The sequence below is a fragment of the Pleurodeles waltl genome, chromosome 1_1 (genome assembly GCF_031143425.1).
Source record: "Pleurodeles waltl isolate 20211129_DDA chromosome 1_1, aPleWal1.hap1.20221129, whole genome shotgun sequence".
Classification (NCBI taxonomy): Eukaryota; Metazoa; Chordata; class Amphibia; order Caudata; family Salamandridae; genus Pleurodeles; species Pleurodeles waltl.
The window spans coordinates 945,485,833-945,557,921 of NC_090436.1; positions in this window are offsets into that span (position 1 = coordinate 945,485,833).

A 72,089-nucleotide genomic window follows, 5' to 3' on the forward strand; every position below is an offset into this window, starting at 1 on the left:
CAGAAGGTGAGGTAAAAGAAGGATTTCTTTCTAGAAATGCAATTGGTGATAACATTGACAGGCTATTTTAAAGCTGTGTCTGTCAGCATGCAGATGGAAAGATTATTGGATTGGTTTACAAGTTTTACAAGAGCCTTTCTCCTTTAATTAATTGTTGAGCGGCAACAATTCAAATCTGTAGTTTCTGTTTGTCTGTGCTCCCAGAGTTGAGCTGAATACAATTCTGTTTATAATCTTGAAAATCGGTTGAGAAATGCAGTGTGTATCAGTAGTTTATTTCAGCCTTAAAAGACACATGTATCAGCTGAGCCTGTCAGATCTGATAGTGCAAGGTTAATAAGGTTTCCTGGTTGTTGCCAGCAAAGGGCTATACATTGTTCTTAATTGCTGCTCTGACAGGTTGAATTAAAAAAAAGTACAGAGGAAATTCTGAAGTTAAATATAAACTTGCTGGTATAAGGTATTAATTGTCATGTTGTACTGAAAATACTTAGCTAAACCCCTTGAATGGTTTGGTTTGGTTGTTTGTTCAAGTGTTTATGCCAAGAGTATATTTTATATAATAATAACCTGCGTTAGACACCCTGGCAGGTTAAATGCAGAAACAGACAGTACTTTCTCAAATTATTTCCAGACTGAAACTTCTGCTCACCTCAGGGAAATTATTCTCGATCTCCTGTTTTGTTTTTTTCCAGCGTTCCGTCTGTGACAAGAGTGGCTATAAGTTGTGGGGGAGGAGGCTGTGACTGCTGTCCCCCAACAGCAATTTGTCGCCAGTATTATAAATGTTCCTTACCTCCTATGATGCTCTTTAAGAAATAATTTATTGGCAAGATGAATTAACAACAGCCTCCAGCCACAACCGGCAGCGAGCATTTCTCCTCACAGCTGTCAGCTGTCACAGCAACGGTTATAGAATGCTGGTAGGAACCAACTGGGAAGACAAGGGGAAAATGGGGAAGAATGGAATGTTACACTTGGATCCCTATGGGCAGGTGGGTACACAATGAAAGGAAGGGTGAAATAGAGAATGTACATTTTATACAAAACATTACTTATGATAACTTACAACAGTAAATATCTCCAAAATTATCTAACGTATCATCACCAAACAGCAATTTTGGAAACCTTTAGAAACTCTGGGCCTGGTTTATGTATAGGCGGGCCACCCACCTAACTTCGAGAGAATGCCAAGCTAATGGTCCTTTCTAAAGTATTGGCAGGAACCTCTGTCATGGCAGTTCCTGTCAAGGCTGTTACAATTTAGTGCAAGGCTGCATCAACATGCTGGATCCCTGCAACAAACTGGGTTCTTTTTCTTTTTGAAAACAAAATGCTTCCCTCACCATGTGAGTCCTCTCCCTTGGTGAGGAAAGCATTCAGCAGTTTTCACTGCCCCTTACTGCTAGTGTTTTCCTGGTGGTGACGGGTACTGAAAACTGACCTCTAATTCTTCACATCTACAAAAGGAGGGTGGAATTAGAGGCCTGTTTCTGATGGTACTTACTCCAAAAGGCTGTTAGAGGGGGTTTAAACTCAGGAGAAATACAGTGGTCTCCACTGTGATTAGATCTAAGGTCCGCGCACTTTTAAATTTGGCAAACAGACCTTTATCTTTGAGGAATGTACACACTGTTGCTGTTGCAAGGGAGTAGAAATACCACTTATATATAAATCCACCCCTTTTATTTTTACATAATAACTAAAAATAGCATTTTGAATTAGCTTTTTTTTTATATATGTACATATGTTATGATGATCTTTTTCTCTGTGATATTGTTCTAGCCCACGTCCCCCTTTTGTTACTAACTGTTGAATGACATATCAATTGATAGTCTACTCTTGTTTTGTTAAATTCACTATATTTATTATTCCTTGACTATACAGAATGTATTTTCTGTATTTGCACTCAGTGTTCATTGTTATAAATTCAAATAAGAATCTTGAACACAAGAAATAAAAAAGAATGACACTTACGAGGGCAAAACAGCAAATTATGTGCTGGTGCCTAAAGCTCTCCTCTGAAACACGAGGCTGCTGCAACTAAATGTGCTAGCACAGAATCCTAAAGCCATCCCAGGCCTCTTTAATCCATTTACAGCCACTCCCTGTCCCTTCAGCTCATTTATGCAGCTTTCTGCTTTATCCCTTTGTGACCCTTTTTCATTTTTCTCTTCACCCGCCTTTCCCATATGTGTTTTTTGCTCGCAGTATATGCCTGATGCACAACAAATAAGTGCCAGCCCTAAAAAATGATTGTTGGTGCCCCACACCGGAAACCACCAGCTCAAATTAAGAACTGCTCAGTTTTAACCACTGACTTTTATGTTCTTGGTGAGAAAAAGACTACAAAAATCTGCCCTCTATTAATGTAGGAATAGGAAATAGTAGCAGCTCTTGCTAATGATAAAGGCCTGTACTTCCATTACCTCTAACAACGATGGATAGCTTCTTTTATGTCAGTATGTAAACACGATATCTTAGAACGGATTCGTCTGCAAGTCTTGAAATATTATTAGCGGTAACTTTTGTGATTCTTTTTGTGTTTCCTAGAGTGAGCAGCCACGAGCCACTAACTGCTGATGTCTTTGTGCCACATCTATGTGCTTTGTGTGTGAAATTATCTGGATAATTCTAGAGCTTTGGGGAAACATTGCTCAAGAATACTAGTTCTGATAAACTTACATTTTGATCATTTTGTAGCATATTTTATTTCATTATTGCATATTTTTTAAATGATTTCATATGCAGCAGTAGCAGGCCAAATTCTGCAATTCATTTAGTTTCTCTCTATCCCTCCTGCCATCACTGCGAGGATTGTGAGGGGTTACACTGGTGCCGGTTCGAGAAATTGGCATAAAGGCTAACACTTGTTTAGTAACACCTTGTGATGCTCACAAAGTAAGAATTAATCTTGTTTTGAGCTAGGCTGATGCCTAGCTTTGGAGTCTGATAGCAGGACACAAATGTTTTCCTTGTCGGGTCTTGACCCTCTTCCTATTCTGATTTTAATTTGTAACACAATGGTATGGTAAACGCCATACCATATTGAAGCTCAGCTGAGGATACTGACCACGCACCTGCCTGAGTGAACAGCCTCAGTGTGTATTGCTGTTGCTTCTGTCTGGCAGTCTATTCCAGAGGAGTTTTTTTCTGTACCTCATATGATGTCATCATTATGGATTAGGCATTTTAGTATGTTGTCGCATGTAAAACAGTGCTTTTTTGTTTGTTTAGGTAGAAGATAATTAAATTTCTTCACACAGTGCTCCTTAATTTTACTTCCTATTGACTCACCCATGGTGTTGGGTGAACAAGACCATCTCTAGGCAACTCACGCACAACATGTTGAACATCTCACCAACTTGCTTCCTGCATTAAGTAAGGCACTCGATGTTGATTTTAATTCTTGCTCGATATTGTCATGCGCATCATTAAGTGCTTCTTCTGTCCACATCACAGATCAAACATTTACTGTAAAAGACAGTTTACAAGAGGCAATGAATTAAATGCGCAGGCGCCATTAATACAAAGCTAAGGCAAGCCAAAGTGTTTGTAGAAGATTGGTGAGTTGAGAATGAGTCAACGTGTTAGAAGGACACATTTTTGGTTATATAACCATCATTATACATTCGAAGTAGGGAAAAAATGTAAATGGTAAAATCACTTGACCACATTTTCTTAGCATTTGTAGGGAGTGCATTTCTTCGCGATGCAGTCACATGTGCTAGATGAAATGTATTCTTTAAATCTGGGGGTAAAATATGATCTTTGTCGATGGATTTTGTTGTAAGCCATTCGATATTTTGCTTTTCACTCAGACAGAGCTTGCCCTGCGAATATCTACATAAACATAAGAATGTATTGATTTATTAATTCATAAAAAGATTCCTGGCATTGTAACTGTCACAATTCCAAACATCTTAAAAAAGATAATAAATCACTCTGTAGAGAAGCATTTCGCCTTCCAATAATATTCCTGATTTATTTTCTCATTCTTAAAACAAGTGTAACAGAAAGTTCCACTGCAACATTGTATCCATACATCCTCGGTTTGTAGGTCCTCCAGACTTGAGTTACTGCCTGTAGAGAGGCAGCCTTTCTCAAGGACCCGAGACATACACAGAACAAAACGCAAAAGACCACAGAACATATGCTCTAGCTAGTCTCTGTGTGGACTGCCCCCGTGATCTGTGTCTAAGGCGGTGGTGGCATGGGTCTTGAGGACTGTGGACTTTAGATCGATGGCTGTTAATGAAAATGAGCTCACTGTTCACATTTCATGGCTCAGGACATGATTTGATTCTCTTTCATGATTCTGAGAATACGGGACCTGCCACGTGGCTACTGATATTGCTCAGGTTCCTTAGGGAAAAATCCCTCTGGTACAGTTGCAATTGTGTTTAGGAAATTTCTGCATTCCGGCCCTGCGCAGTTTTGCACTTTAAGCACGGCACTTTTTGGAACCGAGTTTTGTGGTTTTATTGTAGAGATGGTAATTGTTGCTTATGATCAGCTATGAACTGAATGATTTTAGTCCAAGTAGTTTGTTTGCAAAGTGTCTTTGTAGTGTAATGAAAAATTTGTGAAAAAGTCTGTATATCTCTCCTGAAATTAAAATTTTGAGTAAAGAATTTAATATTACTAAAGTCCTTGCATAATGAAAACATGCATTTTTAAGTTGCTACAAGGACACAACGAGAATTATGATGGAATGGAAGTTGAGTGACTAGCTGTCTGACAGAAGATAGATGAATGATGTCCTACTTCCAGTCTTCCCTTCAAAACACCAGTGGGGCAGGTTTCAAATATGTCACCAGGGACATTGAGTGACTGCAGTTGCACATGAACACCGATTGGGACAATTGATGTATCATGAGTATGAGTTGGATGTGGAAGAGCAATGTGGACAGAGCACAGGCCATCTCAAGTTAACATCTGCTGCCCTGCCTGACCGGGTTTGGCACACTGTTGTTATTTCCTTTGCTTGTTTGGAACAATGTCACACATCAAGGTGTACCATTCATTCAGAAAGCTTTATCTGGGTCAAGACCAGGCACTTCGACATCAGATTGCATGGCAGGTATAAAGATCATGGACATCATCATTCTCTGATGTAACATTTGAACAATGCAGACTTCTGTCCAATGGGTTTCTTGTTAATGTTACATTAGCTTAACACAGAATTGAAGGTTCAAAGTGTTGACGTGTTCTTTTTGATGCAGACACAACTGTGTTGGCTTATAGGTTTGAGAGAGCGTAGTTTAAATACTACATATACTAAAAGTGAAAATGCTTAATGATGCTGCATAGAAAATGACAATGATTAGTGTTTTACTTAAACACGCATCTGAATTACGACTATAATGTGTGAGGTCACCAATATATGTGAACTAACAATAATGGGTAAAACTGTTCATGTTATGGTTTTATATTAACATTACTATATCGCATTTGTATTAAAAATCTCATAGGCTTTAAGTTAGCGTGAGTTGTAGAATTAGCTGCCTAGCTCTCATATTAAAGCATTTTTCTCTGTGTGCTGACTCGCAAAGGGCCATGACCCTGCATTTGTTCCTTTCCTTCATTTCATGTATCAACCTAGATTCTGTTCTCACTCACATGCTCGTTGTTTAGTATGAGTTATGTACAAAAGTAGATTAATGTAATGTACAAGGACGTTTAAACATGGACAAAGGAAACCCATGACCCGAGAAGACGTTCCAAATGATGAAGTAAAATCCGGATGTGCCACCTCCGAAGGCATCAATTACGAAGACCAATCAAAATGTTATGGATTATCATGGGGTGACAATTGGGATTACCTAATGCTGAATATGATAGGTGAAAGATAGTGGGGTATAGTAAATGTCCAATAGAATTTTGGGGGAAGGTATCACGAAAAAGGGATAAAAACCCATGTCACAGAAGGGTCGTTAGAACTAGGTAGGGAATGCTGTCGATTTTATCCAGAAACTCTGTCACTTTGTTTGGTGACTTGAGACTTAATAAACTATCCTCACCCATAGACTGCCCCTTACGCTTCTCCTCCTTACGAGGGAAGTGTCCCCTGTCCTTTAGACAAAGTTAGACTGATGGCAATTTGACTGATGTCCTGAAGACGAAGACTGATCCTGTGTGCTGACCTAATCCTTGGAGGGTAATTATGACAATGCGATATGTAATTTGTCTGTTTGCTTTTCCTTTCTAGGTACCAACTGCTCATTTTTTAATAGAGGCCATAGTTAGATGTTTTCTAAATTGATGTTCTAAATTATTTTGCATGAATCCCAACATGCTGATGCTAATTAGTGGTTAGGACAGATAATCACTCTGACTGACACAAATAGACAGAGGCTGACATTGTGCTATGCTGAACTGAGACATTCATGATATTCTTTGTATTCTGATCTATGTTCACGCCGTGCTATGTTCTTATGTTTGTGATTCTTGCGCTAATGAAATCATATCACAGTTGCCATATTGTGACTCTGTTCTTATGCTTTTTGGTTTTGAGATTGACACTTTTGCTAGTAGATTGTAATCAATAGGGAATAAAATTCATGAAATTCTATCAAAAGGTGTGGTTATTCATGGCTGAAAGGTCATGGTTGCGTCGACAATTTGATTAATGTCTTTAACCAAAGTAAAGTGCATTGTGGTGGTGAATATTGATAACATTATTGATAAATTGCTTGACATATTGATCAGTTATCTCGTCCTACGGTGTCTCACCACTGGGTCACAAGATTCATTGGCCTAAAACGAGTCCTAATGTTTATAAATTAACATAAGGGGATGCGTTAACAGTTCTGGTAGCAGAGCGGCGGTTTTGGCCCTTGGGGGCCCTAGGACGGAGAATCATTGTTTAATCTGTTTTTCTGTGATAATGCAAATTGGAGGTATGATGGGTTTCTAAGTTCACCATGACTTTCCCGGGATCTCAGAGCCTGCCTAAGTGAATTGGGGATTTTCTCGGCACCATAATGTGTGGTTTAGGGTCTTGCGCTTGCTTAGCTTATGCCTTATTGCAGGTGATTGTGAGATTTGTGTGTATTTAGGCCAAGTGAATGTTGTTTTAAGGAGGAGTGGGCGTAATCCGCAGTATGAGAGTATGGAAGTCGGCATACTTCATATGAGTGTGGCGCTTGGTGCTTTGTACGGAACTGTCGTGGTCTAAGACTCCGGAGTATGTTGACAAGTGTAGAAGACACTTGGAATTATGTTGTAATCTGTGAGGTTTAACAGGTCAATCAGGCGTGGTTGACAAGTCAGGTTTGAGTTGAAACGTATGTGTGAAACCTTCGATGGAGATTTGGAAAATTCTAAAGTGCACTAGGATGAGCCATTGACAAGTTGAGAGTTTGCGGGTCGAATTCTACTTGCGTATTCGGGAGCTGATAAGGAGAAAGTAGCGGTTGAGGCTTCAAGTGAAATCTCTGTAAAGTTCTGAAGCGAATGTGTTACCCTTCCTGTAGTAAACCAGCAGATTTATGTTGTCATTTAAGGTGCTCGCAATAATTTGCATTAGTTTGTATGAATTTAGTAAGGAGCGGACGAGCCGCAAGACTTTGTCAGCTGCAGTGTGTGTGAGTGTGACGTCAGTGGTGCCGCGCTGAGATAGGTCAGTTGTCGAGAGGGGTCGCGCACGGATTGGCTGCCGTCCGTGAGAAGCAATAGGTCGAGAAAGGTGGGTGAAGACTGTCCTGGGAACTAAGTCACTTCCGAATAAAATACAAACAAGAGAAAATCGCAAAATGAATTTTGTCAAGGCATTTAAGAGCGCTCTGAAAGAAGACGCATATATTATAGCGACTGAGGGGGAACCTACACCACCTGAGCGTACTCCAGCTTATATAGTCATGGAAGAGAAAGGTGTTGAGCCATGTTTATGGATGAAACAGTGGTGCAAATTGACAGAGAAGGAGGGATGTTTAGCATTCCCAGAATATAGAACATTCAATACGAGGGTGATAGAAAATTTGAGGTGAATGTTAAGTACCCAGAAACCACTTCCAAGGCCAGCACAGTACGAGGCTTTAGCGGTTTGGGAACTAATGGCTCTCAAACAGAGGCAAGAAAAGTTTCAAAGAAGGCTGAGAAGGGAAGAAAAATCATTTGCAGAGGCTAGATGGGATGAAGAGAGTAAGATGTGGGGAAGGGGAGTAGTCGATGGAATAAGACTGTTCCCAGCAATAACACAGGGAGAAGAAACACAGGGAAAGAAAGCCTCCTGTAAGACAGATAAAGATTCAGGCAAATCTAAAGAAAACAAAAGACCTTGGGAAGAGGAAGATGATTCTGACGATGAGGAATTTATGGATAGGTTATTACATGATCGCCCGCCACCTTATGCAGTGAGCGATAGTGCTCCAAGCACTAGCATGGATCCTGGGAACCAGACGCAGGAAAAGGGAGTTGCTGATATGGTACAGACTAGTGATACGGCTTCGATACAGAATGGTGTCAGTGTGCCCACTGCACCAGACATACCGACACAGTTGCAAACTCCACCGCAGATACAGAGGATCTACCCAGACGTTCCAGTACTTGAGACTACTACAAATCTGATAGTGCTGCCGGACCCGATATACATGAAATCAAAGTTAGTACAGATTGAGTCAACTCTGAAATTACTGTCCAACCACAGCTGATACCAGGGTACAAACCTGTAGCTGGTCCACCATTAGTGCCTGTTCCGGGTACCTTGGAACAGACCTATGGAGTTACTGCTCCACGAAGTCTGGGACCGGGTCAGACACCTGCTGCCATATCATTACCAATTACTGTCGGTCCACCGGTGCCATTGTATGCGCAGGGCAAAACTGGTGTATGTGATCAGGGAGTGATGATTCAAGACGCGATAAGAGGAGGGTCTATGGGAACCCCCCCAGATAATAGCCCCAGGAGAATAAACGGTTGAACAGCCGAGGTCTTTAATGGACCTTAGTCCAGTGGGAGCACCCATCAAAGCAATGCGTCAAGCAGGGTTAGGAGTTTTAACTCCACAGACAATGAGTACAAACTCCTCGCATTCACCAATGATACATGCAGGGAACATCTCATTGCAGGGTTTCACAGTCCAACAGCTAAATGAATGGTTAGAAAAGACTTATACTTCACAAAAGGCTGCAGTGGTTACAGTCGAGCTAGAAAAGGAAAAGCAAGAACTTTGTAAGATTAGGGGCAGAAGCTGCCAAGTTAGTGGAAGGTACAATGGGAGTAAACAGATTGGAGTCATACACAGAAGCAGAATTAAGATTCCTGTGCCCTAAGATTACTAAAGAAGTAGGAAAGGTGCATCAGAGATTAGCGAACCTGGCAGATAAATACAATATTGATATCGGAAATACTAAACATCTGAAAAGAAGTTACAGATTGGATTTTGACTCCAAAGACTTTGAGCACATGAGGTCTGCGGGAATTAAGGCACATTTGAAAGAATTGTTGCAAAGTGCGCAAATCTGGGGTGCACTGAAAAAATGGGAAGGCAGGTGGGCAAAGAAAAGAGACAAAGAAAAGGGTGACAGTCCAGGGTCTAATCAAGCTAAGGTCTTCCCTGATTTGGAATCAGTAAAAATATTACCTATGAGAGGAACAGCTGGTGGTGTCTTAGTCCATGTACCGTGGTCCAGAGGAGACATCCTATCTTTTACTAACGATTATCCCAGATTGAGAGAAAAAACGATCGAGTGGTATCAGCAAACAGATAGGTTTGTGAAACTTGCGAAGTGTCTCTGGGAAGACTTGAATACCTTGGTTGAGGTCATGGTTCCGCCTGATTTGTGGCTTGAGTGCAAGAGAGGGGTAGATTGGCCAACGAAGGAACCGGCAAGAGATTAGGTGACCGGGGCACCCTTGTAAGAGGTGATGAAGTATTATCATAAGGTGATTGAGTTTTTGAAGCAAAAGGTGTCGCCGAAGGTGACCGATTGGCAGAAAATCTACCGGACCTCTCAAGAGGTTAAGGAATCAATACATGCTTACTATGAGAGATTGCTAAAGGCATTCAAACACTATAGTGGTACTGAGACTATTGAACCGAAGGACATGAATCATCTTGTGTTTAGGTTCGTCGAAGGACTGAGACCAGAGGTTAGCCAGATGATTAAGAATCATTTGATTTGTTGGCAAGCAAAGCCGATTGATGAAGTGTTGAAGTATGCGAAATACTGTAGTGATGAGATTGAGCTAAAGCAGAAAAAGCTGAAAGAGAAAGTGATGGTGATGCAGATAAGGGCTGTACAGGCAGGAATACAGGGAAATGGAGTTCAACAGATGATACAGCAACAACTGCAAATGAATGGTGTGTTTCAGACACAGCCGAGAGGTCGAGGTCGAGGGTTTGTGAATCACGGTCCAGACTTGAATACTGTTTTGGTTCAAAATGATGTACAAGGAGCAAAAAAGATGTCACCATGTCACACGTGCGGGGGCGTGGGGCACTGGAAACGGGAGTGCCCGAATCTGGTGCAGGATGGTGTTGTTCAGCAAAGTGCCAATGTCGGTACATTACAAAATGTACGGGGCCCGAAAATGAGGCACCAAAACCAGAATTTTCAGAACAATCTAGTACAAATGTAAGGGGTACAGCCCATGCAACAGATACAAATGCCGCGTTTTCAGTCAGTGCAAATGCAACCAGTACAACAGCAGATTCCTATGGTACCTAGACAGCAAATGCAATTACCAATGGGTCCGATGGGACAGCAACAGGTGATGGTTCCTCAACAGGTCACAGGTCCGGTAACGAGTCAAAATAATACAGTACAACAATTCCCGTTACGAGGTGAAAATGGCATGAATGAAGAATGGTCAGATGATAGCTCAGACAGTGAAGAATGCAGGCTTGCAGCATCCTTAGAGGTGGATCAGAGGGGTCCATATGTGGAAGGAAAGGTGATGGGTTACAAGGTCTCATTCCTGGTGGACACAGGAGCCACATGCTCTACAGTCAGAAGTGCAGAGGTTCCAAAATTGCCCCTTTCAGGGCGTACCATAAGAGTGGTTGGAGTAGCAAACCAGTATTTGACAAATCTGATTACAGATCCAGTGCAGGTTGAGATCGGCAACTTTCAGGGGCTACATAGGTTTGTAGTCTGTGACTCGAGTCCGGTATCCCTAATGGGAAGGGATTTATTGTGCAAGACAAAATGTTCAATTACCTGTTCCAATGCCGGAATCGAAGTACAGACAAATAGTGATGATGAGGGAGATGAAGGACAGTTTTCAGAAGAAGACAAAGGAACAGCTAATGAAGATTATCCTTTGATTACTCTGTTCCCGATGCTTACCTTGATTGATTTACCTGTTGAGTTACAAGGGACAGTGATAGAGAAAGTATGGGACCTGACCGGAAAGGAAGTAGGACTAATAAAAGGGGTAGAACCAGTTAAGGTCTAGAGAGAGCCAAATGCGGTATTCCCTCAGGTGCCACAATATCATATGACCCAAGACGTTCTCATCGAAGTGTCGCAAATAATTGCAGATTTTCTCAGGCAAGGAGTCCTGAAAGAAGTTTTGAGCAGCCCATGTAACTCTCCTATAGTGGGTTTAAAGAAGCCCTGTGGGAAAGTTCGAATTGTACAGGATTTGAGAAAAATAAATGAAATTGTGATAAAATGTTGCCCTGTGGTACCCAATCCAGCAGTAATAATGTTTCAGGTCCCCTGTGATGCTGAATGGTTTACTGTCATAGATCTGTCACAGGCCTTCTTTTCGATACCTCTTCATGAGGATAGCCAATTTTTGTTCAGTTTCAAATTCCTGGATAAGGTGGACAGTTGGTGCAGAATTCCTCAAGGGTTTTCTGAGTCACCGTCCATCTTCAATCAGATATTGAAAAAGGATTTGGAATCCCTGGTGCTGCCTTTTAATTCGACTCTTGTGCAGTACATTGACGATTTGCTGATTGCATCTAAAACTAGGAAAAGTTGTAAATATGATACCATTGCATTACTGAATCATCTGTGAAAAAATGGGCATAAGGTGTCACCCAGGAAACTACAATACTGTCAGAAAGAGGTGAAATACTTAGGGCATTTGATCAAAAGAGGTTCCAGGAGAATATCAAAGGTTAGAATAACAGTCATCTTACAAATGAACCCCCCAACGACAAAAAGAGATGTCAGGATGTTTTTGGGAATGGTGGGCTACTGCCGCCAGTGGATACCCAACTTCTCGATCATTTCAAAACCTTTAATAAAATTGACAGGCAAAGAGATCAAAGATGAGCCATACACCATAACCTTGTCTAAGGAAGAACTTGAGTCATTTATGGAGTTAAGAGAATGCATGTGCAAGGCACCAGCGTTAGGAATGCCTGACTATACGAAACCTTTTCTGTTGTTCTGTCATGAACGTGATGCTTGTTCTTTGTCTGTCTTAACACAGGTCCATGGAGATGCAAATCACCCTGTAGCATATTTTTCAGCTACCTTGGACCCTGTCGCAGCAGCCTTATCGGGTTGTTTGCGCGCAGTTGCAGCAGTTGGTCAGTAATGGTTCCGCATTCATTTGAAATTCTGTTGACTCGAACTAAAACTCAGCACATGACAAATGCTCGTCTCACTAGGTATGAGACAATCATATTGGGGTCACCAAATGTTTCTCTCAAGCAGTGCACTGTACTGAACCCGGCAACTTTACTTCCTGTTGAAAATACTGAAATTAAAAATGAGGAAGAATTTGAACATGACTGTCTTGAGGTAACTGAGCTATGTACCAAACCTCGTCCAGACATTCAGGACACACAGTTGAAAGAAAATGACTGTATCATGTTTGTTGATGGGTCCTGTCTAATAGATTCTGCTGGAACACTGAGAGCTGGTTATGCGGTACGTACCATAGCTGGTATCGTTGAAGCCTCCTGGCTTGAGAGAGTGTTTTACGCTCAAGTGGCAGAATTAATTGCCCTTACTAAGGCATGCCACGCAGCTGTGAATCTAAAGGTTATTATCTATACCGATAGCAGATACGGATTCGTAATCGTACATGATTTTGGCCAACTTTGGTCACAGCAAGCTTTCATGACCTCTTCTGGTTCTCCTGTGAAAAATGGTGAACAAATAAAGGATTTGTTACATGCAATTCAGTTACCTCTTGAAATTTCCGTGGTGAAATGCAGTTCTCATATTAGATCACAAGACTTTGTGTCCATGGGAAACAGCTATGCAGATCAAGTCGCAAGGTTTTGCGCATTGAACTGTATATCGTTCAACGAGCAATGGGAACTGTTACCGCAAACTGAAAATGACACATGTCTGAACCTTCCATTACGAGTGGTTGACACGTTAGATGAGTTAAAAACATTACAGAGTCGTGCAAGCAAAGTGGAAAAACGCTCTTGGCAAAGAATGCAATGTGTACAAAGGGCAGATGATTTGTGGGAATCAGAGGAAGGAAAACTAGTCTTGCCAAACAGTCTTCTATCTCAGTTTGCCAGGCTATACCACGGACAGGCTCACCTTGGGAGAGATGCAATGATCAGGTCATTTAAAATCGATTGGTTCAACCCAAAATTCAGACATGCTGCAGAGGTTACCTGTCACAGGTGCATCATCTGTCAACAGATGAATGCCGGAAAGGGAACAGTGGTAACTTTGAGCCACATAGGGAGAGCTGTCGGTCCATTCAGCAAGATGCAAATGGATTTCATTGAAATGCCTGTTTGTGGAGGATTGAAGTACGTGTTGATGATTGTGTGAGTTTTCAGTCACTGGATTGAGGCATACCCTACACGTAGGAATGACAGTCTTACAGTTGCAAAATTACTACTTAGGGAACTGATACCAAGGTTCGGGTTTCCGGTCTCTATAGAGTCAGATAGGGGCAGACACTTCGACAATGAGATGATTAAACTCCTGTGTGCCGCACTTGACATCGAACAAAAGCTGCATTGTAGCTATCGCCCGAAGCATCAGGACTAGTAGAACAAATGAACAGTACTTTGAAATCGAGAATGGCAAAAATGTGCGCTGCTACCAATATGAAATGGCCAGATGCATTGCCTTTAGTGCTGATGTCAATGAGAAACACCCCAGACAAGAAAACGGGATTATCCCCCCATGAAATCTTCATGGGTAGAGCTATGAGATTACCAGCAGTACCTGCAAATGCTCTAGTGAATATTACAGATGATATGGTGTTGGACTACTGCAAGGGTTTGGCTGATGTGATTCGCTCTTTCTCTCACCAGGTGGAAGCTAACACATTGCCACCGATTGGTGATCCAGGCCACTCTCTACAAGCTGGTGACTGGGTGGTTGTCAAGAAGCACGTAAGAAAGTCGTGTCTGGAACCACGTTGGAAAGGGCCATATCAAGTAATTTTGACAACTACTACTGCTGTAAAGTGTGCAGGAGTTCCAAACTGGATACATGCCAGTCACACAAAAAAGGTAACGTGTCCTGTTGAAGAGGAACTTGAAGTTTCCGGCACAACAGCTTCAGGAAGAGAAGTCTCAGGGCCAGAAAACAGTCAAGAAGGAACTGAGACTGCCGGAGAGCCCACTGAGAACAGCCTCGTCCCTCAAACAGTTAATGAGTTTGAGAGATGTGACAGAGTGCCTATCTCAGTAGAGGCAGCAGGAGAACTAAATCAAGGAGAGGTTCTCCCAGAAGTAGACAGATACGGGTTAGAACTTGAACCTGGTACAGACCCAGAAGAAGAAGGAGAAGAAGAAGAAGAAGGAGAAATAGTAGAGAGAAATCCGAGCGCGCCAGAGTCTCCCGAGCCAGCTGCAGGTCCATCAAGTGAAAACACCATATCACAAGAGGAGGGTGCTGTCCAGCATCCTGAAAAGACACAGCGAAAGAAGACACATAGAGGTGATAACTGGCCAGAGAAACCACTCTTCAAGATAAGAGGCACATCAAACGAAACAATAACAGAAGAGAACGATACATCTCGAGTGGAAGACCTGAGCGAAGGTGAACAACAAGGTGAACGAAGGCTGAAAATAAAGAGAGTCGCAAACAGAAGATATTTAGGTCCTGAATGGGCATATGCTACAACATCTGAATGGCAACAAGAATTCCTAGCATTTTGTTTTGATCGAGAAGTACCAGGCCAATACTACGGTACCTGAGTGAATCCAAAGAAAACTTGGTTAAAATCAAGAATCTGAAAAATCAAAAGAGAGACTTTATAAATTACCGAAAGTGACACTAGAACCGAATTGACTTTGAGAAACCTGATTACGACAAGCTGCTAACCTGATTTGAAAAAAAAGGGGTCCTGGAGTGAGTGAAGACGCTGTAAATACATGCAGAAAGCAAGAGAGTATTCTAAAACTTCCTTAAGTTGATTGTTGATCTACTATCTGATTCTATACAGACATGGTTTACAATAGAGGTAGTAACAAGGGAAGTAAGGTGTGTGGTTGGCTAGGGCTTATAATAGGTGTTGTGTGTGCAATAATAATTGTGGGAGTGATTGTAGGAATGCCATGGATAGAGAAAGAGACCATTAATGCTACTTCAAAACCTGAAACTACAACACTACCACCGTGGGAAAAATTTGAGCAGGATGCAAGACACTTGCATGAGGGAACTAATTCAAAAGGGGAACTTTCTACTTATGTCCTCTATCGCTTGCTAAATGAGTATGTGGAAACTATGGATGCGAAAGATTGTTATGCGTGTACTAAAATTCCTTCATCTGTGCAGGAGGGAGTTACTTATCATAGCCTCCCTCTAACTTATGGGATTAGTTGCAGCTTGCTACTAACAAGGTTCTATAATCAAGAGCATGTGCAAGACTTTTATTCAAATCTGGATGTTGTGTTTTCTTTTGTACCTGTGATTGAATTTTCGAACAAACTAGCTAAGGAAAACAATATAAAAATAGTTAGAGGATTCTTTGAGCCAACGCTTACATTTGGAGCTGCTTATGCACATCGCAATAATCTGACTTGCTTGCTATCACCTGTTGAGAAAAGCTTTTTAGATCACACTGATGATAGACGCAAAGCATTGAAGGAAAGATTAGAAAAAGGGTTAGAAAAACGAACGTATGCAAATGATTATGCTTACACTGAAATTAAGACACAAGGCAAACTAGCTATAGATGCATTACATGTAGGTAGGCTTTGTATATATAGGCCAAAATCTGAGCAGGACAATTTGTTTGTGGGAACGAGTGAGTGCAGACATGTGTTTTTGTTTCAGAGTAAATGGACTTTTATGTTGAATGGACAGGATCCAGCGATCCCTGGGATCTATTACATCTGTGGGCTTAATGCTTATTACCGTCTCCCTAGGGGATGGTATGGGACATGTTATTGGGAATAGTTTTCCCAAAGATTTACCAGATTGATGACTTAAAGCAAATACCTAAAACGTCTGAATTACAACATCCTGGGCAAAAACGAGAATCAGTGGCTGATGTCATTGGTGATATATTTGGAGCCATAATCCCTTCAGTGGGGGTTATCTTGAATTCTATGAAAATCCAAAAGTTGTCTACTATTCTGGATAACATGCTGAAAAATTTCACAGGGGCTATACTCCTGATGGATACTGAACTTGCTGCAGAAAGAGCTATGACTCTTCAAAATCGGCTTGCTTTAGACATTCTTTTAGCAAAGAGTGGAGGGGTCTGCAAGATGCTCAACAAGCGTCATTGTTGCTCGTTCATTCCAGACAATAGTAAAAAGATTAAAAGTATGCTTACTAACCTTACTAGAGACAGTACAGATTTGAAGGATTTCAAGGAACTTGGTGTCTGGTAAAAGTTTGGAAAAGGAATTGCCAGAGTTGGGAGCTGGTTTACCAATATTTGGAATGGGGTGCTTGCAAAAATATTAATGGGTCTATTAATTGTTTTGGCCTGTCTATTAGGATTGTGGGGGCATGCAAAATCAATGACAGAATCAAGAGATATTGGACTAAAAGAACCAGAAGAAACGAAGAAAGTGAAATAGAGAAAATGTTCAATGAAATTTGGGAAAGTTCACATAAAGGGCAAGATGCTGAAATGCGGATTATGCGCAAGGTGAAAAATTAAAAGTGAATGGTCAAGGGAAAGGTTGCTGTGATGATGAGCGTCATCAGAGGAGGGACTGAGAGAGCGTAGTTTAAATACTACATATACTAAAAGTGAAAATGCTTAATGATGCTACATAGAAAACGACAATAATTAGTGTTTTGCTTAAACACGCATCTGAATTACGACTATAATGTGAACTAACAATAATGAGTAAAACTGTTCATGTTATGGTTTTATATTAACATTACTATATTGCATTTGTATTAAAAATCTCATAGGCCTCAAAATAGCGTGAGTTGTAGAATTAGCTGCCTAGCTCTCATATTAAAGCATTTTTCTCTGTGTGCTGACTCGCAAAGGGCCATGACCCTGCATTTGTTCCTTTCCTTCATTTCATGTATCAACCTAGATTCTGTTCTCACTCGCATGCTCGTCGTTTAGTATGAGTTATGTACAAAAGTTGAAACAAAAGTAGATTAATGTAATGTACAAGGACGTTTAACCATGGACAAAGGAAACTCATGACCCGAGAAGACGTGCCAAATGGTGAAGTAAAATCCGGATGTGCCACCTCCGAAGGCGTCAATTACGAAGACCAATCAAAATGTTATGGATTATCATGGGGTGACAATTGGGATTACCTAATGCTTAATTTGATAGGTGAAAGATAGTGGGGTATAGTAAATGTCCAATAGAATTTTGGGGGAAGGTATCACGAAAAAGGGATAAAAACCCATGTCACAGAAGGGTCGTTAGAACTAGGTAGGGAATGCTGTCGATTTTATCCAGAAACTCTGTCACTTTGTTTGGTGACTTGAGACTTAATAAGCCATCCTCACCCATAGACTGCCCCTTACGCTTCTCCTCCTTACGAAGGAAGTGTCCCCTGTCCTTTAGACAAAGTTAGACTGATGGCAATTTGACTGATGTCCTGAAGACGAAGACTGATCCTGTGTGCTGACCTAATCCTTGGAGGGTAATTATGACAATGCGATATGTAATTTGTCTGTTTGCTTTTCCTTTCTAGGTACCAACTGCTCATTTTTTAATAGAGGCCATAGTTAGATGTTTTCTAAATTGATGTTCTAAATTATTTTGCATGAAGCCCAACATGCTGATGCTAATTAGTGGTTAGGACAGATAATCACTCTGACTGACGCAAATAGACAGAGGCTGACATTGCGCTATGCTGAACTGAGACATTCATGATATTCTTTGCATTCTGATCTATGTTTACGCTGTGCTATGTTCTTATGTTTGTGATTCTTGCACTAATGAAATCATATCACAGTTGCCATATTGTGACTATGCTCTTACGCTTTTTGGTTTTGAGATTGACACTTTTGCTAGTAGATTGTAATCAATAGGGAATAGAATTCATGAAATTCTATCTAATGGTGTGGTTATTCATGGCTGAAAGGTCATGGTTGCGTCGACAATTTGATTAATAGTAAAGCAAGGTGCATTGTGGTGGTGAATATTGATAACATTATTGATATATTGCTTGACATATTGATCAGTTATCTCGTCCTATGGTGTCTCACCACTGGGTCACAAGATTCATTGGCCTAAAACGAGTCCTAATGTGTATAAATTAACATAAGGGGATGCGTTAACAGTTCCATTACCACATTGGCATCCACAGAAGGGTGTAAATTGTAGAAGAACAAAATATAAATTCGTTTTTTGAGACAGCATCTTCATGACTGAGTTAAACATACATTACACAGTGCTTTTGACGAGAATTTTGGGCAACATGTACAAGTGTATCATGTATATTAGGCATCATTTTCAACAGGGCCATGCAAGAAATATAGCAATTCAGATGCTTAGTCTTGAGGATTTTGTGTGGCAGGTCCTATTGACACAGTAGGATGCACATCACCAATGGTAATGCTGGCATATGGCAGACGTGGAGAAAGCAAATTTCTCACAACAATGATGTGAATAGTCAATATATATGATGCAGGATATGCAGTTTTGTTCAGTTTCCCACAATGAGATGACATAGGATGTGCACAGATGTAAGGAGAGGGACGTGATAGTACATATATGTGACATGTGGACATCTTTTAAGAACCATGGAATAAACTTGCCAAATATATTTTTGGTGTGGGTGGGACACATAATGACATTTGCATCCTGCTAGCTCCATGATGGGGATGGGCTGTCTGGCCTTTCTAAGTTGAAGCTTTGGCACACAGAGGATGTTTTTTAGTATTTTGGGTTGGAACAGCACACACAGTTGATCTGAAAAAAGAAGACAAGTGATTGGTGAACATTCTGTTTGCATCTTGGTGTGTTTTTATGGTTTAAGTGTAGGTATATTGGTGCATTTGTTTCAGTGTGTCTGTTGTGGTGTATCTGTAGCATTTGTCCTTGAGAGGTTGATGGCAACCAAGCCATTTTTAAGTATTGTGATATTTGCTGGGACTAATTTTTTCTAGTAATTGATCTCATGACAGGACCTCAACAGGCCTGATCCATGTCACATCTGGAACACATTGGCCAGGCAAGTGGTATTGATGCAGGCTGTGAGGATATTATGCTCTTCCAGAGGAATCTTAGGCATGCTATGGTCCAACCAACAGTACATTATGGGAGAGCATAATTTTGTGTTGACTAATTGTGTGGTTAATTAATGAAACTAATGCATGTTTAAACAGTGCAGAAATGAAATAACATGAGAACATGTTTAAATGTGACCTACACTTTACTAATGAATGCACAATGTTACATGAATGTATTTCTGAAATAAACACACTGTGAAATGTATTTTGTATTTTACTAACTCTGCACAATGATTAACTAATGATTTATTAAATGAAAAATTTTCAGCTTGGAGCTTGTGAAATATTCACACACTGCACATTTTAAATGTGTGTTTTCTTTCAACTGAAAGCCGCGTAGGGTCAGAACTCAACATGTAGAGCAAGTTTTAGAATTTATGATTTAAAGGTAAGAAGCTATCTCATTCTGTCCAAGAACATTGTGCAGCACATGAGAAATGTTTGTGAGAAGCAACATGTTTGTAACCTTCTTAGCTGATAGTGTGCGGGGAAGAACAATGGTGTACAGTCTGCATTTTGTGAACACCATGAGAAGCAGTTGGTGAAAATCTCTACGTAAGAACAAGAGCCTGAAAAGATGCCAATGAAGGAAGCTGTTACATTATGAAACTTATTTGATTTTCTATTGGTCCTTTCCTAGTCACCTTAGTAATTGTCCAATGGCAGACAATTTAGATATTTTCTGAGACTTTAGTAAAAAACCTCAAATAATGAGGAGGCAGTTAGATTTCAGTCAGTCTCTCTCACTCTGTCTCTTGCTCAGCCTCAGTCACTAGCTCATGCTCAGCTTTCTATTCAGTTCCTTTTCTGTTCTTTCCTATTTCAGTTGCTTTACAAATTATTTTGCAGTCTCTTCTGTTCTGTTCTTGATGTGCAACCCTAACTTACTGCCATTGATGGTTCAGGTACTTTGAGCCCACTTTTTACTGAACGATTTCCCTTATGTCACTGCCCATCTGATGCTGACTGTGAAGATGCTCAGCTGAAGAAAATCCTCGCTGCCTGCTGAAACTCAATTAAGGACAGGTATAAATGTATATCTGTTTTTCTTGGAGGTTTTTATGTTTTCCCATCTAGAAGCAAACCGCTGATTTTTGTTACCGTCATATATAAATGTTTTCCAAATTATATTTTGGCCTGGTTTTTCTTTTTGTATGAAGCCCTAACGTGCAATCAGATTAGGGTAATAGTTTAGGGTGCCACATACCCCAAATTTTACAGTTAAATGAATTGATTGTTATTGATTCATCTGCCATAACTCAATGTTTTCTGTTTCAATTATTCATTTGATATTGTTGCTATTCTGTACGATTATTCTTGAGTGCTTAACAGTATTAGTTTTACAGAAGATTAATTTATTTAGGAGATTTTGACAACCAGTGTTATTTGTGTATCTCTATCATTTTGTTCTGTGCTTGATATATGTGATCTTAGCATTGTTAATCTAAGGAAATAAATGTTTAAACTTTACTTAACTGGTGTGGTGATTCATGGCCATATAGGTTGTGATGCATTCAAGTTACTGACTCCCTATCTGAATTTGTGATATTATTGATCGAAATGTTTATTGACAAGTTGTTTTGAGACTATACCCTTTCTCACTGTCAAAGTCCAAAGGTCAATGCGACCTCCCCAATGTATCCCCTTATGAAATAACATATCAACAGAAATATAAGGTCTAAAGGACGCCCCAGCAGTGTTGGTAGCAGAGGACGGTTTTGCCTTTATAGTGAGAGGGTTATAGTCCTCGCTTGGTAAGAGTTGGTTTTACCAATGCTTTTTTGAAATTTTGAAATTTGGCTTTGACAGTGCTTGTTTGGGAAAAATTGGATCTGCCAATGCTTGTTTGAAATGTTTCTCAGCGCTCCTATTGTGATTTTGTGAATGGATTAGTATTTGCGCTTGCACAGCTTAACCAAATTGCAGGTGAATTGAGATGTTTGTGAGAATTAGGGAGTTTGCGTACTCCAACGTATTTGTTAGGGAGTGTGCGTACTCCAAAGGGTGTATGTAGGGAAGTCATCGAACTTCATTTGAGAGTGGCGCTTTGTGCTCAAACATTGTCCACGTGGTTGTTGATGTACAGGCCCTGAGATGATCTGAGACTCCGGAGTATTACAAGCATATGAGATACTTGGTTGTTGTTGTAATTTGTCTGTTTTAGTAGGTCAATCAGGCGTGGTTGACAAAAATTCCTGAGTTTATGAGTGTTGAAGGGAGTGATAGTTTGACTGATGTTGGTGATTCTTGAGGGCCCAAAGAAGATCTGGTATTGGTCAAGGGTAATATTTCCTGGTCAAATTTTGCTTGCGAGTCAGAGAAAGCTTCAGAATAAGTAGTTGTCAGAGCTAAATTAGACGCAATCGAACATTCTGTGCGGCTTCCAAGGTGATTGTGTTCCCTACCTGTGCAAGCAGAAAAATTGTTGTGTTGATTTTTATTAGTGCTCACAATATTCCGCATTAGTTTTGTGAGATTTTGAGTGTCAGTAGGACAAGCCGCAAAACGTTGTCAGCTCGTGAACGTGTGAGTGGCGCCACGTATATCTGCACAGAGATAGGTTGGTTGTTGAAAAGAGTTGCAAGCGGATTGGTGGACAACAGTGAGAGACTATTGTTCTAGGGAGACAAGCGAAAAGGATTTTGAGATTGAATTATTTCCTGTTTTGAAATTAGAATTTGTAGTTTGAGTCACATTTGTGCAAATAATTAACATTTTCAAAGCATTATTGAATGTGTTTAGGGGAGGTGAGTATATTCCAGCTAGAGTAGGAGAAATTTGTCCGCCAGAAAGTACTCCAGCATACATCGTAATTGAGCAGAAAGGTACTGGAGCATGTCTTTGGTTAATGCATTGGTGGAAAATCACAGAGAACGAAGGGAGTTTAGCGTTTCCTCTACATGGAACCTTTAACTTGAGAATATTACAGAATTTGAGACAAGTGCTGTATGATTTAAAACCTCCACAGAGACCAGCACAATTTGAAGCTTTAGTCATTTGGGAATTAGTGGCCAGACAACAAGAGAACTTAACATTTGAGAGAAGAATGAGAAAAGCAGAAAATACTTTAGTAGAAGCTAGATGGGACAACGAGTTAAAATTTTGGAGTACTGAGACTTTACAGAGAATTAAAACCTTTCCGGAAATTACACATGAGACAGAGAGCTGTGTTAAACATGGGGCTAAGACAAAGAACAGAGACTCTTCAGAAGAGGAAGGGTCGAAGTCAGCTGAGGCTAGAAAATCATTGACTTACAATGAAGATTCAGATAAGGAGTTCATATTACAGTTGATGAGGAATCGTCCCTCACCATATGCAGAACAAGAACCACTGGCAAGTACTAGTATTAATCCAAGTGCCCTGATGGCACTGCCGCTTGAGGGTACGCAGAGTCAAGTTCAGATTACAACTAATGTTCCTGCTATAACGGCTATAATGGTTACGCAGACACCAGTGATGCAGACAGTTGAGCTGCCTAAGATTTATCCTACTATTCTGGCTGTAAGTTCTGAGCCAATTACTACAGTACCTGTGGTACAACCACAAGTTTACCAGAGACCAGTGACAGTCCAGATGGAGTCCATACCTAGATCACTGTCCCCAGTACAGGTTAAGAATATCCAGAGAGATGCTCAGATTCCTATACATCCAGAGTGAGTTCAGAATATTCCAAGTTATGCATATGTTATGAATCCCCAACTGAATCCTACAGTACTGACAGGCCACAGTTCAGGAATAATTTATCCAAGGAATCAGAATGTTCAGACAAGTCCAGAAGCATTAACAGTACCAGTAACAATTGGTCCAGTTGTTCCATTGTTTTCACAGGAAAATAGCATACAGAGTATATTCACTTCAAATGCAGAAATGGAGAGATTGAACGTTCATACAGGAGTCATAACTCTACAGAACCAGACCCCAATGATCCCAACCTCTAGGATCCAGCCCTATCAAACCAAGCTTTTGACAGGACACGTCCAGTGATTGATTTGAGCTTCTCCACGTCTCCACAGATTCTGGATACATCGAGAACCACACCTCAAAATGTATCCGGGGTAGACAGTAATAACATTTCATTAGAGGGGATGACAGCCCAACAATTGACAGATTGGCTAGAAAGTTGAGTGAAACAAAGATGAGGACACTTACTAAAAGGGAGACATCAAAGAACCTGACAATGCTTAAATTCGAGTTAGACAAAATAATTGAAGGAGCGATCGATGTTTGTAGGATAAATACATAAACTGAAGACGAACTACATTACGCATGCAGAGTGATAACACACAAGGCAGGACTGACTCACCGAAAATTAATAGATCTGGCAGAGAAATATGATGTAGATCTTCACAAAACAAAGTAGTTGAGGAGAAGTTATCGAATAGAATTTGACTCAAAGGATTTCAAGAACATGAGAATACCAGGAATGAAAATTCATATTAGGGAATTAATTCAATGTATCCAACTATGGAGAACATTAGATAAATGGGAAGGCAGACAAGTGAAGAAGAGAGACAAAAGGGAAGAGGAGCCTGTAAACATGAATACTCACTTGAATTCGAATGTACAACAAGCAGATAATAATTCAGTTAGGGCGTTTCCGATGAGAGAAATTTCAGGAGGAAATTTTGTACATGTCACTTGGAGCAGAAGCAATATTTTGTCATTTACAAATGACTATCTGTGATTGAGAGAAAAGCCAGTGGAGTGTTACCAGCAAACAGATAGGTTTGTGAAACTTGTAAAGTGTCTGTGGGAGGACTTGAACACATTATTAGAGTCTGTGGTTCTAGCAGACCTGTGGGTCAAATGTAAAATGAGTTTGGATTGGCCAACAAAAGATCCTCCATGAGATCCAGTCACAGGTGCACTGTCGCCTGAGATAATGAAGTTGTACTACAAAGTGATTGAGTTCCTGAAAACAAGAATTTCCCCTAAGAGCATTGATTGGCAGAGAATTGATAGGGCAGCACAGGAAGAAAAAGAGTCCATACATGGTTACTATGGGAGATTATTGCAAACGTTTAAATGTTATAGTGGAACCGAGACAATTGAATCGAAAGACATGATTCACTTTGCGTTTAGATGTGTTGAAGGTCTCAGACCTGAAATTAGCCAGATGTTTAAGAGTCATTTGATTTGTGGGCAAGCAAAACCGGTTGATGAGGTGTTCCAGTTCACGAAATACTGTAGTGATGAGATTGAAATGAAGCAGAAGAAATTGAAGGGAAAGGCAATGGCGATGCAGATTAAAGCAGCACAATCAGGGATGCAGGGAAATTTTCCACAGCAGCAAGGAATTTATCCTCAGCAACAGAGAAACATGTTGTTTCAGAATCAGGCAAGAGGTTGTGGTGGAAATGGAGGTGGAAATCGCATTGATTTTAATGTGATGGTCAATTCAAGTGAAATGCAAACAATGAAAAGGATGTTACCTTGTCACAGTTGCAGAAATTTCGGGCATTGGAAGGGTGAATTGCCAATGATGGTGCAGGATGGTGTAGTTACGCAGATGAATGAAAGCAATCTTTTCCCAAATTCGAAAGGTCCGAGAACGAGGGGTCACAATTTTAATCTTCAAAGTAATCAGATACAGATTCCTCAGCAAATGCAAAATCCCCAACAGATACAACCAATGCAACAAATGCAGATAGCACATTAGCAGATGCCACCAACACAGTTGATGCAGCCCCAGGTACAAATGGCACCAAAGCAGCAAATGCAGATACCTCAAGCTCCTATGGTCCGGCAGCAGACAATGCTTCCTGAGCAGAACATGAGTCAAATAATGAAATGGTGAGAGTTCGGATGACGAAGAATGTGTGTTGGCAGCTTCATTAGAAGTGGATCAGAAGGGTCCCTATGTAAATGGAAAGGTAATGGGTCGTGATGTCTCATTTCTAGTTGATACAGGAGCTACACGCTCTACATTAAGAACAGCAGAAGTCCCGAAAGTACCACTTTCTGGGAAAATGATCCAGATTGTAGGAGCAGCAAATCAGTTTCTAATGAACCTGATTACTGAACCAGTCACTGTTAAAATTGGAAATTATGAAGGAATGCATACATTTGTAGCTTGTGACTCAAGTCCAGTCTCTTTGCTAGGAAGAGATCTATTGTGCAAAACGAAATGCTCAATCACCTGTTTAAATTCTGGGATTGCTTTTCAGATGAAGAGTGATGATGAGGATGATCCATCTGTGCAAACCAAATATGATTCAGTTAACAAAGAGTTTCCACTTATTAGTTTCTATCCTACTTTCACAGTAAAGGATGTGCCAATTGATTTACAGGCTACAGTTAATTTAAAGTGTGGGACCTATCTGGAAAAGATGAAGGTCTGATTAAAGGAGTTGATACAGTCAAAGCTGTAGTCCAGCCTAATGCAGTTTTAACACAAACTCTGCAATATCACATGGCACCAGATGTAATAGCAGGAGTAACTCCTGTAATTGAGGATTTTGAGAAACAGGGAGTTCTGAGAGAAGTGCTGAGCAACCCATGTAATTCACCTATCATGGGTTTGTGAAAACAAAGTGGCAAATTCAGAATCCTTCAAGATTTGCGAAAAATTTATGAAATTGTAGTGAAATGTTGTCCAGAGGTACCGAATCCAGCAGTGATTCTGTTTCAGATTTCATGTGATGCCAAATGGTTCAAAGTGGTGGATCTTTCACAAGCATTATTTTCTGTGCCTATTCATGAGGATAGCCAATTTCTCTTCAGTTTTAAATTCTGTGATAAAGTCTACAGTTGACGTACGATCCCACAAGGTTTTTCATAGTCACAGTCAATATTTATTCAGGTGTTGAACAAGAATTTAGAACCATTGGAAAAGCCTTTCCAATCAGCATTAGTTTAGTACATCAATGATCTTTTGGTTGCTTCAAAGAAAAGAGAAGCATGCAGGCAAGATACAATTGCTTTGTTGAACCATTTGGGAGAGAACGGACATAAAGTGTCCCCAGAGAAAATACAGTAATGTCAGAAAGAAGTGAAATATTTGGGATACAAAATAGAAAAAGGTACAAGGAAAGTTTCCAAAGAGAGGGTTACAGCCATCTTACAAATGAATCCCCCAATTACACAGCGAGATGTCAGGATGTTTCTGGGAATGGTGAGCTATTTCCGCCAGTGGATTCCCAATTTCTCAATGATGTTGAAGCCTTTGCAAAGATTGACACACAAAGATGTCCCAGAACCAGTCCCATTTGATGAAGCTTGCATGAAGGTCTTAACTGAGTTGATAAAGAGTTTGTGCAGAGCACCTGCTTTGGGAATGCCTGATTACACAAAACCATTTTAGCTGTTTTGTCATGAAAGAGATTTTTGCACACTTTCTGTTTTGGTACAGGTACATGGTGGTGTAAACCGCCCAGTAGCATATTTTTCTGCTACTTTGGATCCAGTTGCATCAGCTTCACCTGGCTGTTTGGGATCTGTTGCAGTGGTTTGTGTTTCATTGTCCCAGTGCGAAGGCATAGTAAAGGGACATCCCATTACAGTTTTGGTCCCTCACTCTGTTGAAATCTTGCTGACCCATACGAAAACACAGTACTTAACTAATTCTAGGTTGACCAAATATAAGTCCCTTATACTTGCCTCACCCAATATAACTCTGAAAACGTGTACAGTACTTAACCCAGCAACATTACTCCCCATCGCAAATGTTGAGCCTGAGACGTTGCAAGAATTCAAACATGATTGTTTGGAAGTAACTGAATTGTGCACGAAACCCAGACCTGATATTGAAGACACACCTTTAGAAGGGAATGACCAAATTATTTTTGTTGATGGTTCCTGTTCAAGGGATAGTGCAGGAAACCTGAGAGCTGTATATGCTGTGTGCCCAATTTCTGGTATACTCGAAGCATCATGGCTTCAAAGAATATTTTCTGCCCAAGTTGCTGAATTAGTTGCCCCTACAAGAGCCTGTTGTGTCAGTGCAGGACTCAAAGTTATAATTTTTACTGACAGCCAATATGGATTTGGAATAGTGCTTGACTTTGGCCAGTTGTGGTCACAGAGAGGTTTCATGACTTCGTCTGGTTCACCTGTTGGTGATAGAATTCATGATTTGTTACTAGCCCTACAGTTACCTGAGAGAACTGCTGTGGTTAAATGCAGTGCACATCAGAGATCCACTGATGGTATTGCAAGAGGAAATGCTTATTTTGATCCAATAGCTAGAAATTGTGCCCTGAACTGTATAACTATTACTGAAGAATGTCAGAAAATTGAGAATAATGGGGAAAATGCAAATTACCTGTTGTCCACAGTTGACACAGGGGATGAAATTGGAATTTTGCAGGAAAATGTGTGTGATGATGAAAAACAAAGCTGGATTGAATTAATTTGCATCCAAAGGGACGCCGATGATTTGTGGGTTACACACAAAGGACAAGTTGTTTTGCCAAACAGTCTACTGACTCAAATGGCAAGACTCTATCATGGTCAAGGACACATTGGAAGAGATGCGATGACTCACAGCTTTCAGAAGTACTGGTTTAACCCAAACTTTAGACAAGTCGCTGAAGCAATTTGTCACTGATGCATTATTTGTCAGAGAAATACCTTGGGGAAAAGGACAGTTGTTTGTCAGAATCACCTTGGAAGAGCTGGAGGACCATTTAACAGAATGCAAATGGATTTCATTGAAATGCCCATGTGTGGTGGTTTGAGATATGTGTTGGTGATTGTGTGCATGTTCAGCCATTGGATGGAAGCTTACCCTACACTTAGAAATGACAGACTCACAGTAGCAAAGCTTTAACTTAGGGAATTGATACCAAGGGTCAGATTTCGATGCTCTTTAGAATCAGATAGAGGAATTCACTTCAAAAGTGAAGTGATATAATTGCTGTGTTCAGCATTGAACATTGAGCAGAAGCTGCACTGTAGCTACCGACCTGAATTTTCTGGATTGGTAGAGCAAGTGAATGGTACACTAAAAGCACAGATGGCGAAGATGTGTGCCTCCACAAATTTGAAATGGCCAGAAGCATTGCCCTTGGTCGTGATGAGCATGAGAAACACTCCTGACAGGAGAACAGTACTTTCTCCTCATGAAATTCTCATGGATCAAACGATGAGATTACCAGCTGTCCCCATAAATGCTCTTGTAAACATAACAGATGATATGGTGCTGGATTACTGCAAGAACCTAGCTGATGTGGTTCACTCTTTCTCTCATCAAGTGGAAGCAACAAACGTGCCCCCACCCCAAGACCAGTGTCATAGTCTGGAAGCTGGTGGTCAAGATGCACATGAGAAAAACTTGTATAGTACCTAGGTAGAAGGGGCCACACCAAGTTGTCCTTGTCACAACTGCTGTGAAGTGTGTAGGGATCCCGAACAGGATTCATGCCAGCCATACAAGAAAAGTGCCCTACCCACTAGAAGAAACAGAAGATGTATTGTTGAGAGTACCAACAACTGATGTGCAGTCTCAAGAGGCAAGCAAAGAGACTGTAGAGTCGGAGACAGAAACAGTGCAAACTGTTGAAGATCCAGGTACACCTCTGAGAGAGGAAATAGAGGTTGCTGAAGTTACTCAAGAAGGAGCAAATTTAGCAGGAGAGTTAAGTCAGAGGAGAACTCTCCCAGAAGCAGACGAATGATAAGATTCCCTTTCTTTTTTCTTTCATCACTGTATTTGTGTTTATTTTATTTTACTGGCATCTTCCCAATATGGGGAAAAGGAAGGCTATAGATTTACCAGCGCAATCCAAGGGCACTAAAATTGCAAAAAAACGCCCAAGTAGACCCTTGAATCTAGGCATACCCAATGGGTCTAACCCATTGGATGAAATAGACCTCCTAGTTAAAGAAGTTGAATCTATGTTAGGTACACAAACAACTATAAGGGCAAATAATTCAAAGAGAGGCCCCCCTAAGGATAGGAAAATCCCAGATATATTTAAAAAGAAGGGGTCAAGGGATTCTATAGACACCATAACAGGGGCTGATGGAGATGGAGGCCCGCATAACTGTAGGGGCTCCTTCCCAAAACCCCCTAATAACATAGCGAGTCCTCCAGTATCCCAGTGGGGTCTCCTACATGTACCACATACACCAACTCTCCCACCACTGACACCGGTGATCAAGGTGGTCCCTAGCTTATTCTGTACTAACTGCTTTGAACCTCTATCAGCAATAGAGGATTCGCCCGTGCCCACGAGTGTGCCTAAGTGCAAGCCAGTAGTTGGTATACCTAACCCTAGTGTTATCTCACCGACCCCCCAGTTCGAGTCGGAAGGTAAAGAACCTGCAGCTAGTAGAGACAACCTGGCTACAGTCCTTCAGAGAGTCGATGAAGTTAAGGGATTGGTTTTTAGTACTAATAGATCTTATGAAGAGCAACCGTGTTTGTGCAGGGTTTTGTAAAGTTTGTGGGGAGGTTAGGGGGGAAGAAGATTTCCCATTATCTGCCCCAACAAAGGGGATGGAGTCAAGGGAGTCAAGGGATAATTTTTGTCTCCCCAATAGAGGGGGGACAGCTCCTCAAGGGAGGGAAGATTATCGCTGTGATCCCAATATTGACGATATGAGGCCCAGAAGGAGGTCTAAAAATGTACCTAGACACGGAGACCGCCAAGGTAACTGGTCAAGTAATTTAACCAGTGACAGAGCTAGAGGTGGGACCAGTAGACCCGACCCACCAGGAATAGTCCAAGATTCCAGTTTTACACAAACCCCCAACAGGCCACACAAGATCCCCTATAATACCACCACTCTCTCTTGCCACAATATTGAGAGTACAGTTAATAAAGAACAGGACCTGCTTACAAGTCAGGGAACAAACAAAATCTATTTGACAAATGTTCCAAAACTATCGTCAGGGTCAGCTGAGAACCAAGCCTCCTTGATTAACAAAGTCATACACTGGATACGCTCCCGACGAAGCTGTCTTTCTGTTATTCGTTCTGACATAATATCGGCCAAGAGAAGCAGCATCACAGGGACCAATTTTGACACAATAACTATCTATTTTGAAGATAAGTATATGGTGACACAACTAATGGACTTTGATTCTCGTACCCACTTGGATAACGCAAAAACCAGGGGGGGAATAAGACTCATGTTACACCCACATAATTCTGGACCAGCCATGGGATCGGCAGGATTCGATGGTTTAATTAATTCCCGTGGAGGTGCTGCACGGAAGGAAGCTAATCCCAGGCCGCTGCCTAATCCTGTATGACTGACTACTGAACTAGTAACTATTGTGATGACCCGCTCCAAGGCCTCACATTTGATGGGGGATGATAAAGCATCATCATTAAATATTTGCAGTAATGACTCGAGCGCGGTAGATGCTGGATGCACAACCGTGGCGATAAACCAAGATAAATGTACGTTAGAACTTATGTCATGGAACGTTGCCGGCCTGGCAAAGAAACTAGATGATGGTGAATGGGCCTCTTTTATTAAAAAAATAGACATATGTTTGTTTCAGGAAACTTGGGCGGAGGATGCTATTTATATAGATGGATTTCTCTCATTTAGTGCACCTGCTATACCTCCAGAGAAGGGGAGGGGCCGGGCAAAAGGTGGGCTCTTATTACTTGTTAACAAGAATCTGCAGTGTGACTATAAGCCTTTGGAAATTGATTCCGTAGATCTAAAAGCCATGTGTATTACCTTCAACAGAAGATTATCAATTGTTATTGTTCATGCTTATATACGATCGGTCCCATATGGCTCCGAGTCCCACACCCTGGCTATTCTGTCCGAATTTGTGGGAAGCCTCCACCCCTCAACTATTTTAATCATAGCTGGAGATTTTAACTGTACCTTCGAGCCTTCTATTCTCACAAGTGGTTTAACTGATGAAGAAGATGAGCAGTGGGGGATCCCACAATTATCTATTACCCGGCCTTGCAAAAAATCTCGGGTGGCCATGCAACTAGCCACATTATGTTTAAACCATGGCCTTAGGGCCTGTAATGGTAGAACTCCATCCGATATGAACAGCGCACCTACTTTTAAAAGGGGCATGTCGATAAGCACTATTGATTATTTCTTGGTCGATGTTAGGTTGTGGCCCCATTTGGTAGACATGAAAGTAGAAGTTAGATGTGATAGTGACCATTTCCCCTTGCTCCTTACCCTTTCTGGAGAAATGTTCAGGAGAACACTTAACAACTATGCTACAACAATTCCGCCACCTTGCTGGAACAATAAATTCACCAAGATTACTTGGCCAAAAGTGATGTCCAACCCTCACCATATTAGGGCAATATATCAGCTTTTCTTAAATAGTTTGGCTGAGTATGAAGATCAGGCAGTGGGGAATATTCCGATTCTCGAAATACACGACAGCATGACTACTCAGCTACGGGGGTTCTTTTATAAAACAAGGCGGTCAAAGTCACATGAAGGAAAAGGGGCACGCAAGGGATGGTTTGACGAGAGGTGCTCAAAGGCTAAGTCTGGGTTAAGAGTAGCAGTAATGTCTGGCTCCCAGGGGGAAATTAAACAAGCTAGGTCCCTTTACAAAGTAACTTTGTCTAACGCAAAAAAGCGGTGGGAGGATTCCCTGTGGCAGGAATTATTAGACGCTTCCAGAGAGAAGAATAACAAGCGTTTCTGGGAACTCCTGTCTAAAAGAGAAAATGGAGGTAGGAGTTGTCCCAGCAACCACATTCAACCAGAAAGCTGGGTAGAGCATTTTACTACTCTTTACGCCCTACCAGAGGGCCCAATGGACACCAATGTGGTCCACTCTCCAACAAAATTGTTGGAATCAAATTCCAGCATGGCCCTCCAAGTGGAGGCCCAGTGTGTTCCTGAGGGTTGCCTCATCTTTAAAGTAGAAGAGACCCTTGAGGCTATAAATAGCCTAAAACCTGGTAAAGCACCTGGACCAGACAAGCTTCCTGGAGATCTTTATAGATCGGAACCATACATCTGGTCTTGGTATATTAATGCCATTTCAAATAGCATAGCTGCAGGGGGGCAAATTCCAGGTACATGGAAGGGGGCAGAGATCATACCCATTTATAAAAAAGGAAATGCTAATCTTCCAGCTAACTATAGGCCAATTAGCCTTATAGACAACCTACAAAAGATCTTTGCTAAACAAATTTTGCAGAGGCTAATCAATTGGGTTGAGGAGTATCAAATCCTTTCCCATTTACAGGCAGGGTTTCGTGCAAAAACTAGCACGATAGACCAGGTCTTCCGACTGGCCATATTGCATTGGAAATATGTTCTTGTGGCCAAGCAATGCCTGTATGTGGTATTTATAGACCTGCGATCGGCTTTTGATCTGGTCCCGAGAGCCAAACTGTGGGAAGTGCTGGGAAGATTGGGAGTCCCAGAGGATCTATTACTCCTGTTAAAACGACTACATGAGAACACTTATGCCCAAGTGAGGTGGGGTGAACAAGGCGAACTGACAGAACGGATCCCAATCAGAAGGGGAGTTCGCCAAGGTTGTGTGCTAGCCCCCCTACTGTTTACCATATTTATCAACGAAGTAGTAAAGGCTGTGTCCATAGGCCAGAATGATGCCCCTTCCCTGAATACACAAAAAATCCCCATCCTGCTCTTTGCTGATGATTCACTCCTCATTTCTAAGACACCAATGGGGTTGCAAACCCTTGTTGACCGGTTTAACCAATTTTGTAGCGATCATGGGTTGGAGGTTAATATTAACAAAACCAAACTGATGGTGTTATCCAAGGGACCTAGGAAAAAATGTTCCATTCATATTGAGGGAGTACCGTTGAAGGAAGTAAGCTCTATAGATTACCTGGGAGTTAGGCTAACCAGCAAACTATTATGGGAAGAGCAGATTACAAAAAGTGCAGGGCTCCTACAACACAGAGCCTCATCTATATTGCGTTTCTATCAAAGCACCTCTACCGAAGTTGTTTCCCCAGCAATAAAAATGTATACAGCTAAGGCTCAAAGTGCAGCCCTGTACGGAGCGGAGGTATGGGGTTGCGCTAACTGTAACAAGATCAGTGTGGGGGAAAACAACTTTGCAAGGACCTTAACTGCATGTCCACGCACTACACCCTTGCTTCCATTATTTCTAGATCTGGGGTTAAGCCGAGTAGCAGATCTAGCCACTCTAAGACCCCTCCTTTATTGGATCAGGTTATGGATAACCCCCGAACTAGATATATATAAAACCGCATTACTCGATCTATTGAAATGCCAGAACGCTAATACTCTACCCTGGATTCGCCACGTGGCCCATTGGCTCCGGCTATTGGGTCTGGGTGATTATTGGGAAAATCCCCATAAATTAGAGAGACGGCATAAAAATGTTTTAAAGTTAACCTATTGGTCTTATGTTAAGGACAACTACATAACCCACAAATCCCACGGCCGCTTAACTAATTCCTTCATTGATATTAAATGGTCCCCAAAGTTTGAATCCTATTTGGATGTTATACCGGATTTGCAGGGCAAGAGCTTATATGCAAGGTTTCGTTTTGGCTCTCTGCCCCTGATGTCATTGATCCATAGGTGGGGGTCTATTAATCTTCCCGATATATGCCCTGCCTGTGGCAGTACTTTCGAAACCATTGAGCATTTCATGTTCTTTTGCCCAGCCTATGTGATTCCCCCACTAAAATGGATCCGCAATATTTGCAGGGACATGGGATTCAAGAACTGCTCTTTGGCTCTACGGGTTCTAAAAAGCCACAATTCAACCAACGTAATTCTTTCAGTAAGCAAGTATTTAGCAACAGCTTGGCGCATATGATGCCATCTCCAAAAAGTAATTTAAGGTCTCATCTCTTCTATAGATAAGTTTTAGAGTCATATGTGCAATTTAAGTTATTGTTCTAATGTTTCTACACCAATTTATAGATGTGTATTTATTTATTTGCTTAAGAATTATTTATTATCTTGTTTTATGTGTTTTATGGTCATTGATCGAACAAAGTTGATGATGATGATGATGATTAATTATTGACCATGTGGTCTGGACAGGGCCTGGAATAGATTTTTCTCAGACAAATATGTGGGTAATCATCATGTGTTTCTGCTATTTTTTTTACTAGTGTTAGCCGCAAAGAGTTATTTTTATGCACCTGTCTGGTATTCGTGCCATCTTAACATGAATCCAATATCCATTTTAAGCTATTATATAAGCTTTTTATTTCATTGTGCTTGTGTCTCCAATGACTTGGCAGTGCCTAAATTTGCCTATATGATGATTGCGCCGGGAGCAGGCTCTTCATGTCAAAGTATGCTATCTAAACTATCAAGGAACTGTATCACTATGTAACATCAACCTAGCACTTTAAATTTTTAAATCTTGGTTGGATTTTGAAGGTTTTAGAGAAGCTATTTTTATTCTAAAATTATTTTAAGCCTGTGTGAAAGCATAATGGAACAAACGCACCCTTTTTGTACGATTTAATGTGTAACTTTTATGACCTATGATCGAATAAAGTATATGATGATGATGATAAGATCAGTTGAGACGTATTACATTTCTTGAAGCAGCTGATGAAAGAGTTGAGTTAGATCAAAGCCATGCCGATTTGACTCCTCCAGATTTGGCGGATGGTGCAGGTACATCAAGTCAATGTGTAAATCCTGAAGAAGAAGTAAGTCCAGTTTCGCAAGAGACACTGGCCCTCATTCTGACCTTGGCGGTCGGCGGAGAGGCGGCGGTCGGACCGCGAACAGACCGGCGGTATTAAAAATGGCATTCTGACCCTGGCGGGAACCGCCAACACAGCCCGCCAACTTAACACTCCGACCGCCACAGCGGTACAAACAAACAGCGCGGCGGTTCCCGCCAACAGCCCGGCGGCAGACAAAGTACCGCCCACCCTATTACGACCCACCAATCTGCCACCTTTTCCGGGGCGGGAGCACCGCCGATAAGAACACGGCGGAAACAGACTACGAACGGGAAAACGCTCACCTCTACGCACTCCACGCGAGATTCCGGCAGTATGGAGCCAGAGTTACAGGTCATCCCCGCACTCCTATTCCTCCTCATATACCAGGAGCACGCCCGGCGGCGCGGAAGACATCGGTGAGTACTGCACCTACGACACAGGGGAGGGAAAAGATTACCGGCACACACCCACCCACCCACACCCACTACAACACACACATCAATGCATTCCCACAGATCACTGTCACAACCCACAAACCACCCCCCTCCGAAATAATGCAAAGACCAAAAGAAGAGATCATAAACGGCCAGATATATTGAAATATGGACACCAGTAATCCAAATAAATAAATAAACTATGTACAAAATATATACAGCTACTAAATGTAGTCCAACCACTGTCCGTGGATCACAGGGGTCCTGTGCAAAGGGGCAAGGCCCAGTCCCACGACAAGAACTCCACGGAGAGAACACTGCAGGGGCATCAGAAAGAAAATAGGACAGGCACCTCAGGGGGAAGGGAAGGGGGGGCACCTCAGCCACTTGAGTACACGACGCCAGATCCACGAGGGGACTCCATGACCACTGGCCCATCCTGGGGAGTGCAAAGCCACAGTCCATACAGTCCATACAGTGGGTGGCCTGCCCACTGGGCCATCCTGGGGAGAGCAAAGCCACAGTCCATACAGTCCATACAGTGGGTGGCCTGCCCACTGGGCCATCCTGGGGAGAGCAAAGCCACAGTCCATACAGTCCATACAGTGGGTGGCCTGCCCACTGGGCCATCCTGGGGAGAGCAAAGCCACAGTCCATACAGTCCATACAGTGGGTGGCCTGCCCACTGGGCCATCCTGGGGAGAGCAAAGCCACAGTCCATACAGTCCATAACAGACCCCACTGCCACTGGAGGAGGCAAGTTGGCCAGAGGACATCCTGCAGCCCTGCCCGAGATAGATCCTGCCCTGCCACGTCTGCCAAAGGGCCAGCGGTTCTTGCCCTGAAGGGCCCAGTTCAGCGGTTCTTGAGACGGCGGGGCCCAGTTCAGCGGTTCTTGCCCTGAAGGGCCCAGTTCAGCGGTTCTTGAGACGGCGGGGCCCAGTTCAGCGGTTCTGGAGACGGCGGGGCCCAGTTCAGCGGTTCTTGAGACGGCGGGGCCCAGTTCAGCGGTTCTTGCCTTGAAGGGCCCAGTTCAGCGGTTCTTGCCTTGAAGGGCCCAGTTCAGCGGTTCTTGAGACGGCGGGGCCCAGTTCAGCGGTTCTTGCCTTGAAGGGCCCAGTTCAGCGGTTCTTGAGACGGCGGGGCCCAGTTCAGCGGTTCTGGAGACGGCGGGGCCCAGTTCAGCGGTTCTTGCCTTGAAGGGCCCAGTTCAGCGGTTCTTGAGACGGCGGGGCCCAGTTCAGCGGTTCTGGAGACGGCGGGGCCCAGTTTAGCGGTTCTTGCCTTGAAGGGCCCAGTTCAGCGGTTCTTGAGACAGCGGGGCCCAGTTCAGCGGTTCTTGCCCTGAAGGGCCCAGTTCAGCGGTTCTTGAGACGGCGGGGCCCAGTTCAGCGGTTCTGGAGACGGCGGGGCCCAGTTCAGCGGTTCTTGAGACGGCGGGGCCCAGTTCAGCGGTTCTTGCCTTGAAGGGCCCAGTTCAGCGGTTCTTGCCTTGAAGGGCCCAGTTCAGCGGTTCTTGAGACGGCGGGGCCCAGTTCAGCGGTTCTTGCCTTGAAGGGCCCAGTTCAGCGGTTCTTGAGACGGCGGGGCCCAGTTCAGCGGTTCTGGAGACGGCGGGGCCCAGTTCAGCGGTTCTTGCCTTGAAGGGCCCAATTCAGCGGTTCTTGAGACGGCGGGGCCCAGTTCAGCGGTTCTGGAGACGGCGGGGCCCAGTTCAGCGGTTCTTGCCTTGAAGGGCCCAGTTCAGCGGTTCTTGAGACGGCGGGGCCCAGTTCAGCGGTTCTGGAGACGGCGGGGCCCAGTTCAGCGGTTCTTGAGACGGCGGGGCCCAGTTCAGCGGTTCTTGCCTTGAAGGGCCCAGTTCAGCGGTTCTTGCCTTGAAGGGCCCAGTTCAGCGGTTCTTGAGACGGCGGGGCCCAGTTCAGCGGTTCTTGCCTTGAAGGGCCCAGTTCAGCGGTTCTTGAGACGGCGGGGCCCAGTTCAGCGGTTCTGGAGACGGCGGGGCCCAGTTCAGCGGTTCTTGCCTTGAAGGGCCCAGTTCAGCGGTTCTTGAGACGGCGGGGCCCAGTTCAGCGGTTCTGGAGACGGCGGGGCCCAGTTCAGCGGTTCTTGCCTTGAAGGGCCCAGTTCAGCGGTTCTTGAGACGGCGGGGCCCAGTTCAGCGGTTCTTGAGACGGCGGGGCCCAGTTCAGCGGTTCTTGCCTTGAAGGGCCCAGTTCAGCGGTTCTTGAGACGGCGGGGCCCAGTTCAGCGGTTCTTGCCTTGAAGGGCCCAGTTCAGCGGTTCTTGAGACGGCGGGGCCCAGTTCAGCGGTTCTGGAGACGGCGGGGCCCAGTTCAGCGGTTCTTGCCTTGAAGGGCCCAGTTCAGCGGTTCTTGAGACGGCGGGGCCCAGTTCAGCGGTTCTTGAGACGGCGGGGCCCAGTTCAGCGGTTCTTGCCCTGAAGGGCCCAGTTCAGCGGTTCTTGAGACGGCGGGCCCAGTTCAGCGGTTCTGGAGACGGCGGGGCCCAGTTCAGCGGTTCTTGAGACGGCGGGGCCCAGTTCAGCGGTTCTTGCCTTGAAGGGCCCAGTTCAGCGGTTCTTGCCTTGAAGGGCCCAGTTCAGCGGTTCTTGAGACGGCGGGGCCCAGTTCAGCAGTTCTTGCCTTGAAGGGCCCAGTTCAGCGGTTCTTGAGACGGCGGGGCCCAGTTCAGCGGTTCTGGAGACGGCGGGGCCCAGTTCAGCGGTTCTTGCCTTGAAGGGCCCAGTTCAGCGGTTCTTGAGACGGCGGGGCCCAGTTCAGCGGTTCTTGAGACGGCGGACGGTCTATGGCCAACTGCTAATTGCCTGGTGGTGCCCTCCTGGGCAGCGGGGATGGTGCTCCTTCACTGCCCACCTGGGCTGTGGGTGGTGGGGCCCTCCTGGCCAGCTGGGCTGGGTCCTCCCTGGGCAGCGGCTATGGGGGTGGTGGGCTCTCCCGGGGCAGCTGTGCCGGTTCCTCCCGGGGCAGCGGCTATGGGGGTTGTGGGCTCCTCCTGGGCAGCAGGCCTGCTGCCTGACCTCTCCAACTTGCTGCCCTTGCCCTCCTTAGTCGTCGGCCTGTGGCCCTTGCCTCCCTTTGGAGCTGTGGCTGGTGACTGTCTCTGGGTGGTGTCCGGGGGGGATGTAGAAGGCGGGCTCCTGCGGCGCCCCTTCCGCCTTCTGCTCCTCTTCCCAGGGGGTGGGCTGGCTGTCCCCTTGCTGCTGGGCGAAGATCCAGACATGCGGGCTGGCGGGCTCCAATACCCCTGCACCCTTGTCAAGGGGGCTGCAGGGCTGGTGGTGGCTGAGGTGCTCTTCTTACCCCGACGAGAAGGAGGGGGGGGCTCAGGGTCAGGAAAGAAGTTAGTAGTGGCGAGGAAGAGCTTCTTGGGACAATGGAGAGTGGTAGGTACAGTGGGAATGGGAGTGGAGGGAGAGGATGTGGTTGTAGGTGAGTCACGTTTGCTGTCTTTGGGTGCAGGTGCAGGAGGGATAGGCTGTCGTGAGGTGGATGGCTGTTGGGTGGGTGGGTGGCTGCGTTTGTGTGGTGTGGAAGAGGGGGTGACAGACACAGTGGGAGAGGACACAGGGGACGTGTAAATGGCAGTGGGGATGGTGACTGCACGTGTGCGGAGTGGAGTGGAGGGTGTGCTGGTGATGGAAACACTGGCTGATGGTGAGGTGAATGGAGGTGTGAGTGTAGACGTCACAGGGAGGGAGGAGGGAGACGAGGAGGTGGGGGTCACAGAGGTGGTAGTGACTGTTGGCATGTCTGCATCGGAATGTTGCGTGTGTGAATGTCTGGGTGATCTGTGGTGCTTATGTTTGGATGAGCTTCTCTTGGGTGTTGAGGTGTGTGCAGGCTGGTCTGATGGTGTGGGTGGGACAGGCAGAGGAACAGGAGACTGGGAGGAGGGAGTTAGTAGAGGCAGGCAGGAGACAGGGACAATGGCTGCCGTCAGTGCTGAGGCCAGAGCCTGGAACGATCGCTGATGGGCAGCCTGACCCGAATGAATGCCCTCCAGGTACGCATTGCTGCGATGAACCTCCCTCTCCACCCCCTGGATGGCATTCAAAAGGGTAGTCTGCCCAACAATGAGCGTTCGGAGGAGGTCAATGACCTCCTCACTGAGGGCAGCGGGGGTAACAGGGGCAGGGCCTGAGGTGCCTGGGGCGAAGGAGATGCCCGGCTTCCTGGCAGAGCGGGCACGGGGCGAACGCGGAGGGGCTGCTGGGAGGGCGGAGATGGTGCGCTGGGTGGCGGCTGTACCTGTAATGGCGGGGGCACGGATGGTGCCACCCCCGCAAGGGAGCCCCCTTCCGAGGACGTGTCCGTGTCGCTGCAGGCTCCAGTCGTCCCCGTCGTGGAGCTCCCCTCGCCCTCCGTCTCACTGGTCCAGTCTGACTCTGTGGCATGGCCCTCCTGGGCCATGTGAGATGCAGCTCCCTCCTGCCCCGATGCCACTTCTCCTCCGCCTGATGATGCTGATGCACACAAGCACAGAAAGACAAACAAAAAGGGGGGGGGAGAGAGAAATAAAGGGATATTGAGTACATGGATCTCCGGTACAGTTAGCGGACATGACAGACACAGATGCCCCCTGCACTAAGTTGCGCACTTGGGGTCCGCTACGCATTCCGTGGAACATGCCCTACACGCCTAGAGTTGTCAACTGCACCCATGGATGACACGGCCCAGGGATGGCTGTACTGACACACTACTGAGGGTGGTGGCTGGGGACACAGGGGCTTATGGGGGTGCCCAGCCTACAGATATCGCCCTGGCCTAGGGGGACCCACAGCCCTCCTCCCCCACCCAGACACCTCCACTGCACGACAACAGAGTAGATGATGCTTGTACTCACCCCCTTGTGTCTGCTGTGCTGCCCTCACGCGCCCATCCAAATCAGGGTAGGCCACCGCCAGGATCCGGAACATCAGGGGGCTCAGTTGACGGCAGGCACCCCGCCTACGTTGGGAGGCCATCCCCAGCAGAGACTCGGCGGTCTTCTTGGTCCCGCGGCGGATGTCCTCCCACCTCTTGCGGCAGTGGGTGCCCCGTCGATGGTGGACCCCCAGGCCCCGGACTTCCTTGGCGATGGCACGCCAAATCCCGATCTTCTCATGGGCGCGGACCTATGTGACACGTACAGGGAGGGAGAAATACCACGTTCAAGTTACTCAGCATTTTCCTTTCCAGTGGCCCAACGCCCCCCATCCCCGCCAGGCCCCCCGCCAGGCCCCCCGCCATGCCCAACATGCACCCCATCCCCGCCAGGCCCCCCGCCAGCCCCAACATGCACCCCATCCCCGCCAGGCCCCCCGCCAGGCCCCCCGCCATGCCCAACATGCCCCCCATCCCCGCCAGGCCCCCCGCCAGGCCCCCCGCCATGCCCAACATGCCCCCCATCCCCGCCAGGCCCCCCGCCAGGCCCCCCGCCATGCCCAACATGCACCCCATCCCCGCCAGGCCCCCCGCCAGCCCCAACATGCACCCCATCCCCGCCAGGCCCCCCGCCAGGCCCCCCGCCATGCCCAACATGCCCCCCATCCCCGCCAGGCCCCCCGCCATGCCCAACATGCACCCCATCCCCGCCAGGCCCCCCGCCATGCCCAACATGCACCCCATCCCCGCCAGGCCCCCGCCAGCCCCAACATGCACCCCATCCCCGCCAGGCCCCCCGCCAGGCCCCCCGCCATGCCCAACATGCCCCCCATCCCCGCCAGGCCCCCCGCCAGGCCCCCCGCCATGCCCAACATGCACCCCATCCCCGCCAGGCCCCCCGCCAGGCCCCCCGCCATGCCCAACATGCCCCCCATCCCCGCCAGGCCCCCCGCCAGGCCCCCCGCCATGCCCAACATGCACCCCATCCCCGCCAGGCCCCCCGCCAGCCCCAACATGCCCCCCATCCCCGCCAGGCCCCCAAGCCAGCCAGTGGCCCCAAATCCAGATAGAATTAAACTCACTTGTTGGTCTGGAGGACCGTAGAGTAGCGCATACTGGGGGAGGACCCCATCCACAAGTTTCTCCAACTCCTCTCCAGTGAAGGCAGGGGCCCTTTCCCCAGTCGCAGCAGCCATTGTCCCTTCCAGACCGAGGTCACAGCAACACTTGCAGTATAGGTCCTCTCCTGTGAAAGTTCAAGTCGCAAGTGGATAAGTAGATAGAAAATGGCGGTCACGTCCGCGGCGGTGCGTACCGCGGCGGTGCGTCCCGCCACCGCCGGCGCCCTTCGCCATTGGCTCCTGAAACCCATAGGCTTCAATGTTAACCAATGCGGCTTCGCGCCGCGGTCTTGGCCCGCCGCCCGCCGCGGTGTGCCACGCCAGCGCATTGACCTCACATCCCATTGTCACACTTCACAGGTCAGGCAGCCGCCATTTCCAGGGCCCACATGGCTCAATTTCAACTGCGTCACACAGGCCTAGGCCTTGCATAGCCACTCATACACGCCATTCACCTCATAGAGAATCGTATACTGTGCTAGCTGTGAGTACGTACCTGTGGGTTGCCTGACTGTGTGCTCCATGTTGTCCTTCCTAGGCACCGTCCGCTGGGTTGGGCGAGGAGACGGATGAATCCTCCCGTGTACCGACCGCTGGTGGACCTGTCGACAATGGAAGAACGCCACATTATCCTGACCTACCGTCTTAACCGTGCCACTATCCATGAACTGTGTGCCCGGCTGGAGCCCGACCTGATGTCCCCCATCCGCCAACCCACAGGGATTCCCCCTCTGGTGCAGGTCATGTCAGTACTCCATTTCTTGGCAAGTGGGTCATTTCAGACAACCGTGGGAATTGCTTCTGGGATGTCTCAGCCCATGTTTTCAAAGGTGTTATCCAGAGTGTTGTCTGCCCTGATGAAATCCGTGAGGAACTACATCATTTTCCCTGAGGTGGGCGAACTGGCTACAGTGAAGGGTGATTTCTACGCCCTTGGACATATTCCCAACGTAATTGGTGCCATTGATGGGACCCATGTGGCTTTGGTTCCCCCAAGAGACAGGGAGCAGGTGTACAGGAACAGAAAAAGTTACCATTCAATGAACATCCAGGTGGTGTGTTTGGCTGACCAGTACATCTCGCATGTAAATGCCAAATTCCCAGGGTCAGTGCATGACGCCTACATCCTCAGGAATAGCAGCATCCCTTACGTGATGGAACAGCTACAGAGACACCGTGTATGGCTAGTGGGGGACTCTGGGTACCCCAACCTGTCGTGGCTACTGACCCCAGTAAGGAATCCCCGGACCAGGGCAGAGGAACGGTACAATGAGGCCCATGGGCGTACTAGGAGGGTGATCGAACGCACCTTTGGCCTCCTAAAGGCCAGGTTTCGCTGCCTGCATATGACCGGTGGATCCCTAATGTACTCACCTAAGAAGGTGTGTCACATCATCGTGGCCTGCTGCATGCTTCACAACCTGGCTTTGCGCCGCCAGGTGCCTTTCCTGCAGGAGGATGGTCGAGACGGTGGTGTTGTGGCAGCGGTGGAACCTGAGGAGAGTGACGAGGAGGAAGACGACGGGGCTGAAACAGACAACAGGGACAGAATCATTGAACAGTACTTCCAATAGGACACAGGTAACATTTCAAAGATAATTTAGTAAAAGTTAACTACTCTGCAGCATCTCTGCTGCCTGTCTATTTGCCCCAGTGTATGATGACTGAGTTTTGGCTTTTCCCTCCCTATTTCAGATCTGGGGTCCCCACTACGAGTCCTGTGCTTCGTTTCCCCATGGACTACAGCTTTGTGGCAGCTGTTTGTTGACTTCACCATGTACAAGGACATATTTGCACTGTCATGTCAATTACAATCTATTGAAATCACAGCCAGACTCCTGATATTTTGGTGCAAAATAGGTGTTTATTGAAGTGCTCAAAATGGGATGGGTGGTTTCAAGTGGGTGGGGGCTATGGTGAAGGAATGTCCATGGCAGAGTCCAGAGTAACAGTCACACAGGTGCATTGTCCAGAGGCCTGTGGAGAGATGGAGCATGGGCAGTTCGAGGATGGACAGGGTGACAATGTGGGACAGTGGGATGACATCAGGTGGTATCCATTGCTGGCGGGGGTCTTGACATCCTACTCTGTCTTGCGAGATCTCAGGGCCCTCTTGCGGGGTGGTTCTTCTCCTGCAGGAGGTGGGGGTCTGGTGGGCTGCTGCTGTGCGGGGGCCTCCTGTCCACTAGCGCCGGCGGAGGTGGATGGCTGTTCTTGGTCCCGGCTAGTGGCAGGGGCCCTTGGGTGTTGTTCAGTGTCCGCCCTGCTGTTTACGAGGTCCTGCAGCAGCCCTACCATGGTAACCAGGGTGGTGTTGATGGCTCGGATGTCCTCCCTGTACCCCCGATAGTGTTCCTCCTGCAGCACCTTGATCTCCTGGAACCGGGCCAGTACCGTCGCCATCGTCTCCTGGGAGCGGTTGTATGCTCCCATGATGGTGGTGAGGACCTCGTGGAGAGTGGGTTCCCTGGGCCTCTCCTCCCCCCCCTGTCGCACAGCTGCCCGCCGAGTTGCCCTGTTTCCCTGGGCCTCTGCCCCCTGGCCGGTGTGCCCACTACCACTGCCCCCAGGTCCCTGTTGTTGTTGGGGTGGTGGGTTATCCTGGGTGCCCTGTAGTGGTAGACACACCGCAGATTGACGCGCCCTGGAGACAGAGGCATGGGCCCGCTGGGTGGGAGCTGTGCTGGTGTTCCCAGAGGGGTTAGGGTCTATAGTGGCCTGTGCCTGTGTGAGGGGAACCGACTGTCCAGAGGTCCCCGATGGTCCGGGCTGGTCATCGGTGTCCAGATCGACAGAGCTGCTGTCATCGCTGACGGCCTCTTGGGTGGGGGGTGTGGATAATTCTGGCCCCTCCGCCGCGGTGTGTTGACGGTCGGGTCCTGCAGGGGTATAGAGGTATGGTTATAGTTTCAATGTGTGGCATATGGGTGTATCTGTGGGTTCCCGTGTCCCCAAGTGCTGGCATTCGTGTGTGGGGGCTTTGGTGAGGGTGGCTTGTGGGGGGGATGTGTATATGCATTGGGCATGCTTTGGTGATGGGTGTCCATGCTTAGTGGACGCATGCAGGCCTAGGTTTTGGGATGTGTGGGTTGTGATGGTGAGACATTGGCGGGGAATAGGTGTGCTGGGGGTGGGGGTGAGGATGGTGGTGGGGGTGAGGATGGTGGTGGGGGTGAGGGTGGGGGTGAGGATGGTGGTGGGGGTGAGGGTGGGGGTGAGGATGGGGGTGGGGGTGAGGGTGGGGTTCGAGGATGGGGGTGAGGGTTGGGGTCTGATTTGGCATGCAGGTGGGGGGGAAGCAGTATTGAAGCTTCAACTTACCAGTATCCATTCCTCCGCCGACTCCTGCGAGGCCGTCAGGATGCAGGATGTTCAAGACTTCCTCCTCCCATGATGTGAATTGTGGGGGTTGAGGTGGGGGTCCTCCGCCAGTCTTCTGCACGGCGATGTTGTGCCTGGATACCATGGAACGCACCTTCCCCCGTAGGTCGTTCCATCGCTTCCTGATGTCTTCCCGATTTCTGGGGTGCTGTCCCACTGCGTTCACCCTGTCGACAATCCTCTGCCATAGCTCCGTCCTCCGGGCAATGCTGGTGTATTGGACCTGTGTGCCGAACAGCTGGGGCTCTACACGAACGATTTCCTCCACCATAACCCTGAGTTCTTCGTCTGTGAAGCGGGGTTGTCTTTGGGGTGCCATGGGGTGGTGTGTATGATGTGTGGGGTGGAGTATGTGTATTTAAGTGAGTTGAGTGTGGTGGTGTGTGTTGTTTTGTGTGTGGATAGTGTGTGGGTGATGGTGTTGAGTGGCTGTGGCTGTTATGTTTTGGATGCTGGTGTCTCGCTCTTGCCTTCTTTACGATTTTGTAAGCGTAGGGGTTTGTGGGTGATGTGGGTGGGTGTTTTATATTGTATTGTGTGTGTGGGAGTGGTGTGTGTATGTGTATCAGGTGTGTGGGATTCAAATCGTCCAATGTGGGTGAGTTTTTTTCGTTGGTGGGTATTCTGACCGCGCCGGTGTGTCCCGCCAATGGAATACCGCGTTTGAATGACCGCCGCGTGGATTCGTGGGTCGTAATGGGATGGGCGTATTTCTGTTGGCGTGGCGGTGGAGGTTTGGTCACCTCCACCTTTCCGCCGACCGCTGGTCTGGCGGTCTGTTGTGGCGGTCGGATTTTCGGAGGTTTGCCTTCTGCGGGTCAGAATGACCGTGGCGGGTTTCCGCGACCGCGGCGGGATTATGGAGGATTTCTGACCGGCGGTAGGCGCCTTTTACCGCCGAGGTCAGAATGACCACCACTGTCTGACAAATCACTGAAAGAAGATAAGTGACCTAGGTCGGTAAAGAATGAAAAAGCTCCAGATGTACAGCAGACAATAAGTGAAGAGCCAGACATAACAACAAGAGTAAATACAGGTGATGATCTGAATGAAGGAGAAGTACTTGCAAACAGAAGAACGACAAGGAAGAAAGTCGTAAATAGAAAGTACTCTGCTCCTGAATGGGCGTATTGGACAACAGATGAGTGGCAACGAGAACTTTTTGTCTTTTTGTTTTGATAGTGAGTTTCCAGATCAGGATTTTGGAACTTGAATTCGCCTTTGAGTTGAAGTTTGAGACTAAAGTGCCAGCTGAACAAGAAGAACATTACATGCTACAGGTGCAAATGAAGGTCATTGTTTGAAAGACTGTGATCTATTGAAAGAAACTTTGAAACCTGATTTTGACAAGTTGAAACTGACTTTGACAAACTGCTGAACTGATTTTTGACGATAGCCCAGGAAAAGAACTAAAAGCTAGGAGCTGTAAATATTCGCAAAGTAGATATTTTTGGTTTTGATTTTTGCTGCATAGCATAAATGTTTCTCTTTTATTACTTCAACTTTCTGGTTCTTTAAAGGATGGATAACAAACCAACTAGATTAAAACCTAAAAGGTATTGTAAATGTGTGTGTATTGCTTTGGGAATTGTGTGCCTGCTAGTGTGCTTATTAATAATTGTAAGTAGGTCTGTTCATTACACACTCGAGAATAGTTACATTAGTCCTACCGAAACTACTACACTGTCAGAGATAGGGAAATTTAATGGGTATGAGATATACTTGCACGTAGACAATTCACAAGGAGATCTTTATTCTAACGTTTTCTAACGCTTGCTGTATGAATATATTGAAACAATGGATGTGAGAGATGTGTGCCCCCAAATTCCTTCTTCTGTCCAGGAAGGAATTACCTATCATAGTCTTCCTTTAACTTATGGCATTAGTTGCAGTCTTTTACTCACAAAATTCTATAACCAGGAATACATTCAGTATTTCTACCCTAACCTAGATTTAGGCGGTCATCATGAACCTGGCGGGAAAGACTGCACCACCGGCTGTGGTGGTAACTACCGCCAACAGGCCGGCAGTGCAGACTGCCAAATAAAGAAGCACAGGAGAAACAACCAGCGGCCCATCCACTCACCGCCACCTTGGTAGCACCGCTGACGACGGCAGAGGCCATCTTCAGCCTAGCGGAAAGGGCCAACCCGGCCACCATATAATGATACACCACACCGCCATCAGTTCCGGGGCGGGAACCACCGCCACGCACAGCTTGGCAGAAATGACCCATATAAAGGGAAAAACTCACCGGAGGCACACAGAACACGCCGACGCTGACATGGAGAGAGAGTTGGAAATAATGCCAGTGCTTCTCCTTGCCATATTTCTCCAGGACTGTGACTGCAGATGAAGATGACAATGGTAATTACTGCAGCCTAGCTCACATGGAAGGAAAAGGCACAATTACACACCCGCACACCCCACCCACACCGCAATGCAAACTCAACCCCTCCCACCACCCCAAGCCATATATACAGTAACAAAATGGACTTACCAGACACAAGCCAACTAATATCTGCACCAATGCACACACACCTGTGCACACCACACCCCCACAGTGAAACGCTGCACAACAGGTCAACATAGCACCAACACATCTGCTGGCAATAGAATTTATTTCAAACAAAAATAAATTGTTCAAACTAGGACATTGGCCAGTCCATTTCAAAGTACCGGAAGGGCAAATATAGCCCACACTTGACTCCTACGATGGAAAAGAAAACTCCACTGAGAAGGAGCATCAATGGAGCAGCCAGGCACCTCAGGGGCAGGGGGTGGTGGGGGTGGCAGGGGTGGGGAATCAGGTTTGGAAGGGGGGGTCTTGGGAGTAGGCTTTGGAGGCGGAGAGGGTTTGGGTTTGTCCTTGGGAGGAGCAGGAGTGGGCCTGGAACTGGGGATGGCAAAGGGCACAGGGGCAACACGGGCCTTCTTCCTTCCTGGGGAAGGGGCACAGGAATGGGTAGTGTGGACTAGGGATGACTTGGATGAGGAAGGAGTGGGTTTCTGGAGGCCAAGGGAACGTTTATAGACAAGACAGGAAGGGCTAGTGGGTTCGAACAGGTCAACATGGGAGAGGAGCAGTTGGAGTGGTCTTGGAGACAGGTTTGGGAGTGGAGGATGAGGTTGTGGTGATATGAGGTGTAGGTCTGCTGTGCTTGGATGCAGGTGCCTGTACAGTATGCCCATGTTTGGTGGATGTTTGAGGAGTGGGTGGCTGGGAGCGGTTCTGTGTCACAGTGGGGGAGGTGGATGTTGCAGTGTCTGCCTTGTAATGTTGGGTGTGTGCCTGCATTTGGTGGGACGTGTAGTGCTTGTGTTTGTCTGCCTGCTTCTTGGGTGTTGATTTGGGTGCATTGCTGTCTGGAAGTGTGCTTGGGATGAGAGAAGGGTGCTAGAAGGGGTAGAGGTGGTGGGAACAGAAAGACCAGGGACACAGGCTGCCATCAAAGAGGAGGCCAGGGCGTGAAAAGATCTCTATAGGCCAGACATGGCACTGTAAGTGCCTTTCAGGAACACATTGTATTGCTGCATCTTTGATGCCAGCCCCTGGATGGCATTCACAATGGTGGTCTGACCTATGGAGATGCTCCTCAGGAGGCTAATAGCCTCCTCAATGAGGGCAGCAGTGCTAATGGGGGCAGCAGATGAAGTGCCTGGGGTGAAGGAGATGCCCACCATCCTAAATAAGTGGGTAAGGGCTACTCACTGGGGAGCTACTGGGAGGGCACTGATGGTATGGGGGTAGCAGAAGATGACAAAAAATGGGGGGCCCAGTAGGGTCCGCCACCACCACGGAGCAGCCATCGGAGGAGGTGTCAGAGTCACTACCTCCAGTGGTAGTTTCCTCCCCCGTGGTACTCACCTTGCACTCCCACCCACTGGTCCCCTTGGCATTGGTGGACTCTGCCTCCTAGGAACCCTGGGATGCAACTTCCCCACTCGCCGGTGCCTCAGCTCCTTCGCCAGATGATGCTAAAGCACACAAGGGCACAAGAGTATAGAGGGGCGGGGTGACAAAACAAGAAAAAAGGATGTCAAATCAAGGTCAAACATACCTGTTTGCACACATACACCCCCACCCATCTCAGGCACTAACCCCCAGAAGAGTCAATAGTTGCCATGAATGTGCCCATGATTGCTAGCCATGATCCCACAGTACACTACATGACCATGCTGGCCCTCTACTCTGATACACTTTGCAATGGGATACAATGAGAGACGATGGCAAGACAACAAATCTGCAAATCCATGAGGCTACATCTAAACCAATAGCCCAAACAGGGGACTCCTTACAGGCCTCCATTCCCAGCCACACCTACCTAAGGACACCATCCCACGGACATTAAGAGGGCAGGACTGCAGGGATACACCTGTCTATGGGCCTGGCACTACACTGCATGCACCCCATGGCACCTAACTACACTCAGCATAGTAGCATCACAATAGTGTTGGTACTCACCCCCTTGATGCTGCTGTGCTGCCTTCAAGCACCAATCCAAATTGGGATAGGCTACCACCAGTACGCAGGCCATTAGGGTGGGTCAGGGTCCTACGGGTACCTCTCCCACTTTGGGAGGCCATCCTCAGCTGGGCCTTTCCAGTCTTCCGGGCCCAGCACCACAGGCCCTCCCACCACTTCCTGCAAAAACACCTACAGGCATCTGCCACATTCACACACATTCATGGATGTCAAATTCAACTTACCTGAGCCTCTGGTCCCCCATACAGCTCTGCATACAGGGGTAGGACCCCATCCACCAGCTTCTCCAGTTCCTCCGTGTTAAAGGTCGGGATCCGTTCCCCTGTTGCATGTGCAATCTGAAGGACCAGAGTCAGGACACAGCAGCTCACACAGTGGAGTTCCGTCACTCTCTAGGTGCAGGAGTCAAGTGGCAAGGGCAAAGCAGAATGTTGGTATTTACTGTGGCAGTGTGCACCTTCACTGGCGGCGGTGATCGTGATTGGCCCTGCTTCCACATTGAAGCCAATGATATCCAATGAACAGGTGCACGGCAGTGAACACTGCCTACCGCCATGGCAACTAATGCTAGCGGAATTAAGTAACTTCCTACACTACACTACCTGTAGGGCAGGGGGCTGCCATTTTGCATCCACCACTCCTCAATCCTGGAACTCTGTGCACAAATTGAGCCTGTTCTGATGCCAGCTAATAGGAATCCCCATGCCATACCTACAACTGTGCAGGTACTATATGTGCTCCATTTTTTGGCCATAGGCTCATTCCAAGTGACAGCGGGCATGGAAGCTGGGATATCTCAACCAATGTTCAGCAACATCCTGTCTAATTTTCTGAATTCCTCTGTGCGACACCTGCAAAGTTATGTCCAGTTTCCCCAAAGAGCTGAACTCCCCCATGTGATAGGTGCCATTGATGGCACCCACATAGCGTTCATACCCCCAAGAGTAAATGAACAGGTGTTCAGAAACCGTAAAAACTTTCACTCCATGAATGTCCAATTGGTGTGTAATGCTGATCAGTCCATCACTCATGTCAATGCAAGGTTCCCAGGATCAGTCCATGACTCCTTGTTCTTGAGAAACAGCAGTGTGCCACACATGATGGGACAACTACAGGGGGACAGAGCTTGGCTCATAGGTGAGTGTGTATGACACTGGATCAGTCAGATAGCTGATAGGCAGACTGTATGCAAGTAAATAGTGTGTGTTTCAACCCTCTTTCATCCACTTTTCCAGGGGATTCTTGCTACCCAAACATGCAATGGTTCCTGGCACCTGGGAGGAATTCTAGGACGGATGCAGAAATCCATTATCAAGACGCACCTTGTCATACTAGATGGGTCATTGAGCAGACCATATGACTCCTGAAAGCAAGATTTAGTTGCCTCCATCTCTCTGGGGTATCCCTGTGCTATGTCACTAACAAGGTGTGCCAGATAATGGTGGCCTGCTGCATGCTGCACAACTAGGAAAGCTATCCCACTACTGGATGAGGAGGATGCTGTCCAACCACCCCTGACACCTCAGAGGATGGATGAGAGTGATGAGGAAGAGGCGGGGCAAGACATCAACTCCAGGACCCAGCTAATCCGGCTATTCTTCCAGTGACTCTCACGTACAGTTCTATGATGCCAATAGGTTTACTGCATTGTTTCAGGGTGACTCATGTGCAAAGTGCTTTGGTGTCCCTTACCAGTGATGTGTAAACTTCATGAATGAAGGAAGAGATGTGTGTTACAGCAATGGAATGTACAGTGTGACATACTTCAAACACTGCAGTCTGTTAGACCCCCTAATGCAATGAAAACAGCACTATGATGGTACCTGTCTAATATATTTCCTTTTCCATTTGACTGCTCATATTAATGAAGGACAGATATTTGAGTGCATAAGTGTATTTATTCTAAGACAAAACATCCATTAGTGATGGGACAGTGGAAGGGAGTGGGCACATGGTGAACAATACACTCGGGTACATTTCCACAGCTATTGGTAGCACAGGGGCATAGTCCACATGGCCATTGGAAGATGGTGATATGGCAGTGGCATGTTGACAAGGTAGCTCAGTGGCACACAAGGGAGACAGTTCAGGGCAGAGTCACTTCGAGGTGGTGGGCTTGGTCTTGGCTGGTGTTTCACAAGGATGTCTGGGTCTGAGGCCATGTTTGTAAGGGGGAGCCTGGGCTGCATGGGAAGGGATGCTGGTGTCCTGTGAGTCCTCTGGCAGTGCCACCAGTCCACTAGCAAATGTGCCTGGCATGGCATTGTCCTGGCTATTGGTAGGGGCATGCAGGTGGGTGGAGGACTCAGGCTGGCTGTGGTACTGGTGCTGCAGCACCTCTGCAATGGTGGCCATGGTAGCACTGAGCAGTTGTCATTGCTTCATGACCACCTGATGGTGTCCTACTTGCATCCTCTGATTCTCCTCCATCATGGCTAGGATCTGGCCCATCCTGTCCTGAATAGTGGTATGCTCCCTGGCCCTAGCCCCCTGTACCTGTGTCCCCTCCACTGGTCTGACAGTCCCACTTGCATTGGGCCCTTCATCATCCTACCTGGTGGTGGGTGGAGACTGGGGCCTCTGTACTTGTGGGCAGCCAGTCCGTGGCCTGGAGACACTAGTGTGGGGGCATTGTGCCAGTGATGATTATGGTGGCTGAGTGGGGCTTCTGGAGGGTGAATGTCCAGGGCTGTGGGATGGCCGAGGGATTTCTTCTGTGTCCAGGCATCTCTCTGCACTCTCCTGAGTGGGGTCTTTGTCTTCAGGTGGAGGACGGGCACTCCTTGATGTCTCCGTCCTGGTGGCATGGGGGTTGGTGCCTGTGTGTGAGAGAATAGAGATGTCAATGTCCTAAACTTACTTGTCCCTTGCAGCTCTGCTTACGAGTCATTGGTGGTTCCATTCCCATGCTCCCTTCGTGTTCTTTTGGATGCATTTAGTGAGGGGGGTGTTGTATTCTGGATGTTACATGAATTCTAGTTGTAGTTGACTTACCCAATTCCAGTCCTCCAGGGAGTCCAGTGAGGCTCGCCGGGTGCAGGATAGCCTAGACCCTCTCCTCCCAGTCGGTGTATTCGGGGGGAGGAGTTAGGGGACCACCTCCAGTCTTCTGTATGGCGATGTTGTGTCATGATGACATGGAATGCACCTTCCCCTGCAGGCCGTTCCATCTCTTCCTGATGTCCTCCCTTGTGCATGGGTGGATTTCCACAGCGTTGACCTTGTTGACAATCCTCTGCCAAAGCTCCATCTTCTTGGCCAAGGGAGTCTGCTGCACCTGCGCCCCAAATAGCTGTGGCTCAACCCTGAGTATTTTGTCCACCATGGTCTTCAGCTCCCTGTCGGTGAAGCGGGGGTGCTTAGAGGGTACCATAGTGTGTGTTGTGGGTGTGTAGGTGACGGTGCTGTTGTGTGGTTGTGTGTGTGGTCTGCAATGGTGTGTATGTTGTGTTTGATTTTTGGTGGTGGTTTTGTGTGTGTGACTTGTGTGCTCGTTGTTTGAGTGTATGTAAGTTGTGGTGTAGATTTCTGTGGTGCTGTTGGCATTGCAAATGATTGTGGGTTGTGTATCTGTGTGTTTTTTTGGAGGTGTGGATGTGTGTCAGGTGTGCGCTTTTCAAATTTGCCAATGTGTGCTTCTGTTGCTGGTGGATCCAGTTTTCTGAGCGCGGCAGTCGTTACCGCTTATGATTGTTCGACATCCACTGTCCGCCACGCTGATTTGTGCATCATTATTTGGTGGTTGGGGGGTAGGTAGGGAATGCGGTGGTGGGCTGCTGTGTCCTGTCTTTCCACCGTCGTTGGCCCTGGCAGTGAGTGAATGTTGTCATTTTTTTGGCGGTTTGTGTTTTTTGCATCATTATTCAGCGTCGTGCAATCCACCACCACTGGTGGTCTTTTGTTTGCCATCAGCACTGCGGTCGGCGGTGATTATGCCAAGTTCATAATGAGGGCCTTAGTGTTTTCCTGTATTCCACTAAACCCGCACTTGAGTAAAATGGCCAAAGAGAAGAAGATAGACATAGTGCTCGGTTTCTTTGAGCAGACGCAAACATTTGGGAAAGCCTATGCACATAGGAATAACTTGACATGCCTGCTTTCACCAATAGAAAAGGCTTTCTTAGATCACACTGACGACAGGAGGCAAGCATTGAAGGAGAAGATAAAGAAGGGATTAGTTTTGAGGACCTATCAGAATTTCTTTGCTGATTCTGAAGTCAAAACACAAAGGAAGCTTGCACGTAGGAAAGCTGTGTATATTTAGACCACAGTCGAGGTCTGATACTAACTTTTCTGAAATGAGTGAGTGCAGACATGTATTCCTTTTTAAGAATACATGGGACTTTATGCTTAATGGTCAGGATCCAGCTGTTCCTGGTGTTTAAAATGTTTGTTGGAAAAATGCCTATTATCTTCTTCCTTAAGGATGGTATGGGACTTGTTACCTGGGAGTTGTATTCCCAAAGATATATAAAGTTGACAAAATAGATGACAAATGAAATTTGAAGAAAATCCCGAAAATAAGATCGAAAATGGAGATTACTTCTGGGATAATTGGAGATATATTTGGAGCAATAATTCACTCTGTAGGAGTTGTTTTGAATTCCATAAAGATTAGAAAGTTGTCTACTATTGTGGATAACATGTTGATGAAAATTATTGGAGCTAAAACATTGATAAATACTGAAATGACCGTGGTACGAGCGATGCTTCTTCAGAACTGCCTTGCTTTAGATATCCTTTTTAGCAAAGGAAGGGGGAGTCTGTAAGTTTTTAAAATCTGGACATTGCTGTACAAATATCACTGACAATAGAAAGAGGACTAGGAATTTTATTAAGAACCTGCCAAATTTAAGTAGCGACTTACGAAGATCTGAAAGATCCTGGGGTTTGGGAGAAAATTGGGAAAGGTGTTACAAATGTGAAAAATTGGCTGAGCAGCTTTGGAAAGGGAATCTGAGGGAAAATACTGACCCCATTCTTGATTGTAATTGCATGTGTCATCAGTGCTACAGGACCTTATTATCTTTTCAAACTGATTAAAAGAAAATGGGCGAGAAATGATCTGAGGTGGGAGGAGATACGACTTTAAAAAATGAGACACAAACATTTTGAGACTTAACAACAGAAAGATGGATAGAAGAAATAATGGAGATTTTAGAGAAACTTCATTTTAAACTAATGAGAATTAATAAAAGTATTAATTGATGTGACTTTTGTGATGACGTATTTAGTCATCAGAGGAGGGATTGAGAGAGAGTTTAATTTAGTGTTGACTAATTGTGTGGTTAATTAATGAAACAAATGTATGTTTAAACATTCCACAAATTAAATAACATGAGCACACGTTTAAATGTGGCCTACACTTTACTAAGGAATGCCCAATGTTACATGAATGTATTTCTGAAATAAACACACTGTGAAATGTATTTCGTATTTCACTAACTCTGCACAACGATTAACTAATGATAATGAAATGAAAATGTTTCAGTTTACAGCTTGAGAAATGTTCACACTGCACTTCTTAAATGCATGTTTTCTTTCAGCTGAAAGCCAGGTAGGGTCAGAACTCGACATGTAGAACAAGGTTTAGAATTTATGATGTGAAGGGAAGAAGCTCTCTCATTCTTTCCCAGAACATCACTCAGCACATGAGAAATGTTTCTTAGCTGCAACATATTTGTAACTTTCTTAGCTTATATTGTGTGGGGGAAGAACAATGGCGTACATTCTGGATTTTGTGAACACTGTGAGAAGCAGTTGGTGAAAATCTCTGCGTGAGAACAGGAGTCTGAAAAGATGCCACCGAAGGAAGCTGTTACATTATCAAACTTATTTGATTTTTTTATTGGTCGTTTCCTAGTCGGCTTAGTAATTGTCCAATGGCAGATAATTTAGGTATTTTCTGAGACTTCAATAAAAAACCTCAAGTGATGAAGAGGCGGTTAGATTGCAGTCAGTCTCTCTCATTTTTTCGCTTCCTCGGCCTCAGTCACTAGCTCATGCTCAGCTTTCTATTGTTTCTCTTTAGATTATTTTCTTTTCTTTCTTATTATACATTACAAATTATTTTGCAGTCTTTTCTGTTCTGTTCTTGATGCCTAACCTTAGCTTACTGCCATTGATGGTTCAGGTACTTTAAGCCCACTTTTTATTGTACCATTTTCCTTATGTCACTGCCCATTTGAAGCTGACTGTGAAGATGCTCTGCTGAAGAAAATCCTCGCTGCCTTCTAAAACCCAATTATGGACAGGTATAAATGTATATCTGTTTTTCTTGCAGGTTGTTATGTTTTCCCATCTAGAAGTAAACCGCTGATTTTTGTTAGCGCCATATAGAGATGTTTTCCAAATTATATTTTGGGCTGATTTTTCTTTTTGCATGAAGCCCAAACATGCGCAATCAGATTAGGGTAATAGTTTAGGGTGCCACATACCCCAAATTTGTCTGTTAAATTAATTGATTGTTATTGATTCGTCCGCCATAACTCAATGTATTCTGTTTCAGTTATTCATTTGATATTGTTGCTGTTCTGTACGATTATTCTTGAGTGCTTAACAATATTAGTTTTACAGAAGCTGAATTTCTTTAGGAGATTTGGCAGCCAGTGTTATTTGTGTATGTCTATCATGTTGTTCTGTGCTTGATTTATGTGATCTTAGCATTGTTAATCTAAGGAAATAAATGTTTAAACTTTACTAAACTGATGTGGTGATTCATAGCTATATAGGTCATGGTGCGTTCAAGTTACTGACTACCTATCTGAATTTGTGATATTATTGATTGAAATGTTTATTGATGAGTTGTTTTGAGACCATACCCTTTCTCACTGTCAAAGTCCAAAGGTCCATGCAAGCTCCCCCAACGTGGCCACTTATAAAATAACATATCAACAGAAATAAAAGGTCTAAAGGACGAGCCAGCAATTGTCCAAGAAAATGCATTCATCTCACACCTCCTCTCATCCTGACACAGCTTTTTAATCTCCCTCATGACGCACATCTTAACCCCTGCTGCTTTCAATTTATCAGTGGCTTCCTGCCACATGGCCTGTTTCTCTGCTCCTCTCAGGCTGTGCGAATGCAGACCATGAAGTTCCCAATTGTGGTCCACCACAAATCCTGCATCCTTATCACTGAACCACCTCTTCCTCTTGAGAGCTCTTGTCTGCATCTTCAGAGTCTGGCTCCATGCTGCAGTGAGGCACTAGGAGAAGATAACAGGACTGCAGTGGCTGGTCATAGATAAAGTATTTAGATTATAGCCTCCTGGTGAGGTGTAGTGACATTACTACACTATATATTTGCAATATTGAATTGCTTATGTTTCCACTGCACAATATTCCTTCCACTCAAGTAGGCAGAGTCGTCACAGGATTTCTAAAGACAATCATATGAGTCAGATATTTCCATTTGTAAAATCAGATGTATCTCTATTAACTACTGGTGTGCATATGTAAATTGAGAGTTTCACTACATGTGTGGTATGTTACCCTAGAACTTTTTGGGAATTCTATCATTGTGAATTTTATGAATGGGAGTTAATGTTCATCTATGCCCACATAAAATTATGTTCTCAGCCTTTGCGAATCAGGATCAAAAATGTTTTGGTGGGTAGTTTTGCCTTACTCCTGTCTTGAATTATTCTTCATGTTGAAGGCATTATTATTATTTAACTATTTGCTGTGTGATTGAGTCTTACTCCAGATTTAGGTGTGAAGTACTCATGTGTATCTAGGATTAATGAGATGCTTAAACATTAAAAAAAGATGAATGGTTCTATGGCTATGTCATAAACAATGAGTGACTTAAAATTGGTATGCTCGCCTCGGTTTACGATTGCTTTCTGTTTTCTGTGATTTTCAAGTTTGCATCGACTTTTCGGTGACTTGTGCAGCTAATCAGTTGCTCTCATGCCATTTAGCGCTGACAGGGCTGTCATATCAGGAACAGGGAAGGCATTATTTCCCAGGCACCTCGACTTTTCAGGTCCCCGGCTTATTCTTCGAACATTTATTAAGAGATTTTGAAGCAAGGCTGCCTTGTTTAATAACGACGAGACAGATAACATGGCTGCACTGATGAAGCAGAAAAAGAAAGACTAACAAATATTCATATATCATGTAACAAAATCGTATAAGGTAATGTGATTTTAGTAAAGAAAAATAATGTACGTGGGAAAATGTGCCCACGTGGTAGTTCGCCATTATTATAAATGAGCTTAATTAATCATGAAGAATTGATAAATGTAGTAATCCGTCATAATTGCAATTGTATTTTATGATTTTCTTGTTGAAACTGTTTTATGCTTAGCTTAAATTTAGCAGAGACTTTGGCCTAGTTTGCCTGGTCTCAAATCTGACTTCGTGGTTTTCACTTGTATTAACAAAAACGTATTTTTACTTTAAGGTTGTATTTTTCCAGTAGAAATTACTAATACACTTATTTCAAGGTTTCGTGCTAGGCTAGTTTCATCCCCTTTGAAGCAAGGTCAGTTTCTGCAGGTGCAGACAATAAAGACTCTGATATAGAAATAATTGGCAAACTTTGTTGCAACTTGTGTTCCAAGGCTCCAAGGACACCTTATGCATAAACGAGTACTAAGAGAAAGACACTATTCATTGGTCAAAAGGAAGCCACCCTATGAACCCTCCAATGGAAGACCCTGAAGAATTTGGAATGTTTCTTACTTAAACCCACCGGACAAAGAGAAGTCAGCCATTTTTTCCTTGATGCCATTTTGAAGCCTGATTCAAGACGCCACTTTAAATGACACTTTGATGCCTTTTCTCTGTCGCAGAGAAAGAGACTTTAAGAATTCTCACCCTAGAGACTTTAATTTTAATTTTGCCCCATCTTGTCCATGCAATAACCTTTGCCCCATTCTCCTTGCTACCGCAAGGAAACTTGCTTTATCTTTGCCCCTTTGAAATCTGCCCCATGCTGATCAAACCGGTACCTGAAGGACGAAGATATTCCTTGAATGCTGATTGTATTTGGTAATTATGAAAGGATAATTGTATTATGCATTGTGTTTTCCTTCTTAGGTACCAACTGCTTATTTTGACAGAGCCTAAGCTAGAAGTTTTCTAAATTCATGTTGACTAAATTCGTTTTGCATGAAGCCCCACATGCCAATGCTAATTAGAGGTTAGTTGAGGTATTCATTTGATGCACCATGCTAAATTGAAATCTTGTTATGCTGACCGATGTATGAAGTTAGTCAAATTCAGTTACTTATATTAGTGATTTGCATTGCTATAACCGAGTGCATTATAATCCAGATTTTGCGTAGGTTGCGTTTCTTCCGTCGCTATGGACAGCTAGTAATGTTCGTATACGTATATCATTTGATTTTGAGACTTACTTATATTGTATTAGCTTTGTTAATATAGGGAAATAAACTCATTAACCTTTAATAAACAGGTGTGGTTATTCATGACTGAAAGGTCATGGTGTGTCTAATTACTGATTTTCTGTTTAACTAATTTGTTGTTTGATGTATACATTGAGTATTGTTATTGATTAAAATGATTATTAGTTATTGATATGAGGGATCTGACTATTCTCGGATGAGGAAAACTCAACTCGGTCAAAAGATTCACCGACCTCCGGCGTGTCCAAGTATAAGTAATTTATAAAGACTGGACGCGCTATCAGTAGATGGTAGCAGAGATTGATGGTTTAGCCCTTTGGGACCCCATCCGAACAATAGACGGATTCAAGTTAGAATTTTTTTTGATAAAACAAGTTGGAGAGATGATGATGCCCTAAATCCCCAATGATTTTCCCAGAATCTCGGAGCTTGCGAATGGAGGAAATGGGGGTGTGAGGATGTTTTCGGCGTTTCTAGTGACAGTATGAGTGAAGTTAGGGTTTCGCGCTTGCACAGCTTATTCCGCAGATGAATTGTGAAGTTTGCGAGGATTTTAGGGGTTACTAACTCCACTCAAAATTTTAGAGGAGTAATACTCCAAAGTGTGAGAGTAGGCTAGTCGGCGAACTTCATATGAGTGTAGCGCTTTGTGCAGGAAAAATTGTCCACGTGGTTGTTGATGTTGAGACGGGCCCTGCGAGGTCAAGAGACTCCGGTGTATGTTTAAAAGTGTATGAGACACTTGATTGATGTTGTAATCTGTTCGGTTTAATAGGTTGATCGGGCGTGGTCAACGAGTCAGTATGAATATTGAGGAATGAAAGAAAATTTTCGACTTTGAGATTTGATGAATTCTAAGGCGCGCTAGAATAGTTCATTGATCAGTTGAGAGTAAAGTTTGCAGGTCAAATTTTGCTTGTGAAAGTGGGAAACCGAGAAAGATGGAATAACTGCCGAGGCTAGTGAAAAATCCCTAAGGTTTCTGAAGCGATTGTATTACCCCTCCTGTAGTAAACCAACAGATTTGTTTTCTTCTTTTTGGTTAGTGCTCGCGATATTGCAGAAATTAGTTTTGAGTGAAGCTGAATGAAGGAGGACAAGCCGCAAGACTTTGTCAGCCGCAGTGTGTGAGTGTGACGTCACTAGGAGCCGCACTGGGATAGGTTGGTAGGTGAGAAGGGTCGCGCACGGATTGGACGCAGTCCGTGAAGCGCAATTGTTGGGGAAAGGCAAGCGAAGAGTATTCCGGGAATTAAAGTCACTTATTGATTACATTCTTTTAGAAAAATAAAAGACGGAAAGATGAAATTTTCCCAAGCACTTAAGAGTGCCTTGAGGGGAGATGTATATATTAAAGCAAATGTAGGAGAAGAGACACCGCCTGAGGGTACACCAGCTTACATCATGATTGAATAAAAGGGTGTCGCACCATGTCTTTGGTTAAAGCAATGGTGTAAATTAACAGAAAAGCATGGAAGTGTAGCGTTTCCCATCCATGGGACGTTTAACCTAAGAATTTTGGAGAATCTAAGATTCGCGCTATATGACATGAAAGTACCTCCAAGACCAGCACAGTTTGAAGCATTAGCAATTTGGGAACAAATGGCTAGAAGGCAATTACAAAAGAAATTTGAGACAAGAGTGAGAAAAGTAGAAAAGACACTAGTGGATGCTAGATGGGATAGTACCCAAAAGGTTTGGAGATCAGACGTATTGCTGGGAATTAAATTGTTTCCAGCAATTACTGACGAAGCAGAGACGGAAGGAAGGAAAGCTACCTATAAAACAAACAGGAGTCAGTCCAGAGATAGAGAAGACAATAGAAATTTGAAAAGGTCAGACGAATCAGACGATGAGGAGTTCATTCTGCAATTGCTAAATGACCGCGGCCACCATATGGGGAAAGCGAAAATGGCCCAAGCACTAGTACTGCCCCCCCCGAACCAGTACAGGATCACGTAACACCAAATTTGGGAATATCGCAGAGGCAAAGTAGTCCTGACATGCCTTTTACACCAGAAATACCACAAGTTCAGAGAATATATCCTGACGTGCCCAAATTGAAACCTGTCAATGATTATCAGCCACAGGTTCAAAGGTGCTATTATAATGACCATAATTTGGAAATGACTTCTAGTTTAATGGCACAGGGAGGACAGAATTACCAAAGACCGACATTGATTCAAGCCAAATCAACACAAATTTTGATGCCTCAAAAGCAGATGCAAGAAGCGCCAAAGTACATTCAAATAGCAGAAAACCAGTTAGACATACCAGCAATGATCAACCATAATGTGGGAATTAACATGCCACAGAATTCGGGGAACAGACAGAATCTGGATGGAATATCTTTGCCTATCACTGTAGGCCCGCCAGTGCCATTGTATGTACAGGCAAAGCCGAATGTATGTGACCAAGGGGTAATGACACAAAATGAGACAGGAAGGAGATGCATAGAAAATACTCAAGAAACGACTCCGGTAGGTACACTGCTAAATAGATGTGGGTCCTTGTTGGAATTCAGTCCAATTCCAGTTTGTGCTCCATCAACTGTGGTAAGGTCAGGTCCACCACTAATAGTACCACTACCCTCAAAAACAGAAGTGCTATAGAAACCATCAGTAGCAGTAGACGTAAGTGACACATTAATGGGACTGAATGCACAACAATTAACACAATGGTTGAACAGCCTGAACTCTCCACAGAGTACACCCAACGGGAAAGGAGAAGAATATTTGAATAGAATAAGACTGGGCATGGAAGCAGATGAACTAGTAGAGGGAACGATGGGTTTGAACAGGTTAGAATCATACACAGAAGAAGAGCTGAGATACATGTGCCCTAGAATTACAAGAGAAGTAAGCAGCATACATAAGAAGTTACAAGAAATTGCAGACAGAAACAAAGTCAACATAGGTAAAACCAAACACTTGAGCAGAAGTTACAGGTTAGACTTTGAGACAAAAGATTTTGAACACATGAGATCTGCAGGAATGAAAACACACCTTAAAGAGATACTGCAAAGCGCGCAGGTTGGGAGATGTTTAGACAAATGGGAGAGCAGGTGGAATAAGAAAAAGGACAAGAAGAAAGAAAGCAGCCCAGACCGGAATGAGAAAGTACAACAGAATGATGATCTGATAACCATGTTACCAATGAGAGAAACAGCAGGGGGAAATCTTGTCATGTACCATGGCACAGGTGTGATATTCAATCCTTTACGGATGACTTCCCTAAATTAAGAGAGAAACCAATCGAATGGTATCAACAAACAGATAGATTTGTGAAACTCGCAAAATGTCTTTGGGAAGACCTGAATACCTTATTCGAAATTGTGGTTCCGGCAGATTTGTGGGAAGATTGTAAAAGGGCTGTAGGTTGGCCAACAAGTGAACCAGAAAGAGATAGGGACACAGGTGCACCATAGCCTACGGTAATGAGTTTATACCATAAGGTGATTGAGCATTTAAAAACAAAAGTTGCGTCAAAAAATGTGGATTGGCAGAGAATTGACAGAACAGCACAAGAAGTTAAAGAATCGATACATGCGTACTATGAGAGATTGTTGAAAGCATTTAAAAATTACAGTGGCACGGAAACGATTGAGGCAAAGGACATGCTCCATTTTGTGTTCAGATTTATGGAAGGATTGAGACCCGAAATCAGCCAGATGATTAAAATGCATTTGATTTGTGGCAGTCAAAATCGATCGAAGAAGTGTTGAACTATGCAAAATACTGCAGTGATGAGATTGAGACAAAACAGAAAAGGTTGAAGGAAAAAGTGATGGTGATGCAGATTAGAGCAGCTCAAACAGGTTTGCAAGGTTTGCAAGGTTTCCAACAACAGTTGCCGCAGCAGCAACAGCAGGGAAATGCTATGGTTCAGCCACAGATGAGAGGCAGAGGACGAGGAGGTTTAGTGAATAATGGTCCTGATTTAAATACTGTTGTGATTCCAAATGGTATACAGGCAATGAAGAAGGTGATGCCATGTCACACGTGCAGAATCGTCGGGCATTGGAAACAGAAGTGCCCAATGTTGGTGCAGGAAGGTGTAGGTCAGCAAAACAGTGATGTCAATACATTTCAGAATATGACAGAACCGAAATTGAGAGGTCCAAATCCAAATTTCCAAAATAATGTAAATCAGATGCAGGGTCTACAACCTATACAACAACAGCAGGTGCAAATGCCCCGTGTACAAATGGCACAGTTGCAGCCAATGCAACAGCAGTTTCCTATGGTACCTAATCAGCAAATACAAATACCCTTAGCACTAATGAATCAGCAACAAGTAATGCTTCCTCAACAGGTCACGGGCCAAGGAATGAATCAAAATGACACAGTACACCAATTCCCGTTACACAGTGAGAATGGAATAAACGATGTATGGGAGAGTGAAAGTTCAGATGAGGAGAGAAATTGTATGCTTGCAGCATCCTTGGAAGTTGATCAAAAGGGACCGTATGTGGAAGGAAGAGTTATGGGTCACAGCGTTTCATTCTTACTTCATCGATACACATGCGTACTCACGCTTCACGTTTTGACTCATTGGAAGGTGGATTGATATAAATGATATCAGCAGATAAGTTGCTTAACAGAATTATTCTGGGATTCGCTTGTAAGGAATACTTATGATATAGGACGCATCTACATATATGTTTAGCCCTCATGAAGTCATTGGGAAACTCCCGGACGAAACACGTGTTGGCTATCAATTTGGATGCGGCTGCTAAAATTGAAATAATAAGCTATATCATCCTTTGAAGAATATGATTGAACCTTGATTTGAGAAAATCTGGACTGGCTATCAATTTGGATGCGGCTGCTAAAGTTTAAATAATAAGCTATATCATCTTTTGAAGAATATTATTGAACTTTGATTAGAGAAATATGGACTTGGACTTTGGATCATAGCAATCTTGGAACAACAGATCAATTAATTCTACTATTTGGATTTGGACAGTGATACTGTAATTGGGGATTATGTTGGAAATAATCCTATTAATTTTCAGAAATATATGACAAAACATTGCCTATGTATACTGACTCATGAGTACTATTATTTTTCATGTTATAATGAGTGCCTCTTGTACTTTATATTTGCAATAGTGCTTTTAGCATCTATCAAGACCTTTTGGGTGTGGTCTTTCAAGAGTGCACCATTTTGAGATTCAACATTCTTTGTTGATATTCACCTCGCTACCCAGAGCGCCTAGTTTTCTCCCAGTACAATACACCCACACGTAGTTAGCGTTTCATTCTTGGTTGACACAGGAGCTACACGCTCTACAGTCAGAAGTATCGAAGTACCAGATTTGCCACTTTCAGGGAGAACAGTTCAAGTAGTGGGAGTAGCAAATAGGTATCTGACAAACCCAATCACAGATCCAGTGCAAGTCAGAATTGGTAACTTTCAAGGGTCACATCAATTTGTGGTGTGTGACTCAAGTCCGATATCCCTATTAGGGAGAGATTTATTGTGCAAATTGGGATGCTCGATTATGTGCTTAAATGATGGAATTAAAATTCAGACAAACAGTGATGAAGAAGAAGAGGACAGTTCAGGAGGGGTCTAAGTGGAAACTGCCAATGAAGAGTATCCACCGATTACTCTTTATCCAATGCTCAATGAAGCAGATGTTCCTGCTGAGTTACAGGAAATAGTTGAAAAAGAAGTGTGGGATATGACAGGGAAAGAGGTAGGATTGGTCAAAGGAGCAGAACCAGTGAAAGTGACTGTAAAACCCAATGTAAGTTTTCCTCAGACTCCGCAATACCATATGTCACAAGACACTCTCATGAAAGTCGCCCAACTCATTGACGAGTTTGTAAAACAGGGAGTACTGAGAGAAGTACTAAGTAGTACATGTAATTCGCCAATCATGGGACTAATAAAACAAAGAGGAAAGGTCCGAATTGTTCAACATTTGAGAAAAATAAATGACATAATAGTTAAGTGTTGTCCCGTAGTACCAAATCCAGCTGTGATAATGTTTCAAATTCCCTGTGATGCAGAGTGGTTCTCAGTCATCTACTTATCACAAGCATTCTTTTCTGTGCCTCTTCATGAAGACAGCCAATTTCTCTTTTGCTTCAAATTCTTGGACAGAGTATACAGTTGGTGTCGAATTCCTCAAGGGTTTTCGGAGTCACCATCAATTTTCAATCAGATTCTAAATAAAGATTTGGAATCATTGGAATTACCATTTGAATCAACCTTAGTACAGTATATTGACGATTTGCTGATTGCATCCAAAACAGAAAATGACTGTACGGTTGACACTATTGCCCTATCAAACCATTTGGAAAGGAATGGACACAAAAGAGGTCATTCCAACCCTGGCGGTCGGTGTAAAAGCGGCGGCCAACCCGCAAACAGGCAGGCGGACAAAAAAATGGAATTCCGACCCTGGCGGGAACCGCCAGCACAGCCCGCCACTTTAACACTCCGACCGCCACGGCGGTACTGACAAGCAGCGCGGCGGTCACCGCCAACAGACAGGGGCAGACAATGTACCGCCCACCCTATCACAACTCACCAATCTGCCACCTTTTCCGGGGCGGGAGCCCCGCCGATAAAAACACGGCGGAAACAGACTTCGAACGGGAAAACGCTCACCTCTACACACTCCACGTGGAATCTGGACGGCATGGAACCCGAACTACACATCCTACCAGCTATTGTCTACCTGCTCCTCTACCAGGAGCACGAACGCCGGCGCAGAAGACTACAGTGAGTACTGCACCTACGACACAGGGGAGGGGGAGGCAAAAAATTACGGGGACACACATACGCCACACACCCACCCCCACCCACTACAACACACACATCAATGCAGAGCAACAAGTCAGAGTGACACCCCCAACCCCCCCGGAAGAATGCAAAGACAAAATAAAATGATCATTAAAAATGAAGTATATTATAGCATAATTGAAGTTAAGTGAAATATGAAATATATAAATAAAATATATTACATCATGAACAATATATACATGGGTCAAAAGTCCTGGCCATATTGGCTATCATCCATTGTTCGTGGGCCAATGGGCCTAAACACGTGGGCAAAGCCCACCCACGAGACCTGATTCCATTGGAGAGAACACTGCAGGGGCATCAGATAGTAAAACTACAGGCACCTCAGGGGGAAGGGAAGGGGGGCACCTCAGCCAGTTGAGTCCACGACGCCAGATCCACGAGGGGCCTCCATGGCCACTGTACCATCCTGGGGAGTGCAAAGCCACAGTCTCACAAGTCTCTACAGTGGGTGGGTTGCCCACTGTACCATCCTGGGGAGTGCAAAGCCACAGTCTCTCAAGTCTCTACAGTGGGTGGCTTGCCACTGATCCATCCTGGGGAGTGCATAGCCACAGTCCATCAAGTGGATTACAGACTCCACTGGTTCTGGAGGAGGCATGGTGCCCAGAGTGCTTCGTGAAGCCCTGGCCGACATAGATCCGGCCCTGCCAATGGGCCAGCGGTGCTTGAGATGAAGGGCCCAGCGGAGCGGTGCTTGAGATGAAGGGCCCAGCGGAGCGGTGCTTGACAGGAAGGGCCCAGCGGAGCGGTGCTTGACAGGAAGGGCCCAGCGGAAAGGTGCTTGAGATGAAGGGCCCAGCGGAGCGGTGCTTGAGATGAAGGGCCCAGCGGAGCGGTGCTTGACAGGAAGGGCCCAGCGGAGCGGTGCTTGAGATGAAGGGCCCAGCGGAGCGGTGCTTGAGATGAAGGGCCCAGCGGAGCGGTGCTTGACAGGAAGGGCCCAGCGGAGCAGTGCTTGACAGGAAGGGCCCAGCGGAGCGGTGCTTGACAGGAAGGGCCCAGCGGAGCGGTGATTGAGATGAAGGGCCCAGCGGAGCGGTGCTTGACAGGAAGGGCCCTGTTCAGCGGTGCTTGTCACGGCGGGGCCCAGTTCAGCGGTGCTTGACAGGAAGGGCCCTGTTCAGCGGTGCTTGTCACGGCGGGGCCCTGTTCAGCGGTGCTTGTCAGGGCGGGGCCCTGTTCAGCGGTGCTTGTCACGGCGGGGCCCAGTTCAGCGGTGCTTGACAGGAAGGGCCCTGTTCAGCGGTGCTTGTCACGGCGGGGCCCAGTTCAGCGGTGCTTGACAGGAAGGGCCCTGTTCAGCGGTGCTTGACAGGAAGGGCCCTGTTCAGCGGTGCTTGTCACTGCGGGGCCCTGTTCAGCGGTGCTTGTCACGGCGGGGCCCTGTTCAGCGTGTTCAGCGGTGCTTGTCACGGCGGGGCCCAGTTCGGCGGTGATTGACATGTGTTCCCAGGGAACCAGATCGGGCCAATATTTTCCGCTCAGTCGCCATCCGACCTTTCGCTTGCGGGGCCCTCCTGTGCTGGAGTCCTGGGCCCGTGGGTGTCCTCCTTCACACCCGAAATGGGTCTGGTGGGGCCCTCCTGGGCAGCTCGCCTGCTGCCGGAAATGTCCGCCCTGCTGCCCTTGCCCTCCTTCGCCGATTCTCTGGGGCCCTTGCCTCCCTTTGTGGATGTGCCAGGTGACGGTGCCAGGGTAGTGCCTTTGGGGGCTGCCGTCTCTGGCCTCTCACGCCGGCCCTTCCCTTTTTTAGTTTTTTTCCCAGTGGCTGGCTGTCCCCTTGCTGCTGGCCGATGTTGCTGCCCTAGAATCTGGTGGGCTCCAATAGCCCTGGACTATGGTCCTTGTAGGTGCAGGGCTTGTGGTGGCTGAGGTGCTGTTTGGACTCTTACGAGATGGAGGGGGTGGGTCAGGTGATGCAAAGAGGTTAATTTTGGAGAGGAAAAACATTTTAGGAGCAGTGGGAAGGGTAGGTGCAGTGGGTATGGGAGTGGAGGAAGAGGATGTGGTTGTAGGAGAGTCAAGTGTGCTGTCTTTGGGTGCAGGTGCTTGTGACGGAGGCTGTCGTGAGGTGGATGGCTGTTGGGTGGGTGGCGGCCTGCGTTTGTGTGGTTTGGAAGAGGGGGTGACAGACACACTGGGAGAGGACACAGGGGACGTGTAAATGGCAGTGGGGGTGGTGACTGCACGTGTGCGGAGTGTTCTGGTGGGTGTGCTGGTGATGGACGTACTGGCTGATGGTGGTGTGCATGCAGGTGTGAGTGGAGACGTCACAGGGAGGGAGGAGGGAGACGGGGAGGAGGGGGACACAGAGGAGGCAGTGGCTGTTGGCATGTCTGCATGTGGATGTTGCATGTGTGAATGCTTGTGTGATCTGTGGTGCTTATGTCTGGATGAGCTGCCCTTGGGTGTTGATGTATGTGCAGGCTGGTCTGTAGGTGTGGCTGGGATAGGCAGAGGAACAGGGGAGTGGGCCTGGGATGAGGAAATTGGAGGGGGGAGGCAGGAGACAGGGACAATGGCTGCCGTCAGTGCTGAGGCCAGAGCGTTGAACGATCGCTGATGGGCAGCCTGACCCGAATGAATGCCCTCCAGGTATGCATTGCTCCGGTGCACCTCCCTTTCTACACCCTGGATGGCATTCAAAAGGGTAGACTGCCCAACAATGAGCGTCTGGAGGAGGTCAATGATCTCCTCACTGAGGGCAGCAGGAGTAACTGGGGCAGGGCCTGAGGTGCCTGGGGCGAAGGAGATGCCCGCCTTCCTGCCCGAGCGGGCACGGGGCGAACGCTGAGGGGCTGCTTGGAGGGCGGAGCTGGTGCGCGGGGTGGCGGCTGTACCTGTTGTAGCGGTGGGCACGGATGTTGCCGCCACCACAAGGGAGCTCCCTTCTGAGGACGTGTCTGTGTCGCTGACGTCTCCACGGGTCCCCGTTGTGGAGCTCCCCTCGCCCTCCGTCTCACTGGTGAACTCGGAGTCGGTTGCATGGCCCTCCGGGGCCATGTGAGATGCAGCTCCCTCGTGCTCCGATGCCACTTCTCCTCCGCCTGATGATGCTAATGCACACATGAACAGGAAGACCACAAAAAAGGGAGTGGGGGAGAAAAAATGACATGTTGAGTGCATGTATTGGCGACACCGTTGGCGGAGAGGACAGACACAGAAGCCCCCTGCACTACGCCGCGCACTCGGTGTACACTACTCAATTATTGTGACTTGGCTTACAAGCCTATGGACGACAACTGCACACATAGGTGACCCAGGGCCATGGATAGCTGTACTTAGCACCCTACAGAGGTGGGGGGCGGGGGCACAGGGCCATGCCTTATGGAGGGGACCAGCCTACAGAAGTCGCCCTGGCCTAGAGATACCCACAGCCCTCCTCCCCCACCCAGACACCTCCACTGTGCGCTAACATAGCAGAATGTGCTGGTACTCACCCCCTTGTGTCTGCAGTGATGTCCTCACGCGCCCATCCAAATCGGGGTAGGCCACCGCCAGGATCCGGGACATCAGGGGGGTCAATTGACGGGAGCCACCCCTCCTACTTTGGGAGGCCATCCCCAGCTGAGCCTCCGCGGTCTTCCTGCTCCCGCGACGGATGTCCTCCCACCTCTTGCGGCAGTGGGTGCCCCGTCTGTTGTGGACCCCCAGGGTCCGGACGTCCTTGGCGATGGCACGCCAAATGTCGATCTTCTGATGGGCGCTGACCTATGTGACATGGACAGGGTGGGAAAATAAATATCATCATTTTCTACATGGTCGATGTGAGTGGCCCCCCCTCCCCAACCTTGCCATTTGGCACATGCTCTCATCTGTCGTGCGATGCATGCCTCATTCGCTCCCCTCCCCACCATCTTTCATCCACCCCACTCAACACAGGCATTGCCCACAAAGCATGGTCCCAGTGTACTTACCTGTTGGTCTGGAGGACCGTAGAGTAGCGCATACTGGGGGAGGACCCCATCAACAAGTTTCTCCAATTCCTCAGTTGTGAAGGCAGGGGCCCTTTCCCCAGTCGCAGCAGCCATTGTATCTTCCAGACCGAGGTCACAGCAGCACTTACAGTATAGGTCCTCTCCTGTGGATGATCAGGTCTCGAGTGATTAAGCAGATAGAAGATGGCGGTCACGCCCGCAGCGGTGCGTACCGCGGCAGTGCGTACCGCGACCGCCGGCGCACATCGTCATTGGCTCCTGAGACCCATACGGTTCAATGTTATCCAATGCTGCTTTGCGCCGCGGTCTTCGACCGCCTACCGCCACGCTGTGCCATGCCAGCGCATTGACCTCACATCCCATTGTCACACTTCACAGGTCAGGCAGCCGCCATTTCAAGGGCCCACATGGCTTAATTTCTACTGCGTCACACAAGCCTAGGCCTTGCATTGCCACTCATACAAGCCATTCAATGCATAGTGAATCGTGTTCTGTGCAAGCTGTGGTTACGTACCTGTGGGTTGCTTGACTCTGTGCTCCATGTTGTCCTTCCTAGGCACCGTCCACTGGGACTTGCGAGGAGATGGAGGAATGTTCCCATGTACAGACCGCTGGTGGACCTGTCGACAATGGAAGAAAGACATGTCATGCTGACATACAGACTTGACCGAGCCACTAAACAGGAACTGTGTGCCCAGCTGGAGCCAGACCTGATGTCCCCCATTCGCCAACCCACAGGGATTCCCCCGCTGGTGCAGGTTCTGTCAGTACTCCATTTTTTGGCAAGTGGATCATTCCAAACAACAGTGGCCATATCATCAGGGATGTCTCAGCCTATGTTTTCTAAGGTTTTGTCCAGAGTGTTGTCTGCCCTGATGAAATATATGCGGAGCTACGTTGTTTTCCCTGAGGTGGGCGATTTGGCTACAGTGAAGGGTGATTTCTATGCCCTTGGCCATATCCCCAACATCATTGGTGCCATTGATGGGACCCATGTGGCTTTGGTTCCCCCCAGTGAAAGTGAGCAGGTGTACAGGAACAGAAAAAGTTATCATTCGATGAATGTCCAGGTGGTCTGTTTGGCTGACCAGTACATCTCCCATGTAAATGGCAAGTTCCCTGGGTCAGTGCATGACGCGTACATCATGCGAAATAGCAGCATCCCTTACGTGATGGAACAGCTACAGAGACACTGTGTGTGGCTAATTGGTGACTCTGGTTACCCCAACCTGTTGTGGCTACTGACCCCAGTGAGGAATCCCAGGACAAGGGCAGAGGAACGGTACAATGAGGCCCATGGGCGTACTAGGAGGGTGATCGAGCGGACCTTTGGCCTCCTGAAGGCCAGGTTTAGGTGCCTGCATATGACAGGTGGATCCCTAATGTACTCACCAAAGAAGGTGTGCCATATCATCGTGGCCTGCTGTATGCTTCACAACCTGGCTTTGCGACGCCAGGTGCCTTTCCTGCAGGAGGATGGTCCAGATGGTGGTGTTGTAGCAGCTGTGGAGCCTGTGGAGAGTGAAGAGGAGGAAGACGACGGGGACGACACAGACAACAGGGACACAGTGATACAACAGTATTTTCAGTAGCACACGTGAATCAACCCCGCCATTTTACATTTACTTAAAGTCTCCTGCCTCTCTACTGTCTGTGTTCCCCCCCAGTTCCTGTTAACTGAGTTGTGACTTTACTTTCCGTTTTCAGAGCTGTGGGCCCCACTGCGTGACCTCTGCTTTGTTTGCCCATGGACTACAGCTGTGTGACCGTGGTATGTTGTCATCACAATGTAACTGAACATTTTGGCAACGTTATGTCTAATACATTTGTTCAAAATACAAGCAGACTCCAGATTTTTTAAGTGCAATAAGTGATCTTATTAAAGTGCTAAATTTAGGGACATGATTGTAAAACGGTGATGGGTGATGGTGGAGTAATGTCCATGGCAGAGTCCAGTTTTCAGTCTCACAGGTGCATTGTCCATATGCCTGTGGAAGGATGGAGGAGGGGCAGTTTAAGTTTGGACAGGGTGACAATGTGGGACAGTGGGATGACATCAGCGGGTATCGTTTGCTGGCGGGGGTCTTGGCATCCTACTCTGTCTTCTTGTGAGATCTCAGGTACCGCTTGCGGGGTGGTTCTTCTTCTGCAGGAGGTGGGGTTCTGGTGGCCTGTCGTTGTGTGGGGGCCTCCTGTCCACTAGCGCCGGCAGAGGTGGTAGGCTGTTCCTGGTCCATGCTAGTGACAGGGGCCCTTTGTGGTGCCACATGGTCCCGCAATGTGGTGACTATCTGGTTAAGGGCCACGACGATGGTCCCCATTTCGGAACTAATGTTTCTCAGTTCCTCTCTGAACCCCATGTACTGTTCCTCCTGCAGTACCTGGATCTCCTGGAACCTGGCCAGTACCGTAGCCATCGTCTCCTGGGAGTGGTGGTATGCTCCCATGATGGAGGAGAGGGCCTCTTGGAGAGTCGGTTCCCTGGGCCT